The 62624-nt window shown below is 48.5% G+C and overlaps 4 protein-coding genes and 1 non-coding gene across 6 annotated transcripts; 1 reads left to right on the forward strand and 4 right to left on the reverse strand.

Annotated features, from left to right (window-relative positions):
* Nucleotides 1–1038: 1038 nt before the first annotated feature.
* Nucleotides 1039–14341, reverse strand: LOC106631234 (uncharacterized). The gene is made up of 6 exons (XR_008735309.1): nucleotides 14320–14341; nucleotides 13644–13777; nucleotides 10306–10465; nucleotides 9470–9645; nucleotides 7912–8834; nucleotides 1039–6255 (listed from the first exon to the last, which is right to left on the reverse strand). It is a non-coding gene; the product is annotated as an uncharacterized LOC106631234 (transcript).
* A 1411-nt stretch (nucleotides 14342–15752) lies between these two features.
* On the reverse strand, nucleotides 15753–23425 carry RBM41 (RNA binding motif protein 41). Its single transcript, XM_055727770.1, has 7 exons — nucleotides 23281–23425; nucleotides 22477–22593; nucleotides 21697–21889; nucleotides 19291–19495; nucleotides 17635–18011; nucleotides 16908–17055; nucleotides 15753–16180 (listed from the first exon to the last, which is right to left on the reverse strand). Exons 1-7 carry the CDS (start codon nucleotides 23286–23288, stop codon nucleotides 16023–16025), a joined length of 1206 nt encoding a protein of 401 aa, XP_055583745.1. The 5' UTR covers nucleotides 23289–23425; the 3' UTR covers nucleotides 15753–16022.
* A 662-nt stretch (nucleotides 23426–24087) lies between these two features.
* LOC102050229 (nuclear pore glycoprotein p62) lies at nucleotides 24088–34735 on the reverse strand. The gene is made up of 12 exons (XM_055727767.1): nucleotides 34320–34735; nucleotides 33131–33531; nucleotides 32159–32278; nucleotides 31103–31231; nucleotides 30235–30330; nucleotides 28998–29106; nucleotides 28702–28846; nucleotides 28313–28362; nucleotides 28053–28187; nucleotides 27248–27359; nucleotides 26328–26394; nucleotides 24088–24696 (listed from the first exon to the last, which is right to left on the reverse strand). The coding sequence occupies exons 1-12, from the start codon at nucleotides 34598–34600 to the stop codon at nucleotides 24605–24607; spliced, it is 1737 nt and encodes a 578-aa protein (XP_055583742.1). The 5' UTR covers nucleotides 34601–34735; the 3' UTR covers nucleotides 24088–24604.
* Nucleotides 34736–35530: 795 nt separating this feature from the next.
* LOC106631235 (nuclear pore glycoprotein p62-like) lies at nucleotides 35531–46165 on the reverse strand. The gene is made up of 12 exons (XM_055727765.1): nucleotides 45749–46165; nucleotides 44560–44960; nucleotides 43581–43700; nucleotides 42524–42652; nucleotides 41656–41751; nucleotides 40417–40525; nucleotides 40121–40265; nucleotides 39668–39717; nucleotides 39408–39542; nucleotides 38853–38964; nucleotides 37933–37999; nucleotides 35531–36128 (listed from the first exon to the last, which is right to left on the reverse strand). Exons 1-12 carry the CDS (start codon nucleotides 46027–46029, stop codon nucleotides 36037–36039), a joined length of 1737 nt encoding a protein of 578 aa, XP_055583740.1. The 5' UTR covers nucleotides 46030–46165; the 3' UTR covers nucleotides 35531–36036.
* A 165-nt stretch (nucleotides 46166–46330) lies between these two features.
* DNAAF6 (dynein axonemal assembly factor 6) lies at nucleotides 46331–56193 on the forward strand. Of its 2 annotated transcripts, none has more exons than XM_027806500.2 (7): nucleotides 46331–46587; nucleotides 46830–46934; nucleotides 48643–48706; nucleotides 50167–50272; nucleotides 52098–52194; nucleotides 52984–53069; nucleotides 55411–56193. In XM_027806500.2, the coding sequence occupies exons 2-7, from the start codon at nucleotides 46851–46853 to the stop codon at nucleotides 55538–55540; spliced, it is 567 nt and encodes a 188-aa protein (XP_027662301.1). In that variant the 5' UTR covers nucleotides 46331–46587; nucleotides 46830–46850; the 3' UTR covers nucleotides 55541–56193. The 2 variants fall into 2 exon arrangements, with proteins under 2 accessions (XP_027662301.1, XP_027662302.1); XM_027806501.2 differs by having other exon boundaries at nucleotides 46331–46522.
* Nucleotides 56194–62624: the final 6431 nt, after the last annotated feature.

Consider the following 62624-nt stretch of genomic DNA (forward strand, 5'->3'; position numbering starts at 1 on the left):
GTGCTTCCATAGGTTCATAGATCTCTGCCAACTGATGCTTGCATCAAAAGCTGCCCTTCGCTCACCACCTCCTCATTCAGCAAAGCCCATTCCTATCACTAACGTCTGAGCATCTGTTTTCTGTACATCACACAAACACATTCTCCTTTCCTCGGGTGGCAGGAATTAACCAGGAGGAGCTCTGGGTGGTGCAGGCTGTGCCACAGCTCCCTCCCAGAGACAGGGTCTAGCCTGAGGGGTCCGCACATGACATGACAAACATCAGGGATGCCTGTGAATAATCTCCTAAAAAATATAAGGTCAAGTAGTATTAGGGATAAAGTTCAGATCCCAGAGCTAATTATAATGGGATGGAATAAACAAGGTGCAAAGAGGAGCAGCACCCGCTAAGCTTACTAGCTCAACACATATGTGCTGTGAAGGGCACTGAGATCAAGCCTGAAGGAGGTGTGGACATTTCCTGCTTTAGAAGCAGCTTTGAAGAAAGAAAGAAAGATCTGTCTCTTCCCCTGCCCAGGGTAGCTGCTTCAAAGGATGACTGACTTCCTAGTGTAATCAGAGGCATAATGGCTCCCCAAGATCACTGGCTGTTTCGCACCTCGGAAACCCTATTTCAAGCAACCATAAAAACTAATGCAAGTGTCCCAAACATTGTGCAAGGAAAACTTCAACTGACTGGGATATTCTGGTGCCGATTCAATCTCCTCAACAGCTCTATTGAACATTACATGCGAAAGGGGTGTAGTCCTGTGGTTTGAGGACCAGCTGGCCAGATGTCAAAAGCAAAAACCCAAACATGAACGGAGATAAGAAAAGCTACCTTCAAACCATGAATGGAGGGAGATAAGGGAGCTACCTTCAGCCCCAAGTGTTACTACCTGCAGTACTGACCTGAAAACACAATAAATAGTACAATCTGAAAATGTCAAGAAAGGTCACAGAAACAGCTCTGAGATGTAGAAACATGAGCTGGAAAGGAAACAGCATTCAGCTAGCCAGCAAATCAGGAACAGTAGACACAGAGACAGCACCAACAGATTGCAGAAAAACCATAGTTTTATAGACATGTCCTTCCTATCTCCACTACCAACAGTGAAAGTAACTTATGCAGTAATGTAAGCCCAGCCATGGGGAAAGGACAATGTCAAAGCCCTTACCACACAGGATGGGGCACTCTCTGTTCATGTAGCTCTGTTGCTCAGCTCTGACTTCCAAGAAACACATACTACACATTTGGCGATACCACCTAAGCTGCTGGTTTCTGGCACATGGTCTTGTGCCTTTCCAGAATAAATGAGGTGTTCGAGTCAAAGGAGCAATGCTGTGCTGGCCACCCCACACATCATCTTCATACCTACCATCTGGGCAAAAGAATGTTCTTTAGGAAGGACAGCGAACGCTGTAAGGGGGATTTCTCCTCAGCTCCTTTAAGCCAGTCATTTTATACCTGTAGGAAACACAGGAAGCTCCTCAGCTGGAAGTAGGTACAGGATTGAACAACACTGAACTACATGCACTTGCCTTTGCCCTTAGTTTCTTCCCATGAACCATGCTGGAGGCAGGACAGGGAGATGCAGCATCCTTTGGTCCCAGTGCAATTGTTTCTGTGTGATGTCTGGCTGCTCCTGAGCCTCACATCTTCCTCCAAACACCCTGGTGTCCTTGATTTTTTCCAGGTTAGAAGGATGGCCATGCTGCTGACTGAAGAGAAGTCTAAGAAAATAAGCCTAAAGTTTAAAGGTGAAGTTTCTACTTGGGACAGCATCTGTTGAAAGAAGGTGGGCTCTGCCATGCTAGCCCCAAGCCTTGCAGCAGATCTGACTGCAAGTCCCAATGTCACCATGCCACTGACTGTTCCCGCAGCTACAAGGGAAGATGAATTTAGTTCAAGGAATCTTGTGTTGCTACATTATTTAACAAACAGATGCACTCAAGAGGAAAACACAGGCAAGGACTCTGTTTAGCTGCTGCGTGGGCTGATCAGACCACTTGAAGAAGACAGAGGCTGCTTTCCAGAGTGAAAGGACCCAAATCCTGAATCTCAGAACCACACTGCTCTAGCCCAAGCCAGTCAGCTGTGATAGTCACACAAAGACTGCAGCACAGCCATAGAGGAGTGCCCAGGCTACATTCTCCTGGGATATTTGTTGTACCATAAGCCAGGCAGCCACTGCCAGAGTCTCCCTGCCTCTCTGCTACTCAACCCAGACTGCTAAGGAGCACAGCAAAGAAACCACTGGGGGTGTCCACTGGCCAGGCACGACCCAGCCTGGCTGTGCTCAGAGCCATGCCTGTACTGCAGTGCCCTCTACTCACACTACATCTCCACAGTGGAGCTGAAGAGCCAAGCCAGTCCTGCAGGACCAGAGGAGAACCCCCTACCCCATGAGAATGATGACCTGGAGCACAAGTAAAGAAACCATGGTTTTATTAATGATCATGTGCAAAAGGCACTGTGGCAGGAGAGAGGGGACTACTCCAGCATGAGGTTTGTCTCCTCCAGTGTGATCTGCGAGATCTCATCCACCTGATGCAACTCAGAGTTAATGTCCTTGAGCTCCAGGTAGGAGAGGATGAAGGAGAGAAGCCAGCTCACATTCATATGCAGGTTCTTAAGTTTCTCCATAACACCGTAGGCAACAGGGCAAAAGCCAAAAGGAGAGTCAGTGGCAAGAGCCTGGATCTGATACCTCCCATCACACACCCAGCTGCTATCCCCCTTCCTACCAGGAGTACCATGTGCACTGGGGTTCCTTGCTCCATCCCAAACCTTATCTCCATCACAGAACCAACACTGTGCAAGGAATCCAGCAACAAGGTGCCACACTATAGAACAGACAGAGTATGGACAAAGAACCTTTCTGTAGGGCATCTTTGAGGCCGGATGAATTATTTGGATTCATCTGGTGATTCTGCCTCCTCACAACAGCAGGATCCTCACTTGCAACCCAGTTACCTATAGAGCAGGGTGAGGGATACCAGGGAAGCAGTGTCCTATGGAAATAGCAGCACATGGTGACTCCTGCCCTCTCCCTGCACCTTAGGGATCATAGGGCCTGCCAATCAGCCACCCCACAGCTCTGACCTCTTCACATCTTCTTTCTCTGGGCCTCTGCAGGAAACCTATGCCTCCATCAGCACCCCTAAGTGCTTCTCTGTATTCCTGATTTTCTCATTCAGTTCAGCCTTCTCTTCTGCAGACCTCGCCAGCTTTGCTTTCTGCTTCTGCTGCACAGCTTGGCAGTAATACACGTATTTCTTGCTGCAGGGCAAGCCTTCATCTTCTGAGCTCTGAGCAGCGCCTGTTGCTGTTGGCATTTCAAGAACTCTGTTTTCAGGCAACATTTCTCACACTCAGTTTTCTCCACCTGAAATAGGAGGAGGGTGCACGCACATGAATTGTACCAATTGGTGTCATGATTTAACTTTTGCCAGCAATTAAGGCCCATACAGCCACTCCCTCCCTAGATGGGATGGGAAGAGAATTTGGAAGGGTAAAAGAAAACTCACAGGCTGAGATAAAGACAGTTTAACAGGAAAAGCAAAAGCCGTGAGCACAAGCAAAGCAAAATAAGGAAGTCATTCAATACTTCCCATCAGCAGGCAGCTGTTTAGAGCCCTTGTGGAGTTACTGAGCACCAAAGACAGCTCAGGTCAGGTCACTGCTGCACTTGCACTGCTTCTTGTAAGGCTTGTCCTCCACTGGTTCAGGTGGTTCCTGCTATAGGAATTCCCATAACATGCAACTCAGATCATGGGTTACAACAATTTAAAGGTATAGCCATTACAATCCCCACCCCTGCTCCCATAGGATCAGCTTATAGGGTTTAACTTTGCAACGAACACCTCCCTTTGCCCCTGCTCTGGCTCAAACTTATCCATGGACTGCAGTCCCTTAGTGGTACCTGCTGCAAGTGGAGCCTTATCTATGGGCCACAGTCTCTTCAGGAGTATACCTGCTGCAGCATAGACTTATCCACAGCCACAGTCACTTTGAGGTGCATCTGTTCCAGCACGGCCACAACGCCTTCAGAGATACACCTGGCTCCAGCACAGCCTTACCCACAGTCAGTCCCTTCAGGAGTGAACCTGCTCCAACATGGCCTTACCCATGGCCACAGTCCCTTCAGGGGTGTACTGGCAGTGTCACAGACTTTGAGGTGCTCCAGCATGACCACATGCACAGCCACTGATGCTTCAAGATGCACCTGCTGTGGCATGGACTTCCCCACAGCCACAAGTGGTTCAAGGTGTACCTTCTCCAGAATGGACTTAACCTTGGCCCACAATCTCTTCAGAGGTATACTTGCTGTGGCACGGACATAACCATGGCCACAGATGCTTCAAGGTGTACCTGCTCTGTTGTGGACTCGTCCACAGTCACAGACACTTAGAGGTGTCCTGCTCCCATGTAAACTCATCCACAGGTCACAGCCCCTTTGACTCAAGTTCACACCGGAGTCCCAGCCTGTCCAGTACAGCGCACAGGAACAGCAGTGATGCTCTGGCCATCTGCCAGTCCAGGCGCATCACCACTGCTGTTATCAGAATGCTCCCAGGCACAGCACAAGGAGATGATAAGCAGTGCAACAAGCAGCAAAAGCAAAAGCAGCCACTAACAAGCACTAGACTCATATACAGTAAAGCAAGCAAGCCCCATGGCAAGCCTGGGAGCCTGCCAAGTAATAGCTAAAGAGCAATAACAGCTATAAATTCCATCTAGCACATTCCAATCAAATCTGTTATCTCAAACCTTTCCTGTCCCACGTTGAGTGCCAAAAAGGACTGCTGTGGTTTAACCCTAGCCATCAACTAAGCCCCACAGAGCCACTTTCTGACTTCCCTCACCAGCGGGATGGGGGAGAGAACTGGAAAGGTAAAAGTAAGAAAACTCATAGGTTGAGATAAAGACAGTTTAATAGGTAAAGCAAAAGCTGTGGACACATGCAAAGCAAAATAAGGAACTCATTCACTGCTTCCCATTGACAGGCAGGTGTGCATCTATCTCCAGGAAAGCAGGGCACCATCACGCATAATGGCTGCCTGGGAAGATAAATGCCATCACTCTGAATGTCCCCCTAGTTTTTATGGCTAAGCATGACATCATATGGTATGGAATATCCCTTTGGTCACCTGGGGTGGGGTCAGCCGTCCCAGCTGTGTCCCTTCCCAACTTCTACTCCCCTCCTAACCAGCCTACTCACTGGTGGGGCCGTGTGAGGAGCAGAAAAGGCCTCGACTCTGTGTAAGCACTGCTAAGCAATGGCTTAAAACATGGGTGTGTTATCAAGGCTGTTTTAGTCACAACACTAGAACATTGCCCCACACAAGCCACTATGAAGAAAAGTAACTTCATGCCAGCCAAGACCAGCACAATCAGCAAGATAAAAAGAGCTTGGCTGGGCCTGAAGAAGTTAACAGTCAGCAGGTCAAGGAAGAAGCCCATTATGTTCTTTATGGATAAGTCTCTTTACGGGGAAGTCACTCCCTCTCAACCCACCTTGACCTGCTCTCTCCAAAACCCTCCAAACCAACAGGGATATACAGCCACAAATTTGTTACCTTGCATCAGAGCACATCCCACTCTGCTGAAATAGTCTTTATTTCCATTTCGACGTTCTTCACTGGTCTTCTCACATTCTCCCACTCCATTATATCTTCCTGCTCCTGTATGTTAAGGACTTGCAATTCACTTTTTCCTGTCTCCACCACTGAAGATTCTCCACCTTTGATCTGTCAAGTCTTTCCTTCTATACAAAAGAGAAGAGCTGAATGGGAGTTTCATCACTTGCAGCAGTCTTCAAAACACCAACTGCCACAAAGAATCCCTTGTCTACGTCTCTTCTGCTCCTGTATGAATTTACACACACACACAAGTCTGTAGCCTGTGTTTCTGCTATTGAGTTTGGCATTTGCTTTTCCAGCTTCACATGGACCACACCAGTCTCCCTCTGATCTCTGCTGAGCTACTGGGCAGTGCTGGAGTCTCTGCCTTGAGGCAGTGTGACACACTGTTAGCAGGGCTGGTGCTGCTCAGATTGCTCAGCTGCTCTTTGAGCAGACAGGTGTGCAAGCTGTCACCTACATTCATATCCTCCTGTTTTATGCACAGAAATTTTTCCCTTTCTTGTTAAAGTACTACAAAGCTCTTGTGAAGAGGAGAAGTAGGGAGGCTGCAATCTGGATCTGGGGGGTGAAGCTCACTAGGTTCCATGCTTTTCCAGTATTTCTTCTTTTATAGTCAATTTGGGCTTGCTGGGGAAAAAGAAAAAAGCAAAGAGAGGGTGAGCAGGCTGGAATGCCCCCAGTTCACAACACAGTTCACCTCAGACCTCAATACCTCCTGCAGCTATAGCAAACTGCCAGTGCCTTGACTGTGGGGATGGATCCTCACCCTGGCCAGGCATTTGCTGCCCCAGCACAGAGGATTGCTGCTGAGGAAAACTCTCTATATAGCATAATACTCCTGACGCTCATTCCCATTTTAGGACACCAGTTATCATGCTTATTTCATGCAGTGGACATGTCAGCAGCAGAGCTACAAAGCCTAAAGACCCTGGCTCCCTACCTACCCAGCCCCACTGCCTGCCTCCCATCTGAGATAGCAGTGGGGTTGAACCGCAGTCCCTGAAGAAAAAAACCACAGAAATTTACTAAATGTCCTGTCTGAAACACATCTGCCTGACACATTTCACTAAACATGGCAGGCAGGTATGTTTCTGATGGGCTGCCATTCCAACCTTCTTCAGCTATAACATCACTTAGAGTGTGTTTGTCCACAAACCCAGCCAGATCTCGTGCCTGTCAGAGCCCTGGGTACCTGACCCACTTGCAATGCAACCAAAAGCCTGAATTCAGGAAGGGAAAGGCCAGTACACCTTCAAGACTGTCTTATGGCCCAGGCCCTCGGATGGATTCCCAACAGCACTGGGAAAACAGGACAAGGAACGTGGGCACAAGGAGGAGCATAGGAAAAAGCAGAGTGTGTGGAAGTTATAGGGATGGGAGAGATGAACAGCGCTGGAGAGCAAAGATGTTGATGGAGCTTGCTGGAGGTGCTGCAGGGAGTTCATGATTGGAAAAAGTAGTTCAGCATGGCAGCAGTGAAGAGAAACAAGAGGGGCCTGGGGAACGTCTGAACGCCGGGAAAACAGGAGCGACAACAGGTATTTGGCCCCACCATCATGATGAGAGAAGCAGCTTTGACAATTACTGCTCTAAGCCAGCTAGGGATGAGCAGGACTGTTCTTATCACACTGTGTTTTCAAAGCTGGTCTAATCCAGTGGCCTTCTCCCTCCCCAGGATTCTGCAGGGAGGAGCAGGTCAACCAGACAGATCTGTGATCAACCAACCAGCTGCGACACGCGCAAAGGGCCACAGAGAGAGATGCCAAGGTGCACTCGACTGCTCTCAATGACAACCCAGAAGCCCCATTGCAGGCCTTTTCCCTGGGCAACGGGTGGGCAGGCAGAAGGGCCAAGTGTGGGACACAGCCAAGCAGCCCCTCAGCCAGGTAAGCAGTGCCACCGTGTGGAGTAGCCCACATTGCTCTCTCCTGACATTGCCGGTAAAGGTTTCAGGAGGGGCGAAAGAGCGAACACCTTCTAACCACTTGTCTAGCTAGTGTCTCCATAGAGACCACTGCTCCCTGATGGAGCCAGCAGTGACAGCGCCCTTCCCGTGTGCCCTGCTGTGCCACGCTCTGGCTGATGCTCCCCAGGGGGTTCTTTTATAGCTGGGGGGCTTGGTCACAGCTGCTCCTGGCACCACCCCTCTGCTCTTGCATGAGCTGCAGGCTCCTGGTGGGTCTCTCAACCCCCCGAGGTTTCCCCATTTCAGGAAACTCCCTGGTACACCATACCAGAGCACTCCAGGTCACGCCAGCACTGGAGCCGCTCGCCTTGTCTTACCTTCCATCCAAAAGAAAGAGATGAACGGGAGCTTCAACATCTGCAGCAATCTTCGAAACACCAACTGCCACCAAGAGTCCCTTGCTGCAGCGTCACAGAGCTGCCCAGAGAACCCATCCTGGGTAGCCATGTCCAGAAGACACTTCTGAAAATTCAAAACATCTGAGTCTTTAATATAACCAGTTAACCTGAAAATGGGGAAAGAGGCCACACAGGACCACTGCTGCCACCCCAAGAGAGGAAGGAAGCAGCTTTCTGCATCCTCTTCTATTTAGGACAAGCAGGGAAGGACCACACTAGGACTAGGCAGGACAGGGTAGGATTGAGCACAGGGACTGGCACTGCCCTGATCCCTGATTCCTGGTAAGAGTTTTAAGCACGTCCAAATTGTACACAAGAATCAAAGTCTCATTTTATATGATGCTCCAACACATTCACATATTGGCATCTCCCTCGGCAGGATGGAACACAAATAACAGCAAGGCAGGGATGAGAACCTGCCAAGCCCTGCAGCATCAAGCATCAAGGCTTTCCTTGTGCTGGCTCCTGCAGCCTTCTCCCTCCTGCCTAACTTTTTGTTCCGTGATCTCCCCAGATGACAATGACATCCCCTCTTCCTCTCTCCACCCAGCTCCCTAGACCAACAAAAGGGGAAAAAAAAAAGAGCAAGTTTCTCCTTGCTCTCTCACCAAGGGGTAAAATGTTATTTCACCTGGAGAACAACAGGATACAAGAGAAAAGACATCTACTACATGCCAATATCTTCTGTACGCAGGACATCCAACACCTCTCTTTCCCCTGTCATTGCTCCAGGTAGCTGAGCTGCAAAATGGAACTGGATATACCCCTTCTGGCATTTCTGTCTGTATCCAGGTCTCTTCTTCTCATCACTGTATGCCTGCTCCTCAGGTGCCAAACAGCTTCTGCAACAAGAGCAGTTAGCCATGCTTGAGCGTGTGAAAGAACAGCTTGACTCCCTGCTCCCACCAAAAGTCCCCATGGTTTGTACGTCTATGCAATGTCTCTAATCCTTTGGGATTTCAGATAAAAGATCAAGAGAAAGCTGAAGAATCAAACACTGTGCTTAAAGGCTAAAGGGAAAGAGAGCCACTTGAATCCCAAAATACCATAGATGAAATGAAATACAGACTATGAGACACAGTTCAGCACACCACATATGCTAGCCGCTTCTGCTTCAGTTTTGAATTGACAGGGAAATGCATTGTAACACTTGTGGGTAACACAGACCATTAATACCAGCTGCTTCAAAGAAAAGGAACTGTCACAGTCATGAGTTACGTGGAAACAATCTATAGGAAAAGCTCCCTCTACACACCACTATACATCTGCAGCGATGTCCTGAAGCACAAGATAAAAATCCTGCACATACAAATTTAAAATAGAAATGAAACTATTACTTTTCTGGCAGCCACAAGTACTGCACATGTGTTTTCACTGAACCGTCCAACACATTCTTAGGTCTCCATCCTCAGACAATACTGCTAACTTAGAAATTACCTGTACGCCTAGGCGATCCTACTCACTGCCTTTACAGTACCTTACTCGCTTGCTCGGCTCCGCCACCACCTTGCTGATTGCTCAGTTGAACCAGGTCAGTCTGAAGGTACTCATGAATCCCACAGTCCATTTGTCTGGCTTGACAAAGAACTGTCTTCCGTCTGTAATCTGTCCTGCTTCCTCTTCCAGATCACCCATTTTCAATGTATCAAAGAGCTTTAAACGAAGGCAGTCCTGTATTAGCTTCCTCCTCTATTGAAAAGTGGGTTTATTACCTAGTTTCTAGGCTATAAAAACTTACTCCTCAGCCTCCAGTGCCAACTGATTTCCTTAACAGTTTATCATGAAGGCTATTTTCTCAAGCAAAACTGATTAGTCAGCAAAAGCCTCAAGCCTTTCTCCACCTCATTTTCCCCTGACACAGCACATCAGCCTTGGGGTGGGGTGTGGCAGGAACTGGCTCACATACAAGGTGAGCCGTGAGCCCTATCACCCACTTTTCTAGCAGAAGCAGCTTTGAGGACTCCCTTCTAAGCTTCACACCAGGATTTGGCTTCTCAAAGGTAACCAGAAGATAGGAAGAAAATTCTTCAGCCTCTCTATTCATTTAACTACTGGGACACTATGCATCAGACCAGATGGGCCTGAGCCCAGCTGTGAGGTTTGTCTGGAATCCCCCCTCACTGCATACTGCAGTGTACCTGGGAGAGGGGACAGCACAACAAAACAGGCAAGAGAATTCTAGTTGCATGTCGCCTATTTCCAAGTTAAATCCAAACTAGATTTTGGGTTCATGTCTTTCATCCCCTGCGAGTCACACACAGAACAAAGCTGGGGAAAGGCCGTCGTGTTCCCTTTCAGCTCTCACCAGCTTACCTGTAATGAGTACATTTCTGGGCCAGGAAACTCTGGAACCACCTCCTGAGAGTGCAGAACCCTTCTTCTGGGGCTCTCTTCATCATCTGCAAGGAAGTTTGCTATCCAAATATCATGCTTATTCATATAAAAATCCAGCTCCAGCTTCCCATTCTTATTTCTGAAAAACACAAAACACAAAAATAAAGACAGTCTCCTCCAGTCATCAGCACTCCAGCCTGCTCTTCTGTATCAGCATCCCAAGGGAACTTCCCGAGGAGCAGATAAAACAGCGTATTTCACACGCTCCATGGATCCCATTAGTCAGTCATTTAATTACAGGTATTTCTGTGCAGAACACTCGATACTTTGAAGTGTTAACACAGAAATATGGAAGTTCCATTGCACAGATGGGAAAAGGAAGTAAATGTATGAATTGGTTTCCCCTGTAAAAAAAATAGCATGCCTGTGATAGACAGAACTAGACCCATGTGTCCTAACTGCCAGCATGGAACCCCAAGCGCTCAGTCACACACAAGGAGGAGAAATCCCTGCATTTGTTCCTCCAGTGGCCAGGCTGAATGACAGTGGACTTAGACCATCCAGGCCAGGTGCTGTCCTGAAACTCTCTGCATTTAGTTTTTACTCATCCCCAGGGCACCGCTGCCTCGCCACACACCATAGCCCTGTACCTGTGAATGCTCCAGGTGAGGATGCACATGCCCTTTTTGCCCGGAATGGCATCAAACTGTGCCAGCAACTCCTCCCTAGTGTTGAAGAGGGTACGCTCCAGGATGGCCTCCAGACTAGGCAGAGTCTTCAGTAACAATCATTTTCTCTAGAAGCCGCAGTCAAGAACAGGGTTGCCCAGTTCACCTACCTCCCTTTTGCTACAGGGGCACAAAGAAATGGACCTGCAAAGACCTGGCCACAGGCCTGACACTCCAGAAAAGCGTGGCACGGGAGAGGCTACAGGAGGAGGGTCTCAGAGAAAGACTGAGCCAGGACAGACATGCCAGTAGGATACTTTGAAGAAAAGTACCGAGCTGAGTAGGGGGCAGCAATGTTATGCCAGCTGATAATGTGTAACTTCTGCTGGGGAGACTGTATGCTCTCAGCACCCTTTGGTGTAAAGGGAACACAGCCTGGAATTATGCTAGCATGCCCAGGCAGCACCAAAAGCCATTTCAGGTGCAGAAAAGCAGCAGAGAGCATAGCTTCTGGGCAAGGGACATGTACATGGGTCCGCATGGCGTGGAGGGAAAGGGACAGAAACAGGTAGCCCATAAGTAGGTGGCACGACTGCAAAGGCTTTCCAGGAGCCAGGTTAGCAGCAGATGCCCCCAGGCAGAAAAATGACAAGTTCTAGCCCAGGGAAAAGGGAATAATCCTGCGTGGCAGTGTGTTGACAGCAAGGCCTGCGGCAGGGACTCTCCAGGTGCAGCACTGATTACAGTTATTCTCACCCTCTCCAAACGTGCTGTGTGCATGTGGCCAAGGGACAGCTGCAGGCAGCCTGTGGCTCAGCATCATGGCAGTGCCACTGGCACCCAATGTCGCTTTGGAGGAGGGCAGCAGCACAGTCACTCAGCCAAGCGAGGACACCATTTTGCTGGCTGAACAACAGCAGTGGGATAATCACTGTCTCGGCACGGATAAGATCCATGTAGGTCTGGGAAAGCAGCCCCATGCCGAGAGCCCCTCCAGTCTTGGTGAAGATGATGACATCCTCCCCCAGCCACATGGAACCAGACTTCAAGCTGTACAATCCAATGGATGGGTGGTCTATCTTCACAGCCTTCTCCATAAAACCGAAGTTGAAAGCAAGCAAAGCAGGAAGGGGCTAGAAACGGGGAGTGCCTGCCTCACTCCAGGAGCAGGTCTACATTACCACTCTTAACTTTTGCAAAGGGATCTTAGCTCCTGTTCAGCAGGGAAGACAGCAGGGATCACTGCAGTGCTGGTAATGAAGCCAAATCCTGCCAGTCCTATACTGCCTTCAGCACTGAAGAACCACATAAATTGTCAGGAAGAGTTACTCACAAGGAGGATTTATTTAACACCTAGGGAAGGACTCCAAACCCTAAATAAATAAGCACCTCCATAACATTTTTTATATTATGGACAGGGATATCAAGAAGATGAAGAAAATCAAGAAAAGCAAGGCAGTCTGTTTCCAGCACTGCACACCCAGGCCAACAGACAGCCAGGGAAACCCCACGGGCCAGTTCTTCATAATTATGCACCAAGCCGCATGTCTCGCTGTCCCTTCTGGGATGGTTTGTACCAGCAATGTGATGGCCTTCCTCCACTGCACACAACGACAGGGCAGGAAGGGGACAGAGCCTCTGGTTTTTATTTCCTGAACCCCACTCACTTTTCCAAAGTGCTATGGTTATGTGTCTTCTGTATTTAAAGAAATAAACTTCCTCTGCTTTCCTCCCCTGCATTTTCCTTATCTCAAACAGAATGGTCAGACAGAAGCAAAACCAAGCCCCAGCCCCTTCATCCCTGTGGATTAGCTGTAACAGAGGAAGAGCAGGAGTTCTGCATTGAAAGATTCCTTCCTCCAGCCTTACAGACCTCTAGTCTGAGAGGCAACCAAAGGAGCACCACAAAGGCAGAGCCAGTTTGTCAAAAAACCCTCACCCTTTCTGTGTTTGGGTTCAAAATGCCATGGTAGAATTATAACCTCTGTAAAGCTCACATCACTGATTGTTCAAGTAAAAGCTTAAAACCTGTTTTCATTGTAGTTAGTTATGTAATTAAAAGACAAGCCCTACTGAACTGAAATTTCTTATCACATTTCAAACCTCTTGCCATTAGTCTGCCTCATTCTCTCTCATCGCTAAAAATACTTCACATAGAAAGATTAACATGATACAAACACGTCCTCTAAAGCCATGACTTTAGAGCATCCACAAGTAACACAGACAAGAGGGGAAACTCCCCCATAACGTGAATCTACAGAAAACGACTCTTGGTTTGACTTCAGGCACATATGTTCAGTTTTATATAGGCCTTCTCTATGTCACAGCACAAAAGTACCTCCTCTGCTTATTACACAGTTTGCACACCAAGGAGCCAAATGGCTTATGTTAGGGTGGTTAATGACAAGCAAAAAGTTTGCTATGATTCCCTAAACCACTCATCACACATTGAGGCAGACTGCGTACACATGTAAGAGCAGTTATTTTGCTCCTCTGCATACTGGAAAGGTGAGGAAGAAGCAGGGAGAGATGTATACATTAATGCTGGATGCTTGCTTTGGCTGGAAGCCGAAGGCCAGTGGCAGTGCTCACGGGAGAGAGGAGAATCCAGCCCAGCAGCTGGATAGGGGAGGGCTCATGGCTGGTTACCTGAGCGTGCATAAGAGTGTGTGAGGAGTCATTCCTGCCCTGTTTTCTATGGAAGTTAGACAAAAGATGACCCTTGAACTCCACAACATCAACTCAGAAGAGCTTGGCTGTCACACTGTGATGCAAAGCATCATCTATGGAAAGAAAAAACGTAGTCAGTAAGAAATAACAGTATTACATCCCCATTCGCTCCCAAGCCGTCTTTGCCCTCAGGTCAGTTTCAAGGAGGAAAAGCAGCTTCCCAAACCACCTCTCTTCCCAATGGGGGGGTTGTGCCTGGGAAGGGAGGTGGCACACTGCCTAAACCTCGAGGTTTTTGAGGCTAAACCTCCCAGCGGTGAGGTGGGGCGGGTGTGCCGGTGCCAAGCAGCACAAAGCAGGGGGGGACACGCCGTGAGGTCGGCTGGATGCTGCTGCCACCGGGCCCGGGGAGCTGCGGGCGAGCTGTGGGAATCCACCCGCCATCACCGCACAGCTACTGACAACGGCTCAGTGACCTCTGCACACCCCCAGCGCATCACACACGTTACGGACAGGCCGCTTAGCAAATCCGTGCGGATTTTTTTTAAAACACACCACAGCTTGCACAGCCGCCTCCGGCACCGCGGCCGACCGGGGGTGGCGGCCACAGCCCGGGGGACAGGCCGCGGGCTCCGTCAGGGCGCCCGGCGCTCACCGAGTAGCGTTGCCGGGGGCGCGTCCGTGGGGCAGAGACAGCGACGGCGGAGCGGGACGGGCCCGGCCCGGCGGCAGAGGGCCACCTCGATGCCGAACTGGCTGGCCACAGCCCGGCTGCCTCAGCCCGCCGGCCACAGGATGGCGGCGCCTCGCGGCGCGGCAGCGTTAACGCTCCTCCGCCCCGCCGGGCGTGGCGACATGGCGGCGCCCGGTGCCGTACAAGAAGATGGCGGCGCCCAGCGCTGCGCCGCAGCTAGGGCCACCTGGGAGCACCGGCGGAACCGCCTAGTGAGGCCCCTGCCTCTCCCCTCAGGGGTGAAGGTGCCCGAAACAAGAGGCCGCCGGCGGTCCCGGCGCTCAGGCCGGGCTGGCAGCAGTTGCCCCAGTCGGGGCAAGTGGCTGGCAGCAGCCTCAGCCCAGGGCATGGGCCTCCCGGGGCACTGGGGTCCAGCCAGGCCTGGGCCTGGGCAACTCTCCTGGCGATGGGGCTGAAGGCAGCCCCGGGGGTTTCTGCCACGGCCCTGCCGTCCGGCAGGACAGGGCAGGCAGAGTGTGCTGGGCTGTACAGCTCTGGGCGCTGGGGCCCAGCACCACCCCGCAGCGATGCTATTGCTCTGGGGCCTGGACAGAGCAAAGCCTGCTGGCACCAGGGCAAAGCTGGTGCTCAGCAACACCACAGCCCCTTTTCTCTTTCCATTTTTCAGTTTGCTCTGAATGAGAATCACCTCCTTGTAGACCTGGTGCAGCCTTGACCAGATCAATGTATCTGTGTTGTTGCAAGCGCCTTTACCAGAAGGACAGTTGTGAGGAGAGTCACACTGCCTGGAGGAGAAAAAACAACAGCTCTTCGGAGCATTCCTCCTCTTCTTAGGCTGTATTTAGGCATGCAGAGGAAGCCTGCAATTTGGCTGTGCTGGGAAAGCCTGGGTTCCCTCAACCACCATCACCAAGATCTTGGATACTGCCCTCCCAGGAGCACTGGGGTACCATGGGAAGCATATGATTATCAGCTTGCTTTGCTAACAAAAAGCACTAAAACAAGTTAGCACACACAAACCATGACATCTGTCACAATAGCACACCACCAGAGCAACCAACCGTCCTCCATGCCACAGGGCTTTATGGGGATCAATAGGGAGGAGCCAAGACTTATTTGCAATCATAAACCAGCTGTGTGGTAAGATATCTGGGCAGCCAGTGTCTGGAAGAAAAAGGACAGTGTTTTTTCTCATCCTAAAGCAACATATCTCTGCAATCAGAGATGGGGCAGCTGCCCCACCAGTCCCTGCATCAGTCAGGCAGGCACCCCAGCTCCCAGCGCAGAGGCTCAGACTAATGCTGTTGATGCAGTCCTGCATCAGCAAAGTGTGGCATACTTGGCTCTAGCAAGACTTGCGCAGGACAAAGGTGCATAAACACACACTAAGGAAATACCATAATAAATACGTTTATTTACAGGGCTTCCTCCCTCCCTCCTTGCCACGAAAGCCACACATGTAGAACAGGAGAAAAAGCCATTACACCTCAACAGTGTAAAGACAGTGCCTATCTCAAAGAAAAGCCTAGTCCCCAGCTCTCTCCCTTCCCCACTCTGAGATTCATGGACCTTATATTAACTCCTAACAGTCCTTCACTGTCCCAGTTACAACTGAGGAGTTCCCATGGCCATGCAAATCCACAAGGTTCCCAGTTATCCATCCCTTACTTGGCCGGGGGGGTCTCTCCAGCAGATGAGCAGGGAATGGCAGAGTCAGCCTCTGGCAAACGTCCCTTGCTTTTCCCAAATTCAATCACCACTGGCTTCCCCTGCAGATGGTAACCATTCACCAACAGCATGGCAGCCTGGGCTGACTGAGTATCTGCAACAAAAGAGCAAAATGGGCGCAGGTTATACAGCCAGTCCTGGCACAGAAGCACATGGTGTTCACACAGATGTTCCTGGTTCACAGACCCTCAGCCTGCACCACGATACAGTGCAGTGCTGGAATCCTCCAGCCAGAGTGACATGCTGAATATAAATACAGCACAGGACAGACTGTATCCCTTCTGTTTTGATGAATCTTCTTCGAATCCAGGGAAAAGACTATGACCTGACAGGAAGAGGGAGTGGACTTCCCTCATTCTCCTTGGAGAGCAGGCTTGGTGTGGATAACTGGCTAGCTGAAAAAGTTCACATAGACATAGTCAAGGTGGCTGGACAAAAATGCACATCGCTCTCAGCTTATCTGAAGTAAAGCAAAAATACACTATCCCTGGCTGTTCTCGTTACACAGTAACAGGAAGACTGCGGTGGGAAAAGAATGTTACAGGTGGGAACAGATAACTACAGAAGAGAAACCAGGGGCAGGCTTGATATTTAGGTAACTAACCAATAATGAGCTTAACTTTTGTAATATGTATGAGCTAATTATAAGAAGGCATAAAAGGTGACTGTAAGAGACAATAAACGAAGTCTGCTGATCACTCATATTGAGTGACTGTGTCTTCCCTCCGTCGCGACAGCTTGGTGCTAGCCCAGTGCCCCGCAGAACACATGGCACCTTCGTGGGTCAGGGAAGAACTGAAAGGCATAATGCAGCAACTCACCAGGGAACGTGATGAAAGCCTGACCCCTCATCCGGCCGTTCAGGAGACGGAACTGAATTGGTGGGCTGTCCTCCTTCTGGAACCGCGCAAACAAGGACACTAGATCCTTCATCGTCACTTGAGGGCCCAGGTTCTTCAAATACAGCACCTGTTCCAGAGACACAGAGCATCAACTGGCCTGCGCCACACAAAGAGACACCTTCAAACCTCGTCCCAAATCCATACACCTCAAAGATAAGAATTAGTTCAGCCCCTCTGTCATCCCAAAGTCATTCTTCCATGTGCATGCCAACAGGGGAGTTTGGAACACAGGTGGATGTATGGAGAAAGGCAGCGCTGGACTGAAGGCATCATCATGTTTGCCTGCACCAAATGCCAATAGCTCCAGTTATTTATAAAACGTAACAAGCTCCGGCTACCAGTTAAGCACAGTTTGAGTAAAATCACAGTTGCTCTCAGTCAGGCCCAAACAGGGAGAGTGCGTCTGGACTAGTGACTTGCCAGAGCCAGGAAGGGCCAGGGTCTGAAGTACAGCTCTTTGCCAGGCCGGGCAACTTCCCACTGGAGCCAAAGGTCCTCCTCCCTCCCAGAGCAGAGGCTGCTCTCCTTTGGCCAGGAAGATCAACCAAGCACCCTCCAGACAACAGCAAAGAGGAGCCTTCTCCTGCTGAAGCAGCTTCAGGGCAAGCTAGTGAGGAAGAATAAATCCTGGTTCATCTCAACATACCTTGTTGGGTTCCCCAGGATGGTAGGATGAGAACCTGGGTATATTCCGAAGTTCTTCCTCTGAGAGACGGTTTTTGCAGATCTCCTCTTCCGGGACAAACTCTACAGGTTCTTTGATAACCACAAACCCTGGAGGTGACTGGTGGGGCCTTGTTGCAGGAAGGCTAGGACTTCCTGCCTGTTCTGCCTGCTCTTCCTGGTCTGGAAGTGATGACTCCTCAGCCAGCGGCTCCTGCGGGGCCAGGGAAGAGCACAAGCATGGGTCACTCTTGGTAGGCTGGACTTCTTCAGATGACTTCTTGCTCAGCAGCTCTTGGTAAACACTCTCCAGATGAACCATGGGGTCCTTTTCATCTGTAACCCTCTTCTGACTGTCATCTAATCCACAACAGAGAAACATGGTAACGTGACTACCACCAAGAACCTGGAAAACGCACAGACTGCAGGAAGAGACACAGACAAGAGAAACCCTGTTCCAATGCAACCTCCAGGCATCTGCCAGCCAGGCCCTGCAGGTTATTTAAAACAAGAACAAAGGCCCCAGCAACCAGCAAGTGCTGGTGTCCGAGCTCAGGATGAACCTGCAGAGAGCAGCAGCTCCACCAGTGCTTTGTACAGAACTCATTTCTTCCAGAGATGTCCTCACTAGCTTGTCTGCAGCCACATTTCACCACATTCTAGTGATTCCTTCAACACACCTTCCTACTCCTGCACGCACGGCCAGGATGTGCCACACTGCCTTTCTACACCACTATGTGGAACAAAGTTTTTGCTTCCAGGAACACCATCAGATTAAGCTCCTGGGTTCAAAGAAGGTTCATGGCATGGACTGACCAGTGACACCTCCTTTACTCTATTTAATGGAAATGAGAACAGAACTGAGAGGGGCATCTCTCAGCCTACCAGCCTCAACCTTGCTGCCTCTTGGTTTCACTAAATGCCACAACACTGACACCAAAGGAGGGAGCAGGAGCCAGAGGACACTGGGTCAGTGAGACATTAGAGCTTGAACAGCATCAACACTGATAAAAGCAGTGTTTTAGGAGTTCAGAGTTTAGAAGTTCCTCTTAATCTTCGATTTAATACTGTTTAACATACAAAAATCAGTCTGGGCTGGAGCTTCATGCCAACTCTTGACTCTGCATCCAGAAAAGTCACATTAAACCACAGGCTTGGGAACAACACTGCTGGCACAAGAAGTGCTGTCATCCCATGGACAAGGTACTGGGAATCAGCAACTAGGCTCCAGTTCAACTTTGGCTACTGGGAGAAGGCTTTTAGAAGTCACTCCTGCTCTTCTCTGCACTGTGTCTTTGCTTCGGTCCCACCCTTGTCAGACTGCAGTTAAAGGGATGATTCTAACCTCTGCCGAAGCATAACCCCAGCTGCTCTTCCACATACCGAGCTGGGCTCTGCGGTACATGCAACAGATTGACGAGATCCATGCTCCAGAGATGGACTTTACAAGACTAAATTAAACCCTTCAGAGAGCCCACTCTCTGTCTGCTCATGTAAGAGAGGAAAATATCTCCTCCCACACAGTGCCAAAACAGAACCATGCCTTCAGGGACAGAAGGCCAGACAGAAATGTATTACACTCCCACACACCATGGCTCTGTGCTGGAGCAAAGGCAGGAACAGCTCTGAGCTCACAAACCTTCATGGTAGAGTGCCCGGAGGAAGGAGTGGCGGTCTGTTCCCTGAAAGAGGGCATTTTCAATCTCCATCTCCCGTCTGCTCAGCTGCTTGCTGCCAGCAAACCTCTGGGGCAGAGCGAGTATGCGCTGACGCTCTTCCATCTTCTCCTGGATGGCATGGAGTCGGTCCTGTGTGGCCTCTGGGGCTGCTCCGAGCCCAGAGCCCTGGAAGACAGACACAGCTTTGCTCAGATATGGCACATGCCTCCTTTTAAGTCTTGGACAACTTCACATCCTCCAGTCCTGGAGTGGGTGCAACTAGGAACCATCCCCCACAAGAGCAGGTCACGGAGAGGTCCTGTTACTGCAAGGGTAGGACAGAAACATAACCACTCAGCAAGCCTCAGACCTTGAGAGAAGTAGAGAAACAGCCCCTTTCTCCTGACCTTTCTGTGCTGCTTTCCTTTCCCTGGCCTCACTGCCTGATGATGCCTGTGTCCCTTTGTCCCAGCAGCTCCTGCCTCTGCCAGGCACAGCCATTTTCTAAGGCCACCTACAGTAACTGCACAAACTCCCTTTGGCATCTCTTTTGTCATGTCTATAGCATTCCTGAGCTCAAGTTTCCACCAAGCTTTTGGTCTATCACTCCGTCAACACTGAGAGAACCCAATTTACTGAAAACTGGACCCCAAGCTGCCATCTGGCATCAGAGGGTAGGTTTATACTCAGGACTAAACCCCTGATCAGCTTCCAGAAACCACTCAGCTACTGCAGCAGACCTCACAGCTAACCTGGCTACAAGTGAGCATTCCTGTATAAACAAACCTCGCTGCACAGGGCCAGAGCATTGCTAAGACTCACCGGACTCGTGTTGCCAAAGCAGAGACATACCCCAGCTTCTGGAGAACCATCTCTGTTCGCCTATCCACCTCTATCAGAATCCAGAGAATATGCTTTTATGGAGTTGTAGGTGGATTTTCTTTTCTGAAATTTAGTTTGAGAATTACTGTGGCAGATCCTTCTGCCTCAGACAAGAAACCAGGCTTTCTCCCTGCATTGAGCACGATTTAACAAGGACTTTCTCATGAGTACCTCTCCCTTCCCACCTGATTGCATGGGCCCACATCTGTATGCTTCCATTCATCATTTCACAGTTTCCCTGGGGCAAAAAAGCCTGTTTATACAGAAAAGCAATTCCAGAAAATTTGTAGTACTTTGTTCTCAAAAATAGCTGCAGGTTAGCAGCGGAAAATAACAGAAGCCTGCACTCAGTACTTTGCTGAGAGCTCCACAGGCAATCTGAAGTTCTCTCTGTCTCAGCCAATTCCTCCTTGGTGAATCTTCTACTCGACCTCCCATACAAAGCCACACATCACTATCTGCCTTTGGCTTTCTCTCTGAATATTCTTCTCTCACAAGCTGTACCCTAATGTCACTGGTTCTTTCTGTCCAAGTAGTGTTTCCCCATGCTAATCTTTATTTCTAAACATCCCAGAACTGATTTCATACCAAAAACAACAGCTTGTACTGTTGACATTAGTTTTAATTCTTAACACCACCCCTCTCTAAACCAAGTTTTAATACAGGCCACACCAGGGTTGGGTTAGCATTTAAACACCAAAGCAAGTAATGACTTCAGCTGAAGAGAGGCAAACCCATGACTGCTGCAGACAGCTTCCCCCTGCACACAGCTACTGCTCAGGAAGAGGAGACAGAGGGAAGTCAAGGGTCAGCCCAAGTCCTGTTTTGCACCTTCTGGTCCCCAGTGCACCTGATATAGGAGATCCTTGTCTCTGGAGTATGAGAGAAAAGGGTGAATGTCAGGGAAGGGGAGAAACCTGCCTTGGCACTGCTCTGCTACAAACTGCACCCAAAGAGGAGCACATCGTTGCAATCACATGCTTGGTCTAACAGTTCCACACTGCTATTTTTACATGGCTGTTTCAAGTCCCTTGAAGCATCTGCAAGCCCCTGAGGAGAATGTACAAACCCCTCCCCACAGACAGCTGTCCCAAGCCAGCTGTAGGATCCAGGGATGTGTCCGAATACAGAAAGGAGGTGGTTCAGGTGCTTTGAAATGTTCCTTCCTTTTTCTCCTCCAGCCTTTAAACCCTTCTTGCACAGGTATGAACAGGTGAAATTATTTGCTGGACACCACCAAGGCAGAAGCAGGAATATAGTCGGGTCCTGCTGTTTTCCAAAGAACTAACTCTTCTCTCCACCATAGCTTTTAGCACAAGACTATTCCACCAAAGAAAACAGGCCAGAAAAAATGTGGGATCATGCTGGCCTAAAGGCAAGAGATAGATGGAGCGGTCATTCTTTACCAGAGGGCTTACAAAGAACTTGACTTTTCTACCAGGGTGCCGCAGGCCATGGGGTTAGAGGGACTTGAACACATTCACATCAGAGCAAAGCATGCCTACCTTCCCTGTAGACGCCCGGTTCTTCCAGAGCAGGATCTCTGAGTCAGAGAGTCCCAGTTCGCGGAGAGAGGCAGTTTCTTTGTTGCTCTCCTGCAGGGCCTGGAACTGCGACAAGGTCAAAGCCCCCGCTGCCTCTTCCCCAAAAGGCTTGTAAAAAGCGGCAGGGGCAAAACATCTTCTCTTTGACTTGCATCTGTAACCCAAAGCAACAGAACAGCAGAAACAACTTAGCACCAAGAAACTGGGGAAATAGGAAGGGACTGGCCTCTCCCCCCAACCATGCTTGATCCTGCTGCATCTAGGCAGAGATGCCATGTTTGAAAACACAGCTGAGCCACGCTCTCCCAACTCTTTTCCAAGCCCACAAGACCTCGCAGGGCAGGAAGCTGGCCCAGCAGTGGCAGAAGGCACCTCACTTTAACACCAACCAACCAGCAGGTACAAACGCAGACCAGCCTGGTGGGGACAAGCTCTCCAGCCAGAAACCCACTCCTGTGTCTGGCCCAGGATAAATCAGTTATTTTCACCTACTGGGTGAACATTATTTACCACCAGCATTTGTTCCAGTAGACGAGGGCTTATCTCCTGCTGGGGTGTCTGGGCAGGAGAAGCAGCAGTGGAAGGGTTTACTCAGCTGTTTTGGCAGACAACAGCCTGCACCAAACATCTCCCCGTAGGGATAGGAGACCCCAGTGAGGCAACACTGCTGCTGCCCCTAACGTGGCCAGACTGCCCACCAGCCCCTCCAGCAGCACCCCCATGGGCCAGATCAGGACTTACTGTTCAATGGAGATGGTGGTATCGAGCTGGTGGTGAAGGAGGCTCTTTAGCTGCCTCTCTCCTTCTGTCTCCAAGTCTTCCAGTAGGAGCTCATCACTGGAGAGGCTGCTGTTGACCCTAGGGCACAAAAGCACAGCAGATGCTGTGTGACTACGGAGGTGGTCAGTCAGGCAACAGGGAAAATGCTGCTCCAAACCACTGCTACAGCCTCCCTGTATGGTTTTACAGGATCTAAAGCACAACAAGGAACCAAAACTACCTGCACAAAGCTCCCGCTAATGTTAACTAGAAAAGCCAACAGATTTGGCTCTACTTCCAGAGGGTTAAAAATACCCTACAGAGTTATTTGTATTTGTTTTGTTTTGTTTTTAATTATCTTATTTTTATCGGTGAAAAGGTATCAGTAAACAGGCACTGCTAGCTTCAAACGAGTCAAAAAGGAAGAAAGCCGAAGGCGCAGAGCAGCAGTGGATCTGAGCAGCGCTCTACGGGCACCCGCCACCCCCCCGGCCGGGGCTCGGCCGCCCGGCCCCGCAGCGTCCCCCGTGCCCCGGCCCCCTGCCACCAAACCGGGCACCGGCTGGGCTCAGCACCGCCACGCTCGGGGCCACGGCAGCCCCCAGAGGGACTGAGGCCTCCGGGTGACACGCACACCCCCACAGCCCCCACCCCAGCGCCGCCCCGCAGAACAGCGCGCCCGGCGCGGTGCCGGAAAGGCGGCTGGGCCGCGCCGCTGCCCGCAGGGAAGGCTGGCAGGACCCCGCGCCAGCCGCTCTGGAACGGGAGGGACCCCCGGCCGCTCACCGCCGCATGGCCGGCCGCGCCGCCAGCCCCGGCAGCGCCCGCCAGCACCGCCCGCCGCGGCGCGGGGGCCGCCGGGAACCGGGCCGGAAGGGGCGTCACTGCGCGCCGGGGCCGGGCACGCCGCGGGCGAGCACCGGGCAGCGCGGCCTGGCAGCGCACGGCGGGCCGCCAAGTAAACCCACAGATATTCCTCGCGATCGCTGAGGCGGGTACACGGCTCCGCTCCCGGATGAAAGCCCGCTGTGAAGGGGCCGGAGCCCTCCGCGAGGACTCCGCGGTGTCCCCCAACGGCCCCGAACAGATCGGCACAGAAACGCCGCTCCCGCGCCTTCAAGGGAGGTGAAACCTGCACCCAGGGCAAAAGTCAACGAGCGGCTCGCAGGTTTTACCCCTCGTTAGTCAGGAGATGACTCTCCCGCGCAGGCCCTTCCCTTTTCTCCGGGGGACAACACACAGACAAAGCTGACGGGTGCGGGCCCAGGAAGGAAAATACAAAGCAGAGCCCCTCACCCAGCATCGGCACCCCTTCAGCACTGGGCAGGGCCGAAGCACAAAGCCCACAGGGGATCTCGGTACAGGGGCACCCCTGCTAAATGCGCCGCCATTCACTTCCCTCTGCCAGTAAAGGCACAGCGCCACGGGCCTTATCAACGCGCTTTTATCAGAAAGCGGTGACCTTCGCAGCAGGCTTGCTGACCATGGTCCTTCCTGCCCAACAACCTGCACTACACCCAATCGCCACACAAGCACCACTTTCCTGCCGGCACATCCAGTAATTTTTAATTGTGTAGAAATTCCACTGACAGGTACCAACCAGCACAAAAGCATTTATTGCCAAAAGTACAGAAAACTAGGCCCACCTTCAGAAGTGGAAACATACCTAATTTAAACACAAACTCCAGCGAGCAACAGGAGGAACTGCAGTCTCTCAGAATGCTGCAGCTCCTTCTGAGGACAGCTCTTCATTAAACCATCTCTGTAAGGACCTGAATAAAGGCTTATGAAGTCTCAGCTGAACACGGTCAAGTTACACCTAAGTACTGGAGAGCTCAGCGGTGGAGTCACACAGTGCTTACATCCCTCGAGGACATCCATTTGGGTCACTCACCAGTCTGCATGCACTTACAAAGAACAAAGAGCACGTACTTCCTCCACAAATTGCATCCAGTCTCCCAGACTGGAGCGGGTGAATTCCAGTCAGACACTGCAAGGACTGGCTTTTTTTATTGCAAGAAAAGAAACAAAACCAGATTGTAATTTGAGACCAGGATCCCCGACAATCTCTGTTTTCTATGGAGATTTCAGGTTAATCCTTTGAAGTCCTTCAATCAAAAGTGATCCGAAAACTGCGCTCTTGCTCTTTGCGGCGGCTCTCACAAACCTTTGTCACCTCTTCAACCTTTCTCTGCAACACAGCTGTGGGAGACACAAGCGATTAAATTCACAATCACCCTAGAACACAACTCTGCACAGTTTAGCCTGCATAGGGAGAAAAGCATTTTAATTTTGCCAGTCACTCAGATTTGACAGCGCACAAAGGAGGACAAAACCCAGTACAAAGCACTCTCCATATGCAAAGGAGAGTGTCTAAAAAGTATTCTGAAGCATTCAGGGACTGGCAGGCAGAACTGCAAGAGTCCTGGGACATGTACTTGAATTTTTTTTTAAATGCAGGTTTTTTGTAGTTTCAGGGCGCTGTATCGGAGAGCAGAGCAAAACCTCCCTGAACAGGACCTGCAAGCTGATCTGCAGCTTGAGAAAAAGAAATTGTTCTATATACCAGTTTCCCCTATCCACCACCTGCACTTGCTTTGAATTATGCAAATTACCCGTGAACCACACAATATGTTAGAAGTTTATACCTATTTTCTTGCAGGGTATCACACAGCCATAACAAGCTTGTCACGGTAAATACAGAAAAGACAGTACAGTTGACCAGAAGAGCTGCTGAGCACAGCCACAGAGGAGCCACAACACACATAATCTATTATTTGCAGATCACCGATTTGGAAATATGTAAGCTGCCAATTCGTCATCAACTTTAAACACAGCAGGCACCAGAATATACAAATTACCTTGGCACAAGCTGAAGCCATTTCTATTTTCATTGCATGAAAGCTTATCAGAAACTATTCAACAGGGCTATGGCATTATGTCAGCCTGCAGCTTGGAGACAGACACACCAGGTTAGCTTTTGTTTTGCGCAGCATGTCAAACCCAGTATCTTCCAGTAATGTATTAAGCAACACATTTCAGTTTGTCACTTCTCAAAAAATTCACCATGCAGAAATGATTGTGGCATAAAATGGCCGTCTGCTTCACTAACTCACTGATCTCTGTCGCTCAAATCGGAGTTCAGTTGTAACTACGAAGGAAAAGTCTTTCTGGTTCTTTCAGGAAGAGGGACAGGGTCAGGACAAGCCTTTGGTCCACACACTCCTTTCACTTGTGGAAACAGCACCACCCTGCGTCCACGTGCAGAAACAAGAGTAACTACACTACCAAGTTTTCACTATCAAGCGCATCTTCCGCTCTGCACTACATCACAAGTTACTGCTACTGTCAAATTTCCACGCTGCGGAGTTACTGCGCCTGCAGATACACATGTGCCGCTCAGTCTTACCTGCATCTGGCTTTCAGTGGCCGAGGGGATGATGGTAACGTTATGCATACACACACACACACACACACACACACCCTCCACCTCACCAACTTTCATATTCCAAAGGGAAACCCACCAACATTTTAGAAGCTGCAACATTTAACCTTAGTTTGGTAGAACAAAGCATAACATTTCCAAGTCCTCTGCTTTGCAATGATGCATTTCAAGCTGGGCTTTTTTGTACGACATTAGCAGCTGCCAGGAATTACTTCTCAGCAAAGGCCCTGAACGTGCATCGGGAGAATTCAAGCACAGAAGGGGCAGTGTCATTGAAGGTGAGGAGGAGGAGAATCCTCGGGGAACTACAGCAATTCATTTCTGTTCAAGAAACACTCACTACATGCTTTCTCTTTACAGTCCCAAAAAGCAGCAAGACAACTCTCACCTGAATTCTGGTCAATCCACTGCAAGGAATCCATGTGCGCATTCAAAATTTTACAGATCTGCTGAAGCTGAGCAGAAACAGAAGGTGACAGTCATTTGTTACACTACATGGAAACTAAGAGCAGTAAGGCAGCTTGCCCACCCCTGCCGTTGGAACGTGACGCAGTCCAATTCCTCATATGTACAGCTCCACTAACTGAGCAGCCGCCTTCCCATGCAACGACTGCATTGCTTTGCTTCTCCTTACCAGCAAGAAAACAGACTGCTTTAGAGTATGTGCTTGTGGCTTAGGCTGCTTCCAATTCAGACCTAGGAACCACCACCACATTAAGCTCCTTAGGATGGAGCTGGCAAAAGTAAAAAGGAATGGGATAAAACTCAGTCTGCAGTAACAATGGGGAATTCTTACGGGAAAAAAAAGTTTCTCAGTAAAGCTACAAGGACAATCATGATCAATTTAACACCTATCAGAAAGAGCTGGTAATTCAGATCTTGTTTCCATGAGGATACAAAAGTAGTATTACAGAAATGCATCAGCAGCTACAGAGGGCCTTCTGAACAAAATTTAGGTTGCCAAAAGAAAGACGCAAGTGGCGGAGCAGGTAGCGGGAGCAGCCTTAAGAAATGCCTCTGAAACAAGCTGTAGTCTAGGCAAAAACTAGACAACAAGCAAATTACCAGAGTTCATACCACAATGGGATACTCTGAAAACTCACATAGTTATGTGAGTCAGCCTGGCTTGTGCTGCGTTATAATGCAAGTTTTACCAGAAGAGAACCAACCCACGGACAAAACAAAACACCCTGCTCCAAGGCTGAAACCACAAGCAGCAGACTATCCACAAGTGGACAAAGAGTTAGCAGTAGTTTAAATAATCTCTCCCTTCTATACAACACACAAAAAAAGAAAGCTTGCATTTACCGGGTCATTCGTGTCTGCCGGGCCTCCTGATGTATTCAGGTGTTCAATGACATCCTTCAGATCTTGTGCCATACGCTTCAACTGAGCATCAATATTTTCAGCCAGTTTATAGCTGCAAAATGCATGGGAACCAAGGTCAGAATATTAAAAGTGAACTTTGGAAGATCTACTCCCAGTCACACCAGTTCTGGGCAATCAGAATTAGCTTCCGCATCTTCCAACCTGGGCTGGCTTATACATGGGAACAGCACCCTGAGAGGCATTCTACAACACAGATGAACTAACTCCTAACATGTTTCTCTCTTGACAGATACATGGAGAGAGACAAGCGGTACTGTGGAGTGCTTTCTGGAAGGTTTTGTCAGATTCAAAGAACCAGCTGGTCTGGATTTTTCAAGACTTGTATTTCTTGGACCACACAAAGGGTACTTTTAATTACCATGCTACGATTCAAGCCTTGGGGTTTACATGGACACCTGAGCCACATGGTGCATTCTGCTCTTTCCACTTCTATCACTAAATAATCATTACTTTTCAGAGCTTACGCCAAAACTGGTAACCTTTTCCCACACAGCTGATTACACCAACACCCAAAGACATTTTCATGCAGATTCAAGGGCTTCCAGTCACAATCCCCATTTCTAATGTTTAAAACCTAAAGTTGCCATGCATAAAACAGGATTACGTGTTTGAATAAGGCCACTGAGAGTTCAATATTGTCATGTGTCCCAGCTCCACTTCTTGCTGATTGATCATCGCCACATTAGCCTGCTCATCTCATGGTCAAAGCTCATTTTTGTCTTACGTCCTCTCCCGTTCTTCATCCGCATGCTGCAAGTAGATAGTCCCACTCTGCTCCTTCACAGACTCCTCCAGAGGGGTCAACAAGTCTTCAAGCTCTTTCTGCTGTGACAGAATGAAGTCCAGTTCCTGATCCAGTCTGGAAAAGAGAAAATGTTACTCTACCCCCACTTAGGCGTTATACACGTCCTAGATATGCCATACCACAACGCAAGAAGATGCAAAAAAGAAAGAAAAACATCTCAGGTGTTCATAGTCTCCTACCTCTTCTGATCAAGCTTCACTTTCTCTACTTCTCTGTGTAATGAAGTAATCTGGAAACAGAAGACACCCAATTACACTACAAAAATTCAAGGGACAACCCATAAAAGAGGAGTGGTGGAACTGAGAAAGTCAGCACCATAAAAAACATTGACTAGGAACAGTTACATGAAGATTCACAGACCAGAACTGAATAATGGAGGTTGGGCTTTGAAAGCTCCACCCTAAGGTAACTCGTTACCACAGAGTAAACTCACATAAACAGATTTCCAACCTTCAATGCCTAAAGACCAGAACAGACACGGAGTGAGTTTTTCAAAGGATTCAGAGATAATTCTATTTGAAAAACAGAAAAAAGAAGAGAAAGTCTGACTTTCTGCATGTCACCTTACCTTCTCCCCATTCTCTATCAGCATCTGGTCCCAGGCATTAACTTGCGTAGCTTGATGGAGAAAGTGTTTCTCTTGGTCTTCCAGTTCCAGACTCCACTTGTTTATCAGACTCTCCAGCTGGGCATAAGTCATCACTGGGGGCGCACTGACACAAAGCGCAAGGCAGCACAGAACACAAGATCAAAAGACAAAATAGAAACACAACAGCGCTCACTTCCCCTCCACCACCAGATACCACCATTAACACCGCCTCTTGTCCCAGTCAGGAAATAAGTCAGCTGTACCCAAACACTCACCTGGTGGTTGTGGTGGTGGTTATGGCAGCTGTAGAAGTCACAGCTCCAATAGCACCAGTCGTAGTTAATGGCTTAAGATTCAAAGCAAAGCCAGAAGCAGAAGTGGTGCCTGAAAGAAGAGGTTCAAGTCAAGCAACAGAAGTGGCCAGCAGCCACTACCCAGGAAATCGAGAACAGGTCCCACACACACCTCTCAGCACAGAGCTGTATGAGATCAACTAGGTCCCTTTCCCTTTGAAGGGACAAAAAACAAATCCCACATCTCTCAGGAAGGGGAAAAAATGCACCTCGACACAAAAGCAGTAGACTGTAAACGCCTGGCTAGTAGTTCTAGTAAAACCAGGAACCTGCAACCTGCATTTAAACTGGGCATTATTCAAAGAAACACAGCGTTAGCCCACTCCTCTCAATCTCCTCACGTTTTAATATTAGACCTAGGAACCACCAGCACAGCCAGTCTCCTTCCAGCATCGCTGCAGAAGAGGCAATTTATGTCTTCACAAAGCTAAGAGCACCTGTCACATGGCAGTGGCAGCAGCCACATGGCACTTCGAGGCACTGAGCTCAAACACCTTGAGAGCTGAGCAGCAACCATGGCATCCCACTGAAAACTGGCTGGTAACTGCATCCAGAAAAAGACGCTCAGACCTGAACCCCAACACCGTGCAGCAGCAAATTCCACGGCAGGTTTTCACATGAGGGCTGCCACCTAAAGACAGCATCCATAGCTGCACTGCTTTTCTGGGGGTTGGTTTCTCAAGTTAATGATATCCAACGCTTTGCAATTTGTCCTATGGAAGAAACCGATGAATGGAGCAGCACTGCAACATAAACCATCTCTCCCTAACGCTCCCCACCAGTCGTTGGCCTCTCCCTTTCCCCATCAAGACACCTCTCCCTCGACTCCCCAGGCAAGTCTGCACCTACACAGGCAGGCCAAGAAAGAGCAGCTAATCCATTTACTTTACTTGCTGCAAACTACACCATCAAAGCGCACGGGCCTTCCTTCACCCAAACTCCCTTTGCTGCGGGGACAGGCTCTCAGAAGTTGTAGAGTTACTGTGCATTTGAGGAGATGGAAAAGGAGGATCAGAGGAAGAAAGACTGTGTTATTTTCAGCTACCGGAGGGCATTAGAAATTACAGCTGCTATGCTGCTACACTAGCGTGGCCCTTTACGACAGAGCACTGAAGGCAGGCTTCCTTCTCTTCAGCTACTTTCAGCACCTAGCTCTTACCAGTAGCAGTGCTTGTTGCGGCAGCTGTTGTTCCAGGAATTTTTAATCCAAACCCAAGCGTTCCAAGACTGCCTGTCCCAGTGGAAGGGGCACCAACTGGAAACGGAAGACAACACAGAGTTTGCAAAACCACTAAATGCAGTGCCCCTTTGGACAGCTCTGCCTGCTCACCCATCTCCACGTATGGTCTTTACTTCTATTAAACAGGACAGCTGTCGAGGTGGAGGATCATCCCGACACAACGTGAAAACAGGCAGGCTGAAGCTATAATACAGCCAGAATGCTCTGCAGTTCTTCCAGAAACTTTATCAACCCAGGTGCCAAGCTACTGTCATTTACCCATTTCCTGCCATAAATGTCTTTCAGCAAGAGGAAACTTGCCAGCTATTACGAGGGGAACTCACAAATGTACAGCTGCATCAAGACTTGTTTTTCACACACAGCACCTCCACTGCTCTTTAAGCAGCACTAACACCTCACGCAGAAGTCAAAAGGCAGACATAACCACACTCAAGGCACCGGGGTGTGGAAGTCGGCTGCTAAAACATCACTTGAAAGCTCAGTGGTGGCAATGCTCCCAGAGAGAGAAACAAACAATTCACATACAGCTAAAACTGCCCCATGCTGCTTCCTCACCCTGAATTTGAAGCGTGCTTTGGTTTGAACAAAAGCCTCCGCGCCTCACCATTGAAGGCAGTTTGCCAGAAATCACAAAGAGGGAAGGTGGCAAACAGCGACAAGAGCTGGCCCTTTGAGTTCTCCCATGTCACCCCAGCATCAGTATCTGCAGCTCCACCACTCACAGGCAGCACCAACCACGCTGCTTGTGTATTCCCCCAGCAGCTAAAACCCGTACGTTGTGACTTACGTGTGAGGCCTGTGGTGGTAGACGATGTCGGTGCTGAAGAACTCGCTATAGGCGCGAGCAACGTAGGCCCCGTCGAACCAAGAATCGAGGTTGTGGTGGTAGAGGCACTGGTAGCAGCTGTGGATGTTACTGCAAACAGAAAAAAGCATACCTCTTCTACAGCCAGACCGCAGCAAGCTCTCACCCATTTCAAAAGATTGTGCTGAACGCGCCATGCAGATCTGCCCAGCAACACCAGTTTTTTGATGGATGAAAGATGTAAAACTGTAGAAGAATGGCTGCAGAAGCGTGGCCACAGAATCCCTAAAGACCTGCACAATCCATTAGAATTGTGGTGAAGTTGTGCTGAAGTTAACAAGAAAGTGGCCTTGATCTATTCTTGAATCCTGAGACCAAGTAACTTTGTTGTACTACCAGGCCGTGGCTGTAACAAGCTGCAGCTGTTAGGGAAGACAGGTGCAAGGCCAAGGGAGATAGGGAGCGGAATGGGAATAAAGGGAGTAGCAAACCGCAAGGCTAAAACATAGCTAACGCAAACAGCTGCATGGATAGAATGCTTGTTCTAATCATGATAATTAGTGGTGTGAGAGCAGCGCGTGCTTAGGGGCTAATAACCAATTATATGTTTGCTTTGGGAACATGCTTGTGTATCGAGGCTATATAAGAAGCGTTAGAAGCTAATAAAGATGAGCAAGATGCATAACTCATATTGAGTAATTTCTCGACTCCGGCGGACCCCTCTCCCAACGTCAAACCAGTGTCCCTCTTATTCTACCTCAACCCTCTCTCTTCCAATGGGCCCTTTAAACCTGCCGCTCCCTTCCACTACGCTCCACCAACAAGTACAGGACAGAATTTGGCACGTGCGACACAATAAAAAAACCACGGTACTGACTCCAGCGGCTATATGAACTGCCACAGATTACTGGTGGCATTGCAAATTCACGGTGACAAACAGTTCTAGCCCGTTTCCAGACCCCAGTTCAGAAAACTGCTCCCAGAAGGACACCAGATTCGTTAAGTCTTCCGTAATTATCTCCTGTAATCACCTCCTACCTCCAAGTTTGGTTCCAAAGGACAGAGTGGGTCCCTGGCTGGTACTAGCGGTCAGCGTTGCTGCAGGCGCACTAGTGGCTGCTGTTGCTGCTGTTGAAGGCAATGTCCCAAAGTTTACACCTGGAACAAGTAGCACAAGGAAAAGACGAACCTTTCACTACAGAGACTCCGTAGTTTCCACTGGTAACAGCACTAGTCAAGTTTGAAGCAGTAAGAGCACAAAAAAGCCCCACAACAATACGCAGTGTAACAAATACTCCACGTTCTCCAGAAAACAAACTAGGGCTAACACGCTCCTTACCTCCAAAGACTTTCAACAATGATTCGTACACAGATGAACATCATCCCAGAGGCAACCACCTTCCCCCTGAGGCCTGTCACCATCACCACGTTATAACCATCCCCAACAAGTAAATAAAAAAAAAGCAAAACTGAACTTTTGCCGGATCCTGCACGAGTGGGCAAGCTCCTGCTGCTGGGAAGGTAAACAGTGCTTTATCGCAGAAATCAAGTGCTGGACCAAAGCGCCGTCCCGAGAAACTTTCCCTAAATACATGCTATGCTCAGCCAGACTGGCCTAGGGAAGACACAAACTCACTGGCTCGTTTAAACACATTGTCAGACTCAGTCAGTTCCTAAGAAAAAAATGGATTCAGGCACATCTGCTGGATACAAACGGATGTGGTTTTCTCTCTGCTGGCCTCAGAGAACAAATGATCAATACAAGTTCAAGAACACACGAGCTTGGAGGCATCTACTTCCCAAGAAAACACTGCACTAAAGGCTAAACAGCAATTGCTACTCGTCACCGATGACCCTGGAGAAGCGAATCAGAAGAACCACTGATCCCAGCCACTCCCCACATCTCCCACCAGCAGAAGCAGGAGGCTGCACAACCTCCACACCATCCCCGGTTGCCCTCCTCGCTGACAGCCTGCCTCGCTACAGCTGCCATTTCAAGCTGCAGCTCACCTGTGGACTGACCCCCAAGGCTGAAGGGGGTCGCTGACTGGGTGGCAGCTCCTAAGGTGGCAGCAGTGGTGGCAGCAGCTGCAGGTGCTGCTCCAAAGGTCAACCCTGTGGGCGCTGCTTGCGGAGCCGCAGTGCCGATGTTGAAGCCGGCCGTTCCGGCCTGAGCTGCAGTACCACTGGAAAAACTGAACCCTCCGGTCGTCCCAGACGGAGCGGTGGTCGTGGTGGTGGCGGCAGCAGTGGTGGCGGTGCCAGTGGATCCAAACACAAAGCCAGAAGGGGCTGCTGCTTGACTTGAGGGCGCACTGGCTGGTACAGAGCTACCAAACCCAAAGCCTGCTGTGATTCCTGTAGCCTGAGTGGCACTACTGCCTCCAAAGTTGAGTTTTGGGGCAGCTGTCCTAGAGAAAAAAAGGAAAGAAGCCGTTTTGGTGGAGGCTTACGTTCACCCAAGCACCCAGTCGGCTTTCTCACACATTCACTGGCAGCAGAAACCGCCTTTCAAGGAGGCGCGCGCTTTAACCAGGCTTATGTTGCAATTTTGACAAAGTCTGCATCTCAGCTCCTGTCACTGGCCATCCTCTTGTGAGGTCTCTTAAGCCTGACTCAGTGCTGCCTAAATACCCCCACCCACCCAGGCACCGCAACATATCTGGGGCGACGTCAGTGAAGTTGCTTCTTCTCTCAGCTCCTCAGCACCCTTGTCGCTTCCTCTACAGAAGACTCGTTTTTCACTCCCTTCTACCGCCAGCCCCCATCCGAGCTCCCTTCCCGCTGCTCCCATCTGGCAAGCTTCGACAGCAGCAGCTCTCAAGCATCGCCCCACAGCTCACAGCCTTGCCTAAGGACAAGCCGGGCACACTGGCTCCCACAGAAACACCCCGAGCGCTCCAGGGTCGCGCCTTCACGAGCGGCTTTACGCGCGGAGGCAGAGCTCTGCCGTCTCCCCGGCAGGCAGCGCCACGGGCCCGCTCAGGGGCCGAGGCAGCAGCCGCTCACGGCTCCGGCCCACCCGAGGGAGCCGGCGCTGGCAGGTCACAGGCCTCGCCCAGCGCCTGCCCAGCGCGCTCCCGCGGGGGGCCCAGGCACAAGGGCCGCAGCCCCGCTGCCCCGAGCCCGCCCGTGCCCCCGCGGCCGGGGCCGCTCGGCCCGGCCCACCCCACCCCCGCCCGGACCCCGGGCCCCTCACCCCAGCGGGAACACGTTTGCCGCCGGCGCCGCGGCGGCCGTGGCCGGCGTCCCGAAGCTGAAGCTGGCGGGCTGCGCGGCACCGCCCGGCCTGCTGAAGGAGAAGAGCCCGGCGGGCTGGCTGCTGGCGGGCGCCTGGGCCGCGCTGCCGAAGCTGAAGCCCGCCGAGGCGGCGGGCGTCGAGAAGGAGAAGCCGGTCGTGGCCGTGGTGGCGGCCGTCTTCGGCGTGCCCAGAGCGAAGCCGCCTCCCGCCGCGCCCGACCCGAAGTTGAACTGGTTCATGGCGGCCGCGCGGAGCGGGCAGCGGGGCCGCCGCCCTCAGCACAGCCGGGCCCGGCGGGGCCAGCGGCCACCCCCGCACACACCGCCCGCGCCCGCACACACCGCCACACCGCCGCGCGCGCGGGGATGACGCACGCCCGCGCCGCGCCCGCCCCTCTCCGCCACCGCCCAACCGCCGGCCGCGCCTCCCTGCCGCCGGCGGCCATTGGCCAGTCCTGCTGCCGGTCGCGGGCGGCCGGCCGGATTGGCTGGCGGGACCACGAGAGGCGCGGCGGGGCGGTGCCGGCCCGTTGCCGCGGGGACGGGGACGCGGCCGGGGCGGCTGTGGGCCGTGCGGCGGCACCGGGGCCGGAAAGCGGGGCCGCGCCGAGGCCGGCTTTCCCCGGCTCTTCCCGCTCGCCCTGGGCTCGGGGCTGGAGCTGGGGCTGCCCTGGGCCTGCCCGGAGCGAAGCGCGGAACCCGCCTGCTCAGCGCTGCCATACGTCAATCGACGAGCGGCTCGCAGGTTTTACCCCTCGTTAGTCAGGAGATGACTCTCCCGCGCAGGCCCTTCCCTTTTCTCCGGGGGACAACACACAGACAAAGCTGACGGGTGCGGGCCCAGGAAGGAAAATACAAAGCAGAGCCCCTCACCCAGCATCGGCACCCCTTCAGCACTGGGCAGGGCCGAAGCACAAAGCCCACAGGGGATCTCGGTACAGGGGCACCCCTGCTAAATGCGCCGCCATTCACTTCCCTCTGCCAGTAAAGGCACAGCGCCACGGGCCTTATCAACGCGCTTTTATCAGAAAGCGGTGACCTTCGCAGCAGGCTTGCTGACCATGGTCCTTCCTGCCCAACAACCTGCACTACACCCAATCGCCACACAAGCACCACTTTCCTGCCGGCACATCCAGTAATTTTTAATTGTGTAGAAATTCCACTGACAGGTACCAACCAGCACAAAAGCATTTATTGCCAGAAAGTACAGAAAACTAGGCCCACCTTCAGAAGTGGAAACATACCTAATTTAAACACAAACTCCAGCGAGCAACAGGAGGAACTGCAGTCTCTCAGAATGCTGCAGCTCCTTCTGAGGACAGCTCTTCATTAAACCATCTCTGTAAGGACCTGAATAAAGGCTTATGAAGTCTCAGCTGAACACGGTCAAGTTACACCTAAGTACTGGAGAGCTCAGCGGTGGAGTCACACAGTGCTTACATCCCTCGAGGACATCCGTTTGGGTCACTCACCAGTCTGCATGCACTTACAAAGAACAAAGAGCACGTACTTCCTCCACAAATTGCATCCAGTCTCCCAGACTGGAGCGGGTGAATTCCAGTCAGACACTGCAAGGACTGGCTTTTTTTATTGCAAGAAAAGAAACAAAACCAGATTGTAATTTGAGACCGGGATCTGTTTTCTATGGAGATTTCAGGTTAATCCTTTGAAGTCCTTCAATCAAAAGTGATCCGAAAACTGCGCTCTTGCTCTTTGCGGCGGCTCTCACAAACCTTTGTCACCTCTTCAACCTTTCTCTGCAACACAGCTGTGGGAGACACAAGCGATTAAATTCACAATCACCCTAGAACACAACCTGCACAGTCTCACAGATCTCTCTCACTCAAATCTGAGTTCATTTATACCTACATAGGAGAAGTCCTTCTGGTTCTCACAGGAAGGGAGAAAAGGTCAGTACAAGGCTTTGGTCCAAACACTCTTTTCACCTGTGGAACAGCACCATCCTGCATCCTCATTCAGCAAGTCCATTTAACTGTGGCAATGCCAGTCAGTGCTAACGTGAATAAAATGCCACACAGTGGCACATAATTGTGTAACAAGTCAGACTTGTTAATAGCCACTGTGTGGGTATGCCTAGATAAGATCACCAGCTTACTCTAATCCGTCCCGGAGGCGTTCCACAGAAAGCAAACTTGATAACTTCACCTACAGGACAGATGCCCTGGGTCTGGTTTAGGTGGAGAGTGTCGGTTTTTTTACATAGACAAAAAAGAATACCAAGGAATGTGTCGCTCGCAGGCCTAGTCAATGTACTAATAGCAAGGGCTACATGAAGGGTTACTTCAGAACTGCACTGTTTTTCCACCTGACCACTTAAGTACACACGGTAACAGGCATTCTCCTTCCCAAGAACCCCACAGAAACAGAGATACATTAATATTTTTTTAAAACTTCAATTTCTTAGCTTATTGCTTCTTTCTGGCTTGAAGGTGAACTGGAGCTTAACTGTATCTTTACATGTATGTCTCCCAGCAAAGAAAATGAATCATTATTAACTGATAAGACAATTTCGACAGTACAGATTACAGAGGAAATACCGCATCTCCCTTCTCGGAAAATGTAAAGGAAAGGGGTTGCTATTTCCACACACATTCTGTAAAGCTAGAATTCTGATGTCACAGGAGCTGCACCAGACTTCCCAATAGAGGCATGTTCAGCATGCAGAAGTTCGCATATATATTCTGGAAGAAAACCAAATTAAATCCCGAGCTGAAGCCAATAATACTATTTAAACATGCGTGGTAGAATGCCTGCTTTCACCCAAGAAGTACATTCTCATCAGACAGTGCAATTTGATGCTGGTGAGAGAGCAGCACTGCTTTATATTCTGCCATGCCCCCGTGTGGCTGCTAACATCAGTTAAAAACCAAACACGTTTATACTTCTCAGATCCCTCACAAAGAGGCATTCCCTGTGAGAAAAGCTCCCACTTTATCTTAGGTATTAGCATGGCACCATGTCTTAGATTCACCTTTAACTGATATACCAAGCAACAATAACTACACTACCAAGTTTTCACTATCAAGTGCATCTTCCGCTCTGCACTACATCACAAGTTACTGCTACTGTCAAATTTCCACACTGCGGAGTTACTGCGCCTGCAGATACACATGTGCCGCTCAGTCTTACCTGCATCTGGCTTTCAGTGGCCGAGGGGATGATGGTAACGTTATGCATACACACACACACACACACACACACCCTCCACCTCACCAACTTTCATATTCCAAAGGGAAACCCACCAACATTTTAGAAGCTGCAACATTTAACCTTAGTTTGGTAGAACAAAGCATAACATTTCCAAGTCCTCTGCTTTGCAATGATGCATTTCAAGCTGGGCTTTTTTGTAAGACATTAGCAGTTGCCAGGAATTACTTCTCAGCAAAGGCCCTGAACGTGCATCGGGAGAATTCAAGCACAAAAGGGGCAGTGTCATTGAAGGTGAGGAGGAGGAGAATCCTCGGGGAACTACAGCAATTCATTTCTGTTCAAGAAACACTCACTACATGCTTTCTCTTTACAGTCCCAAAAAGCAGCAAGACAACTCTCACCTGAATTCTGGTCAATCCACTGCAAGGAATCCATGTGTGCATTCAAAATTTTACAGATCTGCTGAAGCTGAGCAGAAACAGAAGGTGACAGTCATTTGTTACACTACATGGAAACTAAGAGCAGTAAGGCAGCTTGCCCACCCCTGCCGTTGGAACGTGACGCAGTCCAATTCCTCATATGTACAGCTCCACTAACTGAGCAGCCGCCTTCCCGTGCAACGACTGCATTGCTTTGCTTCTCCTTACCAGCAAGAAAACAGACTGCTTTAGAGTATGTGCTTGTGGCTTAGGCTGCTTCCAATTCAGACCTAGGAACCACCACCACATTAAGCTCCTTAGGATGGAGCTGGCCAAAGTAAAAAGGAATGGGATAAAACTCAGTCTGCAGTAACAATGGGGAATTCTTACGGGAAAAAAAAGTTTCTCAGTAAAGCTACAAGGACAATCATGATCAATTTAACACCTATCAGAAAGAGCTGGTAATTCAGATCTTGTTTCCATGAGGATACAAAAGTAGTATTACAGAAACGCATCAGCAGCTACAGAGGGCCTTCTGAACAAAATTTAGGTTGCCAAAAGAAAGACGCAAGTGGCGGAGCAGGTAGCGGGAGCAGCCTTAAGAAATGCCTCTGAAACAAGCTGTAGTCTAGGCAAAAACTAGACAACAAGCAAATTACCAGAGTTCATACCACAATGGGATACTCTGAAAACTCACATAGTTATGTGAGTCAGCCTGGCTTGTGCTGCGTTATAATGCAAGTTTTACCAGAAGAGAACCAACCCACGGACAAAACAAAACACCCTGCTCCAAGGCTGAAACCACAAGCAGCAGACTATCCACAAGTGGACAAAGAGTTAGCAGTAGTTTAAATAATCTCTCCCTTCTATACAACACACAAAAAAAGAAAGCTTGCATTTACCGGGTCGCTCGTGTCTGCCGGGCCTCTTGATGTATTCAAGTGCTCAGTGATGTCTTTCAGATCTTGTGCCATACGCTTCAACTGAGCATCAATATTTTCAGCCAGTTTATAGCTGCAAAATGCATGGGAACCAAGGTCAGAATATTAAAAGTGAACTTTGGAAGACCTGCTCCCAGTCACACCAACTTCTTATTACACTACTGCAATTAAAGACTTTGGGCTTATAAGGACACACATAGTGCATTCTGCTCTTTTCATTTCTATCACTAAATAATCATTACTTTTCAGAGCTTACACCAAAATCGGTAACCTTTTCCCACACAGCTGATTACACCAACACCCAAAGACATTTTCATGCAGATTCAAGGGCTTCCAGTCACAATCCCCATTTCTAATGCTTAAAACCTAAAGTTGCCATGCATAAAACAGGATTACATGTTTGAATAAGGCCACTGAGAGTTCAATATTGTCATGTGTCCCAGCTCCACTTCTTGCTGATTGATCATCGCCACATTAGCCTGCTCATCTCACGGTCAAAGCTCATTTTTGTCTTACGTCCTCTCCCGTTCTTCATCCGCGTGCTGCAAGTAGATAGTCCCACTCTGCTCCTTCACAGACTCCTCCAGAGGGGTCAACAAGTCTTCAAGCTCTTTCTGCTGTGACAGAATGAAGTCCAGTTCCTGATCCAGTCTGGAAAAGAGAAAACGTTACTCTACCCCCACTTAGGCGTTATACACGTCCTAGATCTGCCGTACCACAACACAAGAAGATGCAAAAAAGAAAGGAAAACATCTCAGGTGTTCATAGTCTCCTACCTCTTCTGATCAAGCTTCACTTTCTCTACTTCTCTGTGTAATGAAGTAATCTGGAAACAGAAGACACCCAATTACACTACAAAAATTCAAGAGACAACCCATAAAAGAGGAGTGGTGGAACTGAGAAAGTCAGCACCATAAAAAACATTGACTAGGAACAGTTACATGAAGATTCACAGACCAGAACTGAATAATGGAGGTTGGGCTTTGAAAGCTCCACCCTAAGGTAACTCGTTACCACAGAGTAAACTCACATAAACAGATTTCCAACCTTCAATGCCTAAAGACCAGAACAGACACGGAGTGAGTTTTTCAAAGGATTCAGAGATAATTCTATTTGAAAAACAGAAAAAAGAAGAGAAAGTCCCACTAGATGGCTTGCCGACTCCATAAAACTTAAAGCCTTTAAGGATCTAAGCAAGCAACATCAGGTTACACTGCATGTCACCTTACCTTCTCCCCATTCTCTATCAGCGTCTGGTCCCAGGCATTAACTTGCGTAGCTTGATGGAGAAAGTGTTTCTCTTGGTCTTCCAGTTCCAGACTCCACTTGTTTATCAGACTCTCCAGCTGGGCATAAGTCATCACTGGGGGCGCACTGACACAAAGCGCAAGGCAGCACAGAACACAAGATCAAAAGACAAAATAGAAACACAACAACGCTCACTTCCCCTCCACCACCAGATACCACCATTAACACCGCCTCTTGTCCCAGTCAGGAAATAAGTCAGCTGTACCCAAACACTCACCTGGTGGTTGTGGTGGTGGTTATGGCAGCTGTAGAAGTCACAGCTCCAATAGCACCAGTCGTAGTTAATGGCTTAAGATTCAAAGCAAAGCCAGAAGCAGAAGTGGTGCCTGAAAGAAGAGGTTCAAGTCAAGCAACAGAAGTGGCCAGCAGCCACTACCCAGGAAATCGAGAACAGGTCCCACACACACCTCTCAGCGCAGAGCTGTATGAGATCAACTAGGTCCCTTTCCCTTTGAAGGGACAAAAAACAAATCCCACATCTCTCAGGAAGGGGAAAAAATGCACCTCGACACAAAAGCAGTAGACTGTAAACGCCTGGCTAGTAGTTCTAGTAAAACCAGGAACCTGCAACCTGCATTTAAACTGGGCATTATTCAAAGAAACACAGCGTTAGCCCACTCCTCTCAATCTCCTCACGTTTTAATATTAGACCTAGGAACCACCAGCACAGCCAGTCTCCTTCCAGCATCGCTGCAGAAGAGGCAATTTCTATGTCTTCACAAAGCTAAGAGCACCTGTCACATGGCAGTGGCAGCAGCCACATGGCACTTCGAGGCACTGAGCTCAAACACCTTGAGAGCTGAGCAGCAACCATGGCATCCCACTGAAAACTGGCTGGTAACTGCATCCAGAAAAAGACGCTCAGACCTGAACCCCAACACCGTGCAGCAGCAAACTCCACGGCAGGTTTTCACATGAGGGCTGCCACTTAAAGACAGCATCCATAGCTGCACTGCTTTTCTGGGGGTTGGTTTCTCAAGTTAATGATATCCAACGCTTTGCAATTTGTCCTATGGAAGAAACCGATGAATGGAGCAGCACTGCAACATAAACCATCTCTCCCTAACGCTCCCCACCAGTCGGTGGCCTCTCCCTTTCCCCATCAAGACACCTCTCCCTCGACTCCCCAGGCAAGTCTGCACCTACACAGGCAGGCCAAGAAAGAGCAGCTAATCCATTTACTTTACTTGCTGCAAACTACACCATCAAAGCACACGGGCCTTCCTTCACCCAAACTCCCTTTGCTGCGGGGACAGGCTCTCAGAAGTTGTAGAGTTACTGTGCATTTGAGGAGATGGAAAAGGAGGATCAGAGGAAGAAAGACTGTGTTATTTTCAGCTACCGGAGGGCATTACAAATTACAGCTGCTATGCTGCTACACTAGCGTGGCCCTTTACGACAGAGCACTGAAGGCAGGCTTCCTTCTCTTCAGCTACTTTCAGCACCTAGCTCTTACCAGTAGCAGTGCTTGTTGCGGCAGCTGTTGTTCCAGGAATTTTTAATCCAAACCCAAGCGTTCCAAGACTGCCTGTCCCAGTGGAAGGGGCACCAACTGGAAACGGAAGACAACACAGAGTTTGCAAAACCACTAAATGCAGTGCCCCTTTGGACAGCTCTGCCTGCTCACCCATCTCCACGTATGGTCTTTACTTCTATTAAACAGGACAGCTGTCGAGGTGGAGGATCATCCCGACACAACGTGAAAACAGGCAGGCTGAAGCTATAATACAGCCAGAATGCTCTGCAGTTCTTCCAGAAACTTTATCAACCCAGGTGCCAAGCTACTGTCATTTACCCATTTCCTGCCATAAATGTCTTTCAGCAAGAGGAAACTTGCCAGCTATTACGAGGGGAACTCACAAATGTACAGCTGCATCAAGACTTGTTTTTCACACACAGCACCTCCACTGCTCTTTAAGCAGCACTAACACCTCACGCAGAAGTCAAAAGGCAGACATAACCACACTCAAGGCACCGGGGTGTGGAAGTCGGCTGCTAAAACATCACTTGAAAGCTCAGTGGTGGCAATGCTCCCAGAGAGAGAAACAAACAATTCACATACAGCTAAAACTGCCCCATGCTGCTTCCTCACCCTGAATTTGAAGCGTGCTTTGGTTTGAACAAAAGCCTCCGTGCCTCACCATTGAAGGCAGTTTGCCAGAAATCACAAAGAGGGAAGGTGGCAAACAGCGACAAGAGCTGGCCCTTTGAGTTCTCCCATGTCACCCCAGCATCAGTATCTGCAGCTCCACCACTCACAGGCAGCACCAACCACGCTGCTTGTGTATTCCCCCAGCAGCTAAAACCCGTACGTTGTGACTTACGTGTGAGGCCTGTGGTGGTAGACGATGTCGGTGCTGAAGAACTCGCTATAGGCGCGAGCAACGTAGGCCCCGTCGAACCAAGAATCGAGGTTGTGGTGGTAGAGGCACTGGTAGCAGCTGTGGATGTTACTGCAAACAGAAAAAAGCATACCTCTTCTACAGCCAGACCGCAGCAAGCTCTCACCCATTTCAAAAGATTGTGCTGAACGCGCCATGCAGATCTGCCCAGCAACACCAGTTTTTTGATGGATGAAAGATGTAAAACTGTAGAAGAATGGCTGCAGAAGCGTGGCCACAGAATCCCTAAAGACCTGCACAATCCATTAGAATTGTGGTGAAGTTGTGCTGAAGTTAACAAGAAAGTGGCCTTGATCTATTCTTGAATCCTGAGACCAAGTAACTTTGTTGTACTACCAGGCCGTGGCTGTAACAAGCTGCAGCTGTTAGGGAAGACAGGTGCAAGGCCAAGGGAGATAGGGAGCGGAATGGGAATAAAGGGAGTAGCAAACCGCAAGGCTAAAACATAGCTAACGCAAACAGCTGCATGGATAGAATGCTTGTTCTAATCATGATAATTAGTGGTGTGAGAGCAGCGCGTGCTTAGGGGCTAATAACCAATTATATGTTTGCTTTGGGAACATGCTTGTGTATCGAGGCTATATAAGAAGCGTTAGAAGCTAATAAAAGATGAGCAAGATGCATAACTCATATTGAGTAATTTCTCGACTCCGGCGGACCCCTCTCCCAACGTCAAACCAGTGTCCCTCTTATTCTACCTCAACCCTCTCTCTTCCAATGGGCCCTTTAAACCTGCCGCTCCCTTCCACTACGCTCCACCAACAAGTACAGGACAGAATTTGGCACGTGCGACACAATAAAAAAACCACGGTACTGACTCCAGCGGCTATATGAACTGCCACAGATTACTGGTGGCATTGCAAATTCACGGTGACAAACAGTTCTAGCCTGTTTCCAGACCCCAGTTCAGAAAACTGCTCCCAGAAGGACACCAGATTCGTTAAGTCTTCCGTAATTATCTCCTGTAATCACCTCCTACCTCCAAGTTTGGTTCCAAAGGACAGAGTGGGTCCCTGGCTGGTACTAGCGGTCAGCGTTGCTGCAGGCGCACTAGTGGCTGCTGTTGCTGCTGTTGAAGGCAATGTCCCAAAGTTTACACCTGGAACAAGTAGCACAAGGAAAAGACGAACCTTTCACTACAGAGACTCCGTAGTTTCCACTGGTAACAGCACTAGTCAAGTTTGAAGCAGTAAGAGCACAAAAAAGCCCCACAACAATACGCAGTGTAACAAATACTCCACGTTCTCCAGAAAACAAACTAGGGCTAACACGCTCCTTACCTCCAAAGACTTTCAACAATGATTCGTACACAGATGAACATCACCCTCATCCCAGAGGCAACCACCTTCCCCCTGAGGCCTGTCACCATCACCACGTTATAACCATCCCCAACAAGTAAATAAAAAAAAAAAGCAAACTGAACTTTTGCCGGATCCTGCGCAAGTGGGCAAGCTCCTGCTGCTGGGAAGGTAAACAGTGCTTTATCGCAGAAATCAAGTGCTGGACCAAAGCGCCGTCCCGAGAAACTTTCCCTAAATACATGCTATGCTCAGCCAGACTGGCCTAGGGAAGACACAAACTCACTGGCTCGTTTAAACACATTGTCAGACTCAGTCAGTTCCTAAGAAAAAAATGGATTCAGGCACATCTGCTGGATACAAACGGATGTGGTTTTCTCTCTGCTGGCCTCAGAGAACAAATGATCAATACAAGTTCAAGAACACACGAGCTTGGAGGCATCTACTTCCCAAGAAAACACTGCACTAAAGGCTAAACAGCAATTGCTACTCGTCACCGATGACCCTGGAGAAGCGAATCAGAAGAACCACTGATCCCAGCCACTCCCCACATCTCCCACCAGCAGAAGCAGGAGGCTGCACAACCTCCACACCATCCCCGGTTGCCCTCCTCGCTGACAGCCTGCCTCGCTACAGCTGCCATTTCAAGCTGCAGCTCACCTGTGGACTGACCCCCAAGGCTGAAGGGGGTCGCTGACTGGGTGGCAGCTCCTAAGGTGGCAGCAGTGGTGGCAGCAGCTGCAGGTGCTGCTCCAAAGGTCAACCCTGTGGGCGCTGCTTGCGGAGCCGCAGTGCCGATGTTGAAGCCGGCCGTTCCGGCCTGAGCTGCAGTACCACTGGAAAAACTGAACCCTCCGGTCGTCCCAGACGGAGCGGTGGTCGTGGTGGTGGCGGCAGCAGTGGTGGCGGTGCCAGTGGATCCAAACACAAAGCCAGAAGGGGCTGCTGCTTGACTTGAGGGCGCACTGGCTGGTACAGAGCTACCAAACCCAAAGCCTGCTGTGATTCCTGTAGCCTGAGTGGCACTACTGCCTCCAAAGTTGAGTTTTGGGGCAGCTGTCCTAGAGAAAAAAAGGAAAGAAGCCGTTTTGGTGGAGGCTTACGTTCACCCAAGCACCCAGTCGGCTTTCTCACACATTCACTGGCAGCAGAAACCGCCTTTCAAGGAGGCGCGCGCTTTAACCAGGCTTATGTTGCAATTTTGACAAAGTCTGCATCTCAGCTCCTGTCACTGGCCATCCTCTTGTGAGGTCTCTTAAGCCTGACTCAGTGCTGCCTAAATACCCCCACCCACCCAGGCACCGCAACATATCTGGGGCGACGTCAGTGAAGTTGCTTCTTCTCTCAGCTCCTCAGCACCCTTGTCGCTTCCTCTACAGAAGACTCGTTTTTCACTCCCTTCTACCGCCAGCCCCCATCCGAGCTCCCTTCCCGCTGCTCCCATCTGGCAAGCTTCGACAGCAGCAGCTCTCAAGCATCGCCCCACAGCTCACAGCCTTGCCTAAGGACAAGCCGGGCACACTGGCTCCCACAGAAACACCCCGAGCGCTCCAGGGTCGCGCCTTCACGAGCGGCTTTACGCGCGGAGGCAGAGCTCTGCCGTCTCCCCGGCAGGCAGCGCCACGGGCCCGCTCAGGGGCCGAGGCAGCAGCCGCTCACGGCTCCGGCCCACCCGAGGGAGCCGGCGCTGGCAGGTCACAGGCCTCGCCCAGCGCCTGCCCAGCGCGCTCCCGCGGGGGGCCCAGGCACAAGGGCCGCAGCCCCGCTGCCCCGAGCCCGCCCGTGCCCCCGCGGCCGGGGCCGCTCGGCCCGGCCCACCCCACCCCCGCCCGGACCCCGGGCCCCTCACCCCAGCGGGAACACGTTTGCCGCCGGCGCCGCGGCGGCCGTGGCCGGCGTCCCGAAGCTGAAGCTGGCGGGCTGCGCGGCACCGCCCGGCCTGCTGAAGGAGAAGAGCCCGGCGGGCTGGCTGCTGGCGGGCGCCTGGGCCGCGCTGCCGAAGCTGAAGCCCGCCGAGGCGGCGGGCGTCGAGAAGGAGAAGCCGGTCGTGGCCGTGGTGGCGGCCGTCTTCGGCGTGCCCAGAGCGAAGCCGCCTCCCGCCGCGCCCGACCCGAAGTTGAACTGGTTCATGGCGGCCGCGCGGAGCGGGCAGCGGGGCCGCCGCCCTCAGCACAGCCGGGCCCGGCGGGGCCAGCGGCCACCCCCGCACACACCGCCCGCGCCCGCACACACCGCCACACCGCCGCGCGCGCGGGGATGACGCACGCCCGCGCCGCGCCCGCCCCTCTCCGCCACCGCCCAACCGCCGGCCGCGCCTCCCTGCCGCCGGCGGCCATTGGCCAGTCCTGCTGCCGGTCGCGGCCGGCCGGCCGGATTGGCTGGCGGGACCACGAGAGGCGCGGCGGGGCGGTGCCGGCCCGTTGCCGCGGGGACGGGGACGCGGCCGGGGCGGCTGTGGGCCGTGCGGCGGCACCGGGGCCGGAAAGCGGGGCCGCGCCGAGGCCGGCTTTTCCCGGCTCTTCCCGCTCGCCCTGGGCTCGGGGCTGGAGCTGGGGCGTCCCTGGGCCCTCCCGGAGCGAAGCGGTGCAGCGCGGCACCTGTTGAGCGTTCCTGGCTCCTCAGTGTGAGTCCCGGGCCTCGGCTCGTGCTGCCCCCACCCGGCCTCAGCGGCTGCAAATCCCCCCTGAGGTGGGGTCTGCTACAGCCTATAGTCCTGTTAGGCTGAGCTGTAGTTGAAGCTAATGTCTGTGGAGCAAAAGAATTTATAACCTGAAGGGAGAAATATACATTCTGTAATATATGTTTTGGTATCACGCTTATTAAGAGTTTGGCTAAACTTTATCCTTCCAGAACATGGTGTATGAATGTTGTGCTTCCCAGGCAGTACTGAACGCGTTTTGTTCTTTATCTTTCCCTTGTTTTTTCTGCAGAGGTGAGCAGTGGGTGTTGATATGGACAGTGCCTCCTCTTTGCAGTACCTTGCCAAACTGCTTAGTAATGCTCAAGAAGGTGATGATGATGATGATGAACACGTGGTGAGTCTTTTATCAAAAATGCTGCTTCTTCTATATGTTGTACTATGGCCTAGCCTTGTTAACTGAGGTGACGTAAATATTTCTTTTCCCACAGTGAGTAAACAGTGAATGAAAACATTAGAAGTTTTTGGACTCACTGAAACAGCTAGAAGATACTTTTAGGGTAACAGGCTCTTGAGGGAGAGATTAAACAAGATGCCCCAGCATAAAAAGGAGAGACTGGGACCACAAAAAGGGACAGAGATTTAGTTTTTCAGCCTGAAGGAACTGAGAACATACTGTTGAAGGTGCTTTACTTTAGACTTCCCCTTCCTTTACCCTGATATCTGCCAGAGATGAAGGCAATTAATGACTAAATACTTTATATGAAGGGAAAAAGAGTTGGTGCTCAACTTCTGAGTAAAGACTAAAATATCCAGAGGCAACTGTGTGTACTAATTCTGTGTATCCGGCATTGAGGAACTGCAAAGATAATTGATCATTGAAGTACAATAGATGTATTAGTGATTGTAGAATAAGGAAGGGTGAGTAACTATTCACAGGTGAATGATCTGAATGATCAATGAGAGATATCTTTCCATTCTTCTGTATCAATTCATCTTGGGACTAGATGAAAATCGCAGCTTTTGGAAAATGTACATTGTTCCTGTAATATGCAAACTTCTGCTTTTATCCAGGCATGCATGTGTGCTGGGGGGAAATAGCCCAGGATGGCCACAGGTGCCAACAATCACAGTGTAGGAGACCTCTGTGAAGGCTCAAAACTTTGAGAAGTTTCTTAGGATTTTGAACATGTCATGACGTGGATAATGAAAATGGCAAATGCTTCACTGTTCTTCCAAATCACTTCTCAACAAAGAGCCAGCTGGCTAACCCAGCAGTTGGGCACTGGTAGTGGCAATGGTAGTAATATTTGGGGTAAAAGGGCTGCATATCCCTTGAAATTTCTTTTCAGTAGGTGGTAGTTGTGGTCCTTCACGCTCCCAGCTACCCTTCAGCTTTTTAACGCCTGCCTTTTAAAACTAGCATTATTGCTGTACATCTTGGCAGTAAACATCCTGATTTTAAAATAATTTGTTTACATCTTATTAATAAAATGAATGACACTTCAGAGACAGAAATAGAAAATTGCCACAGGGGATGTCAATTAAGTCTGAGTCAATCTGGGTAAATTGAAATCTTTATTTTGATTTAATTTAATGTTCTGTGCATATGAGGCACTTTTATCGAACCAAGGAATCCTCATATGTAGAGAAATGCCTCACATTGGCCTATTAGCACTAAATTGATTCATAATTAGAGGAAAATGTTGCCTCATATGATCTTTACTGTCAAAAGGAATCCAAATGCTGTGATGGGGTTTTCATGTAGTACCCTTGGTTTCCTGTAATATTTTTATAGCAGGCAAAGCATGGAAATTTTGCCAAAATGCCATAGAAACTAATAACTCAAAAAGCATGTTTATCTGTAATACTGTTCTTTTGGGAGTCCTGCTTAAACCCAGTGTGTTAAGGCCACTTTCTGCTGGGTGAGAGCGAAGAGGAGAGAATGTTCAGCGGTTCCATCATGAAATTGTAGGATAATATTTTTATTTGGATTCTAGCAGGGATTTGTTCAACCTCAGATAACATTTTCTATTTATTGACATTATTGTTACTGAGCTGGGCTCTATGAAATTTGATTGAAATTCCATTTGCCTTCTTTGCAGCCACACTGTTCTGTCAGCTCCATGACTCCTGGTAGTATTGGACCGGTAAAGAGAGAGACCGCTGGTGAGGAGGAGTGTTTGTATGTTTTAGCATTCAGTCCCATGTTAGCAGACTGTAACAGCTGTAGTAGTTACCGTTGATGGGGTTTGCCTCAATAAGAGAGTCCTTTGAGATGGAAATAGCATTGCATGTTTACAATTACACTGTAAAATTATTCTTTTCCTGAAAGTTTTAACTGCAAAATATACAAAGAGAAGCAAAAAGGGTGACTCCAGAGCACAGCAGTCTCAAGTGGTGAAAGTACAGAGCACAGCCTGACCATGGGCTGAGGGGAATCATGACTGAGCCGCAAAAAGCTCCATTTAAGTAGTCCTTTAGAATTGTTAATGCTTACTTAAAGCATACAAGGAAGGTGGACTTCTGTGTACTCACCTGAAAGGATCTTTTTGGAGTAAACTGTGTGGAACTGAGCCTATGCCTATGAGGAGGAAGGACTATGAAGTGTACCATGAAACACAATCATACCGTATTCCCCCCCCAAGAGTTTCACAACCCTATTTAGACCACACTTGAGAAGAAATGGAAGCTCAACAGACAGAGGGATGTTTTTCAGTTATTCTCCTTGCATTTAGTTCTCTGCCTGGAAACCCCAGACAATTACATGCTTTACCTGCCTCCGAGTGTTCCGGCATCATATAGAAAGGCTGACTCAGACAATGAGAATAAATATCTCAAGGGTTCCGAAATTTGTGTCAACACCTTGGGCTGTCCTCAGGAAAGAAAGGAAGACAAACCGAGTCTTGGCAAAGTTAATGTAAAGTTATTCCTGGAGCTAATGCTGTTGCATTATTGGTCAGCTTAGTTATGAGCTGTGAGAAAGGTCAACAAGGAGCAGGATGAGTGTAGCAGAAAAGGAACTGTGGCAAATATAACAAATAGGGTATTTCTATCCCAAGTAGAACCTACTTGGGATTCCAAAAATAACCAGAGATTTTACTATAAAAACCTTCAAGCTGCAGATTCACCAGCTTACTAGGAAAAATATATTTTCATGTAGGACAGGCATAAACTATAGTATTCTGCCCGTGAACTTCCATGTGTCTTCAGTACCTTATCTGGGCTGTGCTCAATAATTAATGGGAAGAGCTGAATTTCTATGTGAGGAGGAGGTTCTTTTGTAAATGATTCTGCTTGCTTAAAAATCTCATGTCAGGGGCTTGGGGAAGATTAATATTTCATGCTTCTACACTTTACCCATTTTGAAGTGCTAGGTATTTTATGCCTGAAAGGAGGATTTTCTTGACATGGAGGTTGGGTAAAGGAGATTTAAGGGAAAGGAAAATATCCTTCCTCTGCAAGTTCTCATTCATAAGATACTGAGTTGAAGGAGACTGTAATCATTAATTGGAATGCTTTTAATGCCAAGATTGTTCTAAAGCCTAGAAAAATCTAAGTTTTCAGCAAACCTAGGGGAACAGAGACATTCCAAAATACGACAGCATGACTTTTCTCATCACTTACAGGTACTTCTCAAGTGAAATCTGAAACCAGGAAAACTATTTGGAATACAGAGGAGGTCCCAGAAGGATCTGAATATGATGATACCTGGGACCCTAGAGAACAGCCAGAGTAAGTGAGCTGACGCTGCCTGCTTTACATAGCATTAATGGAAACAGGAGTTAAACAGCGTCTACTGCGTTTGAGTGAAACAGCCATCTGAAAAGTTTGTGTCACAGAAGGGGAAAGGAAGGATATCAGCGCTTACACCTAAAGCAACACGTGAGGAATGATTTTAACCTTTGCCTTGAAAATCTTCTGATCTCATAACAGAAACACAGGGTTGGTTTGTCCCCATCATAAGATTACTTGGAGTGACAGATACTTGTATAGGCGGGATTAGGAGGGGAAGTAGGCTAGCAAAATGATTTGCTAGCTTTCAAATATGCCATTTGTGTGAAATACCTGTTTTTCCCCCCTGTAACAGGGATGCATTCATTTTTCATACTCATAAATTCCTAAAGTATTCCAACTTGTATTTGCATTTCAAAGAATTAAGCTCTTTAGAGACAAATAGTGCTACAGGAAAGAAGGCTATATGCAGGCAGTTTTGAACTTTTAAATATTGTCATTCAATCTTAGTTTGTTAAGGGACAGCCTAGAACCAGAGTCTTTTCACTTGCTCATAAAAAAACAATTTTAAAAAGTGTTCTTGAAATGGATACAGTCAGGCATGTTGTAGTTTGTAGAGGTCAGAAGGCCTTCAGGGTCAATCCACAAAGCAGCCTTTGCATTTACAATCACCGTGTTCTAATGCCATATCTTGGAGTGGTAAATGTTGGAGCAGATGGACTGAAACCCATGAAGCAGTCCAGGATCCTCATTTTTCTGTGCCCATAAGTCATGCCATGAGGTGTGCAATTTCCTGATCTGAGCACAGGAGTGAGGCCCACCTGACAGCATTTCTGAAAATGTTTTGCCATTCACCTGTAGCCTCACATACAGCTGTTCTTGAAACTGTCATATGTGAGATGTAGAACATGCTGTCTTTGTATTGTGGGCATAACAGAGTCTTTTCTTGTGCTGTTTTTTGACCCTCCCCCTCTCTGCTGGGTAAAATGCAGTGCTTCTCTAGCCTCAAGTAATTATGACCTATGCTGCACGGATGAAAAGAGAGTATAAGTCTTTGTAATAGTTCATCAAATTGAATCAAGGAAAACGGCCCAAAAGGAAAACAGATGGCTAAAGAGGTGCATCCAGAGCTATTAGACAGATTTCTCATTGACTTAGGAATTATTACATACGCATATGAACACTGGAGATGTGAAAAAGACTTTCCATACCCTTTTTCCAGCAGCTTAGAGAAGTGACTCACTCCACTTATTTTGCTCAATTTAGTAGGAGTAACGTATGTTCTAAGTACAAATTTAGTTTGTATTTCCTCATTCATTAATTACCAAGAGTAAGGGAGTATGTGATTCTACATTTTGTAGATGGGGGGGGGGGGAGAAAATAAATGTTGGCTGAATGCAAAACAATTACAACTTGATGAAAGTGTGTTATGCTTAGGCTGCAAGAGTATGTTGAATGACAGAACAGAACACATGTAACTGTGATAGCATCCTTTTCAAATCTGTTTCCCAAGATTTTGTGGTGTTTGACTAGTTGCTAAGTACCATATTAACTTAGGATGCATTTCCTGATCTTGCAAAGGCTGGTTAGTGAAGTAGAGGCAGCAAAGTGAGTGCCTTGGAAGGTGGAGTGAATGATCTTCACCTGTCATCTAGCTAACTCAGTCATGGCTCTGAACAGAAACCCAGTGCAGATAGATGAAGTGAGACTTGAAAAGAAGGAGAGACAGTATGACGAGGATATTTATGATCCTCTGAGAATTACAATCTCCTTTAGTTTCCTGCCCCTTCTCCAGTATTATTAGGCAACAATTTTTCTTTCTCAGGTATCAGATTTTATTCAAACAGTGTGTGGGCACAGAGGATGTCTTCTTTGGGATGAGCAGGAAAGACCACTCCACAGCCTGCTGTGAAGATATGGTGGTAAGCTGAATCTGTATCTCCCATTCCTTCTTTGTGCTCTTTCTCTGCCCTTTTCAGTCATGCTACCTTCTTGAGGGATAGAATGTAAACACCAAGTGGTATTGCTGCCTTTGGGCTCCTGTAGGATTTTCTTGTAATTCTTCAAGCATGTGTAATGATATTTACACTTGCTAACCTGAGGAACTTGTGTATCTCCTCAAGGACCTAGTGTACTCAGGAGAATCTGTGCAAATGCATATGCCACATACAGACTAGAGGGAAATAAAAAGTAGCTCTAAGATGAAGTTTCATCTTGGATGCAATTTTGGAGAGGAGAGGGGCTGGGAAGGAGATGGTTTTTATCTGCCTGCATTTATTACAAGGTATGCGAGTTAGCAGAGTGCTACAACACTGACAGTCTTTAAAGTTACAGGTATCAGATCGTGTCCCATTATTTTATGATCAAAGACCTCCCTGCTTTCTGAACTTCAGGACAGGTAGAACTGCTGTGCAGTTTTTCTAGTAGAAGCAAGCTGTCCTTGGAACACACAAAGCCAGGGAGTTTTGCTGGATGTAGAATAACTGTCAAGTACGTTACCAGCTCAGGATTTTGAAGAAAATAGGTTATAAATACACATCACTAAGCTATTGAAAGCAATGATGATCACTGTCATATTTTCTCTAATGCAAATTACCTACTCAGAATGTTGTTCTTTGACATTGGCATGAAAATATTCATGCAGATTAGATCTTTTATGGCTTGTAGGGCTATATATCCAACCACAGCTTTACCTTTGCCCATCATTTCAGATTAAAATCAAGCTGCCAGAGACAAAGTACTCAGACATTACATTAGATATCCAGGACAAGGTTCTTGACCTTCGAACTCCCCAAAAGTAAGTGAAAGACAATTGATAGAAGTACAATTAATATTTTGTTTAAAAGGAGGTTTGAATGCTGTGTGGAAAGCAAAGCTAAAGATGAAGATTGGATTATTAATGGCACATGAGAAATAGGTATAGAGAAAAACAACCATAGGACATCCATAGGTGTACAGTGTGCTAGCTTAGAATCTATGATACTGTTCTAGCAAAAATATCTTTAAGACAGATTTCTGCTACTTAAACAGCAAGGTTTCAAGGGCCTAAAATGTCTTGCAAAAAGCTGCCCACAGTCTTTGGGGGCTTCTTGGAAGTTTGCTTTCTAAATACTAATTTGTACAAATAGATAACTGAAGATAGTAAAAAATGTGCAGATACATTTTCAGGAGCTGAAAGCCAAATTGTGGACATATCACAATTTGTGTGGCATGGATACAGAGATGGAAATGTTACAAGGTTTCCCTAAAGAGATTTCCTTGGAGTTCTTTTTTTATAGGGCTATTTTAAACCTAAAAAGATAATCAACTGACTGATACTCTCTCACACTCGTCAGTCTTCTTCCATATTTCCCTTAATGTGTGCAATTGCCCTGCCTGAGACTTCCAGATAATTCCCATGTCTGTTTTGATTTGTTTTTGACTACTTGCTGCATTGAATGGGGTGTAGGAAGATCCCTGTGTGAATATCTTCCTGCAAATAAATTTAAGGTGTAGGCCATGGATTAAGGCCCAAATAAATCCTGTCCCTGGTGGACTAACTATAGAAAAACCACCTTTCTCAGACAAAACCAGGCTGAGTCAATTACTTCCTGCTTGGATTTAACCCAAAGATACAATAAGAATACAAGAATGTTTGGAAGTGCTAGCTCTGAAACTGGAAAATTAGGAGGAATAATTGTTCAGTTGATGATTTGCAGAATCTAGAAGTAGCTTAATGCAATACTGCAGATGTAGGAAAACCTCAGCATCCTTTTTCTTTTGCAATTCTATCTTTTTGGTGACTCAGATCTGCTGTTATCTTCTTAGTATCCAGCTGTCTCTAGTCACAAGCCTAGCAAATAAAAAGTTTGCCGTAAATCTAATGTTTGCTTGGGTACAGCCTGAGCCAGTGCTGCTTTTGTAAATTTAAGTACAAGTCTTCTCAGTGTGAAAGAAACAGAAGCAAACAAAACTTCAAGTTCTAGGTACCAAAAGCCACTGTACTCTCACAGATGTGTAGGAGGGCCCAAAGGAACTCCAACTCTGTAGTCCTGTTCTAAGCCAGGCTGGTTTTAAGGACTTCTCCAAATTACAGCAAACGGCTGCCTTCAGTAGGTGGGGTGCAAAGGTGCTTTGACTGTATCTCTTTCAGCCATGGCTGCTACAAGACAGCTGTAAAGGTTTGAAAAAGTATCAGTATGACTTAAAACCCAATTTAAAGTAACACTTGTCTAAGCTACCATGTTGTCTTGTAGGGCTCTGTGGAGTTTGGCTGGGCAGACCTCTTGATTCTAAAGTGTCCTTGATTCTGTTTGCACTGTCGATAGAGGTCCGAGACTGACCCATCATTCATACTGTTAATATATAAGCCTGAGTAGAAAGGGGAAAGAGTCTGGACTCTGCATGAGCAAGTAAGTTTGAACAGTTGTCAATGAGAAAAGTGAAATGAATCCAGACTGAGACATCCTCCTGAGGAGATAAACCAGGAGGCTTTTCAGCCATTCCAGGAAAAGCTGTATGTCTAACACAGCAAGGGACTGTGGAATAGTTCCCGAGTCCAAGATCCAGATTTTCTTTGTGCATTATGTGCCTGAGCTACAGGTAGGGGATCACTGAATTAATCTTCAATGTATGTTAAAATTACAGCAACTTCATTACTGTAAGTCCATTCTCGCACTTGAACTGTGCTTTGTAGTATAGACACATCCTTTGAGAAACTAGACTGGCCAGAATCTCTAATCAGGCTGTACCACTTACTGTTTATGAGAGAAGACAAAATCCGGAAGACATGTTCAGGCTTTAGGCATTATACAGTTTTTTACCACCAGGAGAGCATTATTGATGCAGGTCTTCCTTCCACTGCATTTAAAATGCAGCACTGTGCGAAAACAAGAACAGTGGAGAGAGCCTACAATCTGTCATTGGAAACTGTTGTCATAGCCACAGCCAAAAGAAAGGAATAGTGTTGGAAATATTTCAGAGCCTGTATAGCTGTGCACCAGGTATTGCAGGAACCCCATAACCTGTCATGAGAATGAGATATACTGAAAGAATATTCCTTGGTATATTGATTGGTGAATTGTAAGAGTAACTTGCAATGCCTTCTCAATTGCTTACCCAGTCTGAGACATTGAAATTCACCGTGTCCTCTTTTACAGAAAGCTGCTGCTGCACCTGCCCTACCCTGTAGACAGCAAGAATGGTAAAGCTTGTTTTCTCTCTGAAGAGGAGACCTTGGAAGTCACCTTAAGACTATCAAGGGAGTTTGATTTCATAAATTTTTTCTGATGGATAGAGGAATAGAAAGTTTGCAAAAAGTAATCTCTTAGTTTGAAGTCTTGAAGCCTAACTGGTCATGAAGTAGTAGATTGTTTCTCTTGAACAGTTCAGGGAGAATCTCTCTGGAGAAAGTGAATGAGTCAGGAAGAACATAGCATCCATAAGTTCTATAGACTGAGGCTGTCCAGCTCTTGCACTTCTCTCATTAATGTTCTGCTTCCTTCAGTCTGATACAGGCTCTGTGAATCAGAAAATATATTACAATTCTGTAAGCCAAAGAAAGTCTTTTTGTGGTTATGGCTGATAAATAGCACTATGATTCTAGAAATGCAGCTCTGGGCAATGAGTCTGGTGCTTAGTTACTGTTGCAAGACTTGCAAGTGGTAATATTCTTGCTTGGCCTCCAATGCTGGGACTGGGGCCAGTTCAGAATCTCCTCTTAGCTACTTCTTGATGAGAAGATCAGAGCTCTTCGGGGTTCCATATCCACATCTGAGACTGCTTTACACTGGCAGAACAAGGTAACCAGCTATAGTCAGATCGCTGAATAGCTTAGCTCTTTTGAACAATTTTTGACGATGTATGGTTCAGCGTCATCTATATACCTGCTGTCCATCCAGCTATTTTTCTGACCTTTCTTGATTAATAAAAGAATGTGTTCTAATGAACAGTTCCAGTTGCCTTTCACTCTACATTCTCTATATCATGCCCTGAGAGACTTCATAAAAGTGAGATAAGAGGAATTTTGCGTAACAAAGCTTCACTTAAAGGGCTGGGATACACGGCAAAAACTTTTCTTTGGCCTTCAGGTCCTATCTAGAGCTACGGAGATGGGTAACAAAGATGTTTCTCTTACTAGCTGCTGCAAAATATGTTCATTTAATGTTGTTAATCATATGGGAAAACAAAGATATTTGCTTAATAATCAAAGTGGAGAGGATGAGCAGGGCCTTGCGTGTTGATGGATTTCAGGTACACTTAACCAAAAGCTTGTAAGCAGTTTAAAAACAAAATTATTTCTCCATGGTGGATTGAAGACACTGACAGTGAGTTTCCAGATATATTTTTTTGTTTTGTCAGGAATTTTCAGAATTCACAGTATGTTTGTGATACTCTGTTATAACTCTAGGACAAATTAAGCTGATGTCTGGACATTTCAACCGCTTCCCTTAAAAGCAGACCCATTTCTTGGGTCAGAATAATATTATCCAGCCTCTGCTTTGGTGTTAATGCACTGGAAAGCAGGTACCTCAGTTATGATTCATCACACAAGCTATCAAATATGCTGATAACACGAAGGGGCTACTCCAATTTGTATTTGCGTAACTTTCCATAAATTTCTTTTGAATGCCTTTTATTCCTACTCTACAAAGCTGTGGTGGAGGGATACAGTGCAGGTGTATGAAAAAGCTGAGGTCGTTACTCCTGACTCAGTACTGCTTGTTGTTGCCAAGAAGTTACAGTAAAGTGGTTCCTTAGAAAAATTTGTCTTTGTGGTCCCTAGACAATATGCCGCTTCATTTTTGCATTTCTTATACAGATTACAAGAAAAGTGGAAGATTGCCCTGTATTTATACACATGTGAAGATAACATTAGCCCAAATTCATTCAGTATATCTATGGCAAATCAGTTATACTTTGCTTTTCTGAGCCCTATTCCAGTGCTCTATCCACAAGGTAATGTTACCTTTATAGTTGGCAGTAGTAATTTACTAAGTCCTAAATTATCAAGTTTTGCTTAATGTCAATGCTCGATTCTGAGAACAATAATGCGCTTGGTTCATTGTGCCTCTCTCCAGTGGTTTAGTTTCCTATGAAAATGAGCATATGCCATACTGGTATGTCCCCTATTTTCTCTCCAAATATTTTTTTTTTTTTTAACTGGGGACATTTTATCTGCATTCAAGAACAAAAATCTGAGTATGTTTTATGAGAAAGTTGGTTGCCGAATAGAAAAGGGAAATACAAATTAGTACTGGCTAAGGGTGAAGTTCTAATGGGATCTCCTGTACCTGCTGGCCAGTCACTCCGTACACCCATACTCCAGGCTACAGGAGGTCATCCACACCACTCCACGAGGGGAAGCTGGTAAGCTGGTGATGCAGGATAGGGAAGGCATTGCAAATGGGAAGGGGAGATACACTGGCAGCAGAAAGCTGAATTCTCAGTATTAAGGTATATGAACACAGGGCACAAACTCATAGGAAGCCAGGCCTCATATTTTCCACTGCTCAAAAGGACAAGCTCTACTGCTGTTTTTAATAGAGTAGAAACATTGGTTTGGTGGTGGGCAATTTGCTGCTCTGATCAGATCTGTCGCCTGAATGCATCACCACCACCTGGGGGGATCCTCTCTCATTGTTACTTTCTTCCTATCGAGGAAACAGAGGCTGCCCTAGGCAAAAGGTTGGGCATTGTGTTTTGTTGGTTGGTTGGGTTTTTTTCTGCATAGATCATTGCAAGAGGAAACTGGTTAAAAGGACACGCAGGCTGCCAAGCTTCCCAAAAATCTGGGGGCTACTGCCAGCTACAAGGGCTGACTTTTTTGCAAGGGCTTTTGAAGGCAATTTTGCTTTGCTGAACTAGCACTGGCAGAAATACTTTTGGAGGGGATACAAAACCCCCTTTGCTTCTGAACATCAAAGCGGTTGCCTAAGTACCACTCCAACACCTGCAGGCATCTTAATTAATCAAAATTATGAGCCCAGTTAAACAACCCGGCCATTAAGCATCATCAAGCTTTATTTGGTTCCCTAAGAAACATCTTGATTAAATGTATTGCAGTTAAGTAGAGAGTACTGTAGCTGTGGAAACGAGGTCGAGGCTGTTTACAGTGGTATCCCAATAACTGCATGTTGTCATCTCACCTTGCTCAAGCATTCTGTCCTCCAGTTGTGGTGGCAGAGCCAGTGTTCCCATCTTAACTTGTTCCTGCCTTCTGTCAGAGCTACGGTGGTGTGCTGAAGTATACAGCCCAGCTTGATCTGTGTGTTTCATCTTTCTTCATATTTCCCTTTGTCCACATACTGACCATCTGAGGCAAAGATAGTTTCCTCATTCTACAGCTTGAGAAAGAGAAAACCCAGAAGAGTTGTTCCATATAAACATCTGAGACAGAGCAAGAACTTACATTTAGATATTATTTTTCCCCTTAAACCTGCAGTCTAGCTTCTGGGCTGCGGTCATTCCCATCTTCCTCCGGGTCTGTTGTTGGTATTATCATCTACCTCTTGTATTTGTTTTAAAGGGAAGAAGACTACATTTTTCTGCTGTTCACTTTAAAGTTTGTATCCAAAATTTCTATGTACTACTTTCATTCTGTAAAATGCTGCTTTGTTGGTATGTGCTTCCCTCTGGATAAAGTTTATCTAAAATAACTGAGCTGTATCTGTGTACAGAGCGGTATCTCCTCTACAGCCTACAAAATAAGGAGACAAGACTGGTATTGCTTCTGTGTTTCTCATCTAACATGGTGGGTCCCAATACTCAGTGCATGAGACTGAGCTCCTGTGGGTGAAATGAAGCTCTGCAGCATCCCTTGCAGGCTGTGGTGCAGGCTGACGCTCAGAGGAGTGCAAATACACAAAATAAACCCTTAGTGAAGTAACCTCTGTCCCCCAAGCCCTCCCAGATTTTCTCATTCAAGTAGCAGGCGACTGCTTTTAGCAGTATCTATTCTGGATGTTTGGCAGCACGGGCTACTGGATATACGGCAAAACAGACCGGTGGGCAAGGGCATGCACCAATGCCAAACTATGCAGGCAGCGCCTTGAATGTGTCCAGCACGCTCACTGCACACTGATTCATCCGTGGCTTGTGCGCCTCCTCATGCTGGAGCGGGTGGCTCTGAAGCTCTGGGTTGGCAGACTTTTACCCTCTTCTCTGCAGCTCCTGCAGCTTGGATGCATCCTTATTCTCTGCGATCCCCTTCAAGAGCTGCTGCCGCAGATTGTCTTGGCTCCAGGGAAGGTGCCTGGAATCTGCTAGGGGCGGGGTTATTTCTTTCCTGTACTCTTCACAAACAGGAGACGATTTTCTCTTTGCTCTGTCTTCTCTTTCAGGTAGATTTTACTTTCAGATTGCGATGCAGAACAGCTGGTGCCTGTTTTTCCTTTTCCCTCCTGATTGTTCTGTGCTCGTTTCAGGGAACTCTGATCTCTTCTGTCCTTTCCTAAGTGCTTCATCAGACTTCCCTTGGTCATTCTCACATTAGGACATTTCTCACCAGAGTCTCCTCACAGGTTGCAGTTGGTATACCTGACCCTTGCTGGATGTGACAAACGTTGGTGAAGTGTGTGATTCATCTCCCCTCGCTCAGCTGAATGCTGGCTGAAGCACTTCATTCTTCCTTGCTTTGCACCCAGTTTGTGTGCATGGGAAGGCGACACGAGCAGGACCACCACAGGCAAAACCTGGATGGTGTTAGGGCAATCACATTGAAGGACCATGGCACAAAAAGCAGCAGATGCTGCAGGTCAGGTCAGAGCTGCGTGAGGAGTGTTGCCAGAATTGTGGAGAGGCGCAGGCACAATCTGCTTGAGTCTGTGCTTAAAACATCATCAACCCCATGGCTTCCTGGTACAGATAGGGCTGGTTATGAGATCCTAGGAAGTTGCCAGCATGGTAGCGGATACTGTCCACTTACAAGCCTTGGAGACCATCTCTTTTTAATTGTGAGTCTCCATTAGGGATCCCAGCAGCCTGGCAGGCTGCTCACTTCTGATGCTGGTCAGCATTTTTTTTAATCTACACCATTTTAACTTGGTGGTATCACAACCCAGCAAAGACTGCCAAGGCAGCTAGGTTGTATTTACCTAAGCAACTCTATGATTCTATCTGGCCAGCTATCTCCCGTAGCTCCTCAGCAGAGAAAAGCCATAGACCTCTTTAGAAAATTCTTTTCCTGTTGGAAAGCTGCATAAAATGATGAGGATAGGAATGGAGAAGGACATAACTGATTTTGTTAACTCATAAGGAGAGGATGTGGGCAAGGCAGACGCTTGTCAGACGGCAGCAGACTAGGAACTGTAGCAGATGTAACAATCAGTGCTTGAGCTTAAAGATGCTGTGAGCTTTAGGCGGGTTCCACCCCCTACATGCACCCAAGAGTCAGCTATCCCTGTGTTTTTCTCTGTCTGGGGACCTAGGTGATGGGATCTCCTGACTTTTTTTTCCTGGAGGACTCATATTCCTGGAGCAGAGCCTTAGGTGTGGCTCTGTGGCAAGTATATAGGAGGGGGATGAACGTGTTGACTTCCCCTGTCTCACCCGAGCTGATCCCATCCACCTGGGAGCCGGAGGGCTCCACCCAGGAGGACTTAAATGGTTGCAGAGGAGCACTGGGGGAAGGGGAGCTGGCAGAGACAGCAGGTATTACATTTGTGGTATTCCTAGGGTGGGGAGGAGAGGAGGGGAAGTTGTGTGACTACTGTGCAAGAAACAGTAAGGTAGCAGGAAGATGTGTGATTTGTCTTGGCTTTGGGACTACCTACGCTGTGCCTGGGAGGTTCAAGAGGCACCTGGCCAACAGCTGCATGTGGGAGGCTTTGACAAGGTAAGAAATTTCTGGTTTTGCTCTGGGTCACAGGCACTGTATGAAGGCTGGACCGTCAGCGTGACTTGGGTGGATGTACAGCTCTTGGTCAGAGCAACTGTCAGAACTGTAACAAGCTTTGGGGGGTGGCTGGGGTGCTGAGAGGAGCTACAGGAGGTCACCGTAATGTAACGAAACACTGAAAATGCCATCTCGGCCCCAAGTACAACTTGTGTCATCATTTGCCTTTAGTGACTTGCTGGCAGACCAGTGCTGGTGTGTGTGGTGGAAAGCTGGGCAAGGCTCTGAGCCATGGTGAAGAGTGCGCCAGTGGAGCTGGAGGGTGCAGGCAGAGCTGAATGGGAATGCAGGGCTAGGGGTGCAGGGGGCCACGTAGGGCTGAAGCTGTGTTGTAAGGCAGCAAGGGACAGGCTAAATGATGCGTGTGGTGATGGAGTGAGACAGTGGAAGTGGGGGAGTGATGTGCATTGGGCAAAAGCACAACTGGGAGGAGAAAGAAGTTACCAAAGTTTCTTTAAAACCACTGTGCTGAAGGGAAAGATCAGAGCAGATGGTTGATCACCCTGAGCTCAGAACAGGTGAGATACCTTTGCTAGAATGTCACCAGAGCTGGAAATCCTGTGCCACAAGAAGCTGTGGGAAGGGGACTGTGCCTGGAATTAGCTATGAGGTCTCTGAGAGGACCTGTGTGGTGAGGTCACATAGATCTATTGAGCTGGGAACCTTGTCTCGCTCCAGGGGTCAGCCCAAAGTGGCACATGGCAATTACTTCTCTCAGCAGTGGAAGAAAGAGGAATCTGTGTGGGAGGAGTGGGAAATGTGGCAGCAGTTCATGTACCCTCTCAAATGCTTGCAACAGGCTGATGCTCTGCATTGTCCTTGCTGCACCTGTTTCTGGGTAAGCAGTTAGTGTGTGAAGTGCCTGGGTGACAGATTGTTGTGCCCTGGCCTGCAACAGTCCATGTCACATGTAGTTTTAGGCCCACATGCATACACCTTCCTGCTTCTTTTCTCTAATTAGAGCAGGCCTTTTTTATTAAAAAAAAAAATAAAGAAGCCTTTGCTCTTAGAACAGTAGGTAAATAGGTAGATGAGGGGATTAGAGTTGTTGTTATTCTGCAGCAAGGTGCTACCTTCAGACCAGGGGCAGAGCATCCCTTGGATAAAGAGAAGGGTTTCATAATCTAGAAAAATCCCACAAGGTTGTCCTGAACCAGTGCTCAGATAAGAGAGATGAAGGCGATCAACTGTTTGTTGTGATATGGGTCCTGAATGAAGATAATAGCTGAAGTAATACAAAACCCCATTTCTGTTGTTCTCTTTAACCATGAATTCCCCTGTTTGAGCTCTGTGAGTTTATTTAAATTTGACCTCTGCTTCTATTTGGAAGGGGGTTTTTTTTGTTTAGTTGAATAAAACATCTCTTCCAAAGCTGTTGCCCCTCCCCAAGCCACAGTCAAGCAGCATCTCAGACTAGTTCCTTAAATCAAGAGAATTGTTTATGTCCTTGGAGGCTGGAATAATAACATCTGAAGAAAG

Source organism: Falco cherrug, chromosome 15 (genome assembly GCF_023634085.1).
Source record: "Falco cherrug isolate bFalChe1 chromosome 15, bFalChe1.pri, whole genome shotgun sequence".
NCBI classification, from domain to species: Eukaryota; Metazoa; Chordata; class Aves; order Falconiformes; family Falconidae; genus Falco; species Falco cherrug.

Coding starts and splice junctions, on each gene's coding strand:
- RBM41 (XM_055727770.1), bottom strand. Junction 19,496..21,696: donor ACCGGGCGTCTACAGGGAAG/GTAGGCATGCTT, acceptor TCTGTCTTCCAG/GGCTCTGGGCTCGGAGCAGC. Junction 18,012..19,290: donor CCGGGCACTCTACCATGAAG/GTTTGTGAGCTC, acceptor GTTGTGGATTAG/ATGACAGTCAGAAGAGGGTT.
- DNAAF6 (XM_027806500.2), top strand. CDS start 46,851: ATGGACAGTGCCTCCTCTTTGCAGTACCTTGCCAAACTGCTTAGTAAT. Junction 48,707..50,166: donor GGTAAAGAGAGAGACCGCTG/GTGAGGAGGAGT, acceptor CATCACTTACAG/GTACTTCTCAAGTGAAATCT. Junction 50,273..52,097: donor GACCCTAGAGAACAGCCAGA/GTAAGTGAGCTG, acceptor TTTCTTTCTCAG/GTATCAGATTTTATTCAAAC.
- LOC102050229 (XM_055727767.1), bottom strand. CDS start 34,600: ATGAACCAGTTCAACTTCGGGTCGGGCGCGGCGGGAGGCGGCTTCGCT. Junction 28,188..28,312: donor GTGAAGCTTGATCAGAAGAG/GTAGGAGACTAT, acceptor TCTCTTTTCCAG/ACTGGATCAGGAACTGGACT. Junction 27,360..28,052: donor GATGAAGAACGGGAGAGGAC/GTAAGACAAAAA, acceptor TGCATTTTGCAG/CTATAAACTGGCTGAAAATA.
- LOC106631235 (XM_055727765.1), bottom strand. CDS start 46,029: ATGAACCAGTTCAACTTCGGGTCGGGCGCGGCGGGAGGCGGCTTCGCT. Junction 44,961..45,748: donor GCAAACGTGTTCCCGCTGGG/GTGAGGGGCCCG, acceptor TTTTTTCTCTAG/GACAGCTGCCCCAAAACTCA. Junction 42,653..43,580: donor CTTTGGAACCAAACTTGGAG/GTAGGAGGTGAT, acceptor TTCTGTTTGCAG/TAACATCCACAGCTGCTACC.